This window comes from Eleutherodactylus coqui, chromosome 1 (genome assembly GCF_035609145.1).
Source record: "Eleutherodactylus coqui strain aEleCoq1 chromosome 1, aEleCoq1.hap1, whole genome shotgun sequence".
Lineage (NCBI taxonomy): Eukaryota > Metazoa > Chordata > Amphibia > Anura > Eleutherodactylidae > Eleutherodactylus > Eleutherodactylus coqui.
This window is the reverse complement of record NC_089837.1, coordinates 468,664,496-468,736,584: the sequence shown is the minus strand read 5'-3', so window position 1 is coordinate 468,736,584 and position 72,089 is coordinate 468,664,496. Positions and strand designations below refer to the sequence as shown.

General features: G+C 46.6%; 1 protein-coding gene and 1 pseudogene across 1 annotated transcript; both read right to left on the bottom strand.

Moving 5' to 3' along the window:
- Positions 1-10,417: 10,417 nt before the first annotated feature.
- LOC136613134 (chymotrypsin-like elastase family member 1) lies at positions 10,418-19,672 on the bottom strand. Its single transcript, XM_066593993.1, has 8 exons — positions 19,614-19,672; positions 17,094-17,191; positions 15,199-15,299; positions 14,451-14,576; positions 13,952-14,088; positions 12,574-12,719; positions 12,257-12,406; positions 10,418-10,521 (listed from the first exon to the last, which is right to left on the bottom strand). The coding sequence occupies exons 1-8, from the start codon at positions 19,651-19,653 to the stop codon at positions 10,513-10,515; spliced, it is 807 nt and encodes a 268-aa protein (XP_066450090.1). The 5' UTR covers positions 19,654-19,672; the 3' UTR covers positions 10,418-10,512.
- A 20,793-nt stretch (positions 19,673-40,465) lies between these two features.
- LOC136606241 (uncharacterized) lies at positions 40,466-71,604 on the bottom strand (annotated as a pseudogene).
- Positions 71,605-72,089: the final 485 nt, after the last annotated feature.

The window sequence follows — 72,089 nt, the reverse complement described above, 5'->3', positions numbered from 1 at the left end:
GGGATGCAGTCATTTGTGGGGGGGCTCCTGAGAGGTAGGCATTCATTTGGGGGGTCTCCTAGGGGGATGCAGACATTTTGGGGGTCTTCAGGGGAGTGCAGTCATTTGGGGGGGGGCTCCTATAGTGGATGCAGTCATTCGGAGGGGATCCTATGGGGGGGTGCAGTCATTTGGGGGTTTCCTATGGGGATGCAGTCATTTGGGGGGTCTCCTAGGTGGATGCAGACAATTGGGGGTCTCCTAGGGGGGATCCAGTCATTTAGGGGTCTCCGAGGGCGATGCATTCATTTGGGGGGCTCCTAGGGGGATGCAGTCATTTGGGGGGTCTCCTGTGGGGGATGCAGTCATTTGGGGGTCTCCTAGGGGGATGCATTAATTTGGGGGGTCTCCTAGGGGGATGCATTCATTTGGCGGGTCTCCTAGGGGGATGCAGTCTTTTGGGGGGGGGGTGCTCTTAGGAGGGATGCAGTCATTTGGAGGGGCTCCTGAGGGGGATGCATTCATTTGTGGGGGGCTCCTAGGGGGTATGCAGTCATTTGTGAGGGGCTCCTAAGAGGTATGAATTCATTTGGGGGGTCTCCTAGGGGGGATGCAGTTATTTGTGGGGGGCTCCTAAGAGGGATGCATTCATTTGGGGGGTCTCCTAGGCGGATGCAGATATTTGGGGTGTCTTCGGGGGAGTGCAGTCATTGGGGGGGGGGGGGGGGCTCCTGGGGGGATGCAGTCATTTGGGGGCCTCCTAGGGGATGCAGTCATTTGGGGGGTCTCCTAGGGGGATACAGTCATTTGTGGGGGTCTCCAAGGGGGATGCAGTCATTTGTAGGGGGTCCTAAGGGGGATGCATTCATTTAGGGGGCTCCTAAGGGGGATGCATTCATTTGGGGGGGGGGCTCCTAGGGGGGATGCAGTCATTTAAAGGGGCTCCTAAGGGGGATACATTCTAGAGGGATGCAGACATTTGGGGGGGGGGGCTCCTAAGAGGTTGCAGTCATTTGTGGGGGGCTCCTAGGGGGATGCAGTCATTTGTGGGGGGCTCCTAGGGAGATGCAGTCATTTGGGGGGCCTCCTAGGGGGATGCAGACATTTGGGGGTCTCCTAGGGGGATGCATTCATTTGGGGGGGATGCATTCATTTGGGGGGGCTCCTAGGGGGATGCATTCATTTGGGGGGGGGGGGGTCTCCTAGGGGGATACAGACATTTAGGGGTCTCCTAGGGGGATGCATTCATTTGGTGGGTCTCCTGGGGGGATGCATTCATTTGGTGGGCCTCCTAGGGGGATGCAGTCATTTGAGGGGGCTCCTAGGGGGGATGCAGTCATTAATAGGGGGCTCCTAGGGGACATGCAGTCATTTGTGGGGGGGCTCCTGAGAGGTAGGCATTCATTTGGGGGGTCTCCTAGGGGGATGCAGACATTTTGGGGGTCTTCAGGGGAGTGCTGTCATTTGGGGGGGGGGGGGGGCTCCTATAGTGGATGCAGTCATTCGGAGGGGATCCTATGGGGGGGGGTGCAGTCATTTGGGGGTTTCCTATGGGGATGCAGTCATTTGGGGGGTCTCCTAGGTGGATGCAGACAATTGGGGGTCTCCTAGGGGGGATCCAGTCATTTAGGGGTCTCCGAGGGCGATGCATTCATTTGGCGGGTCTCCTAAGGGGGATGCATTCATTTGGGGGGTCTCCTAAGGGGGATGCATTCATTTGGGGGGGGGGGGGTCTCCTAGGGCGATGCAGACATTTGGGGGTCTCCTAGGGGGATGCATTCATTTGGCGGGTCTCCTAGGGGGATGCAGTCATTTGGGGGGGGGGGGGTGCTCTTAGGAGGGATACAGTCATTTGGAGGGGTTCCTGAGGGGGATGCATTCATTTGTGGGGGGCTCCTAGGGGGTATGCAGTCATTTGTGAGGGGCTCCTAAGAGGTATGAATTCATTTGGGGGGTCTCCTAGGGGGGATGCAGTTATTTGTGGGGGGCTCCTAAGAGGGATGCATTCATTTGGGGGGTCTCCTAGGCGGATGCAGATATTTGGGGTGTCTTCGGGGGAGTGCAGTCATGGGGGGGGGGGGGGGGGGCTCCTGGGGGGATGCAGTCATTTGGGGGCCTCCTAGGGGGGTGCAGTCATTTGGGGGGTCTCCTAGGGGGATGCAGTCATTTGGGGGGTCTCCTAGGGGGATGCAGTCATTTGTGGGGGTCTCCTAGGGGGATACAGTCATTTGTGGGGGTCTCCTAGGGGGATGCAGTCATTTGTTTGGGGTCCTAAGGGGGATGCATTCATTTGGGGGGGGGCTCCTAGGGGGGATGCAGTCATTTAAAGGGGCTCCTAAGGGGGATACATTCTAGAGGGATGCAGACATTTGGGGGGGGGGGCTCCTAAGAGGTTGCAGTCATTTGTGGGGGGCTCCTAGGGGGATGCAGTCATTTGTGGGGGGCTCCTAGGGAGATGCAGTCATTTGGGGGGCCTCCTAGGGGGATGCAGACATTTGGGGGTCTCCTAGGGGGATGCAGTCATTTGTGGGGGGCTCCTAGGGGGATGCAGTCATTTATTTAGGGGGCTCCTAAGGATGCATTCCTTTGCGGGGCTCCTAGGGGGATGTATTCATTTTTGGAGGGCTCCTAATCGAAATGCAGACATTTGGGGGGTCTTTAGGGCAATGCATTCATTTGGGGGGTCTCCTAGGGGGATGCAGTCATTTGTGGGGGGCTCCAAGGGGAGATGCAGTCATTTGTGGGGGGCTCCTAAGGGGGATGCATCCATTTGGGGGGGCTCCTAGGGGGGATGCAGTTATTTGTGGGGGGCTCCTAAGAGGGATGCATTCATTTGGGGGGTCTCCTAGGCGGATGCAGACATTTGGGGGGTCTTCAGGGCGATGCAGTCATTTTGGGGCGGGGGGGAAATGCAGTCATTTGGGGGGTCTCCTAGGCGGATGCAGACATTTGGGGGGTCTTCAGGGCGATGCAGTTATTTGGAGGGGCTCCTAGGGGGGATGCAGTCATTTGGGGGGTCTCCTAGGGGGATGCAGTCATTTGGGGGGTCTCCTAGGGGGGATGCAGTCATTTGTGGGGGGCTCCTAGGGGGGATGCAGTCATTTCTGGGGGGCTCCTAAGGGGGATGCATTCATTTGGGGGGGCTCCTAGGGGGGATGCAGTTATTTGTGGGGGGCTCCTAAGAGGGATGCATTCATTTGGGGGTCTCTTAGGCGGATGCATACATTTGGGGGGTCTTCAGGGCGATGCAGTCATTTGGGGGAGGGGGGGGCTCCTAGGGGGGATGCAGTCATTTGGGGGGGCTCCTAGGGGGATGCAGTCATTTCGGGGGGCTCCTAGGGAGATGCAGACATTTGGGGGGGCTCCTAGGGGGATGCAGACATTTGGGGGGCTCCTAGGGGGGATGCAGTCATTTGGGGTTTTCCTAGAGGGATGCAGACATTTGGGGGGGCTCCTAGGGGGGATGCAGTAATTTGAGGGGTCTCCTAGGGGGATGCAGACATTTGGTGGGGTCTTCAGGGGGATGCATTCATTTGGGGGGTCTCCTAGGGGGATGCAGACATTTGGGGGGGCTCCTATGGGGGATGCAGTAATTTGTGGGTCTCCTAGGGGGATGCAGTCATTTGGGGGGTCTCCTAGAGGGATGCAGTCATTTGTGGGGGGCTCCTAGCGGGGATGCAGTCATTTGTGGGGGGCTCCTAAGGGGGATGCATTCATTTGGGGGGGCTCCTAGGGGGGATGCAGTTTTTTGTGGGGGGCTCCTAAGAGGGATGCATTCATTTGGGGGTCTCCTAGGTGGATGCATACATTTGGGGGGTCTTCAGGGCGATGCAGTCATTTCGGGGAGGGAGGGGCTCCTAGGGGGGGATGCAGTCATTTGGGGGGGCTCCTAGGGGGATGCAGTCATTTGGGGGGGCTCCTAGGGAGATGTAGACATTTGGTGGGGCTCCTAGGGGGGATGCAGTCATTTGGGGTTCTCCTAGGGGGATGCAGACATTTGGGGGGGCTCCTAGTGGGATGCAGTCATTTGGGGGTCTCCTAGGGGGATGCAGTCATTTGGGGGGTCTCCTAGGGGGATGCAGTCATTTGGGGGGGGGGCGGCTCCTAGGGGAGATGCATTCATTTGGAGGGGGTCCTATGGGAGATGCAGTCGTTTGGAGGGGCTCCTAAGGGTGATGCATTTATTTGGGGCGTCTCCTAGGGGGATGCAGACATTTGGGGGGTCTCCTAGGGGGATGCAGACATTTGGGGGGGGGGGCTCCTAGGGGAATGCAGTCATTTTGGGGGGGGGGGGCTCCTAAGGGGGATGCAGTCATTTGGGGGGGCTCCTAGGGGGATGCAGACATTTGGTGGGGTCTTCAGGGGGATGCATTCATTTGGGGGGTCTCCTAGGGGGATGTAGACATTTAGGGGGGCTCCTATGGGGGATGCAGTCATTTGTGGGTCTCCTAGGGGGATGTAGTCATTTTTTAGGGGTCTCCTAGAGGGATGCAGTCATTTGTGGGGGGCTCCTAGGGGGATGCAGTCATTTGTGGGGGGCTCCTAAGGGGCATACAGTCATTTGGAGGGGCTCCTAGGGGGTGATGCAGTCATTTGGGGGTCTCCTCCAGGGATTCAGTCATTTGGGGGGTCTCCTAGGGGGATGCAGACATTTGGGGGGGCTCCTAGTGGGATGCAGTCATTTGGGGGTCTCCTAGGGGGATGCAGTCATTTGGGGGGTCTCCTAGGGGGATGCAGTCATTTGGGGGGGGCGGCTCCTAGGGGAGATGCATTCATGTGGAGGGGATCCTATGGGAGATGCAGTCGTTTGGAGGGGCTCCTAAGGGTGATGCATTTATTTGGGGCGTCTCCTAGGGGGATGCAGACATTTGGGGGGTCTCCTAGGGGGATGCAGACATTTGGGGGGGGGCTCCTAAGGGGATTGCAGTCATTTGGGGGGGGGCTCCTAAGGGGGATGCAGTCATTTGGGGGGTCTCCTAGGGGGATGCAGACATTTGGTGGGGTCTTCAGGGGGATGCATTCATTTGGGGGGTCTCCTAGGGGGATGTAGACATTTGGGGGGGCTCCTATGGGGGATGCAGTCATTTGTGGGTCTCCTAGGGGGATGCAGTCATTTGGAGGGTCTCCTAGAGGGATGCAGTCATTTGTGGGGGGCTCCTAGGGGGATGCAGTCATTTGTGGGGGGCTCCTAAGGGGCATACAGTCATTTGGAGGGGCTCCTAGGGGGTGATGCAGTCATTTGGGGGTCTCCTCCAGGGGTTCAGTCATTTGGGGGGTCTCCTAGGGGGATGTAGTCATTTGGGGGGTCTCCTAGGGGGGATGCAGTCATTTGTGGGGGGCTCCTAAGAGGGATGCAATCATTTGGGGGGTCTCTTAGGGGGATGCAGACATTTGGTGGGGTCTTCAGGGGGATGCATTCATTTGGGGGGTCTCCTAGGGGGATGTAGACATTTGGGGGGGCACCTATGGGGGATGCAGTCATTTGTGGGTCTCCTAGGGGGATGCAGTCATTTGGAGGGCCTCCTAGAGGGATGCAGTCATGTGTGGGGGGCTCCTAGGGGGATGCAGTCATTTGTGGGGGGCTCCTAAGGGGCATACAGTCATTTGGAGGTGCTCCTAGGGGGTGATGCAGTCATTTGGGGGTCTCCTCCAGGGATTCAGTCATTTGGGGGGTCTCCTAGGGGGATGTAGTCATTTGGGGGGTCTCCTAGGGGGGATGCAGTCATTTGTGGGGGGCTCCTAAGAGGCAGTCCACCACCAGGACTGTCATGCTGCCGCTTGTTCTATTTATTTTATGATTTCATTCTGCTTTATCTGATCCTGATAGGGGGGGAAACCTTACAACCCTTCACTAGGCTGAGAATTTGCCTGACTGCAGAAAAACCCTATTTAGTGGGAGCTATTCTATTGATAGCTTTTGAGTATATCAAAACTCACCTACTAAAAGGATCTAATAGACAGCGATGTATTACCTGGGGAACCTTTTTTTAGTGCGCAGACTATCTGGGTATTGACCAAGACATCACTCTAAGTGATAACTGGGCACTGTTCCTCTAGGAAATATTATTAGGCTATTAAGTACCGCATATCAGCTTAAGAGGTATTATTGCAGCGATCACTCCTCATAGTGGGGTGCTAATTCAATACAGTACCTTACCTATACTTACTCATTGCCTCTAATGGATTATAGTCCTAATCTATAAACAATTTTCTATACTCAGTTGATGACTGATAACCCTTTCTCCAGGGAATCATCCCAGGAGATACTTGAGCCCCTGAGGAGCCCACGCAGTGGGCGAAACGCGTAGGGCAATTACAAGGTCTATTTTGTACATAAAAACATCTCATGTCTATTATACATTGGACTATATGAGTTGCATGTAGATTCCGGCTGATTATGACATCATGTTCAGGTTCGGAAAAAATGCATAGGTTTTTTGGAACATTAAAACCAAGAAACCCCCCCCAAAAAAGAGCTATCTTTTGGACGTAAAAGACATAATAAAGAAAACGTCCAAGATCGATACTGATCTTGAAGTGTTACTGTATGATACAATTTCACATTCCCTACCGGATAGTGGATTTTTTTTTTTTTTTTGTTTGTGTGTCCATAAGGTTTTTAAGCAATATTTATTAAAAGTTAATTTTTATGAATTTATATTTTTGGGTCCTAAAAGTGAGCTTAATTAAGTAATTGGGACCTTACTGCCTCTGTGAAGTGGTCTCCTAAGAGGGATGCAATCATTTGGGGGGTCTCTTAGGGGGATGCAGACATTTGGTGGGGTCTTCAGGGGGATGCATTCATTTGGGGGGTCTCCTAGGGGGATGTAGACATTTGGGGGGGCTCCTATGGGGGATGCAGTCATTTGTGGGTCTCCTAGGGGGATGCAGTCATTTGGAGGGTCTCCTAGAGGGATGCAGTCATTTGTGGGGGGCTCCTAGGGGGATGCAGTCATTTGTGGGGGGCTCCTAAGGGGCATACAGTCATTTGGAGGGGCTCCTAGGGGGTGATGCAGTCATTTGGGGGTCTCCTCCAGGGATTCAGTCATTTGGGGGGTCTCCTAGGGGGATGTAGTCATTTGGGGGGTCTCCTAGGGGGGATGCAGTCATTTGTGGGGGGCTCCTAAGAGGGATGCAATCATTTGGGGGGTCTCTTAGGGGGATGCAGACATTTGGTGGGGTCTTCAGGGGGATGCATTCATTTGGGGGGTCTCCTAGGGGGATGTAGACATTTGGGGGGGCTCCTATGGGGGATGCAGTCATTTGTGGGTCTCCTAGGGGGATCTCTGGCAACTTATGAACGACAACTTACGCCATGTCCAGCTTATTAACAATGGCTTCTGCACTGCTCAGCAATCCACTATTTAGACCAGACTCATTTTGTAATTGCAACAGCAGTGTCTCCTGCTCTTCAGCACACATCCTCCACCTTTGGATCCTGGCAGCTCTCTATCCGCATCACCAACAACTCAGTGACACCAAAATACTTACATATAGAGTAAACTAACAGAGTAAACTGCTCCCATACATGAGGAACTGCGTGGCACAGCATTACAACGATCACACATGACACCTGACCTATGGTGGCATCATAGTGCCCCCAGTTATATTTGTATAAGTTTGATATCATAACTCCCCAAATAACAACAGGTGCTTGAATAAGAGTGCTAAATACTATATATACCGTACTCAAGTAAAGTGGTCCCACAACTTTACCCATTGTGGTCATACTCGTTTAGTAATGAACACCAATTATCTCTACTAAGACGCATGATGCACACTGCCCAAAATAAAAGAAGTTCTTCAGTGCCCGGTAGTGGCTTAACGCAGCCCTTCCTACTTAGTCCTATAAGAAAAACACACACACACTATATATATATATATATATATATATATATATATATATATATATATATATTCTCCCACACAGGCAGTAATACAAACAAACGTGTTTGTATCCGATAAAGTGGTTTTCTGTGAGTAAGGGCCTTTTACACAAGAATGAGCATTGCTCAGTGAATAGAGACAGAATGGGCTGGGCATCATCCCGGCCCACCCGCTTTCAACCACAATAAACAGGCAGTCATTAATAAGTGAGCGGCTGTGTGTTTACATGGGCTGATCCATTGTTCAGTCTGGACATGCGTTTACATTAAACAATAATCACTGGATATATGAATCTCACTGATTTATCGTCCTGTGTAAAAGGGCGATAGGTCATAAATATCAGATCGATGGGGGTCCACCATTTGAGACCTCTGCCAATCAGGTGCTGCATTGGCTGCAGTGCTTACCAAGCACCACCCTATATTCTGTATAGCAGCTCAGTCTTATTCACTTGAATGGGACTGAGCTGCTCTCATGCCATGTGACCAATAAACATGATGTCACTTGCTTGAGACGAGACCGCAGTTCTCAGGTCACAAGGAGTGGACCCTCACTAACCTAACATTGATGACCTATTCTAATGACTGGTCAAAAGTATTAGTCCTGGAAAACCTCTTGAATTTTGCTGCTAGTTCGGCCTCCTAGGACCCAAGGCACATGCATCCACCAGGCTTGCTTAGTTAGACCACCAAAATTCATTGTATATATGTTTTTTTTACATAGTAATCACATTAGTGCCTGCAGTGCTATCATTTTATCCATCCATGTGTTCCTTAGAGTTGCATATGTAGGCATATTACTGTTATCTGAAAGCTTGTTATACGTGTACATTGGTGACATGGAATGGACTGGTAGTCATGTCTGCGCTCATTTCACTTCTGCAATGTCTATGTATCTCGCCATTCTATCATAACCAACCTATGATATATATATATATTTATTTTTTAAACAATAATTTTTATTGAACGTTTTCTAGTATACAAAAGAATAGCAGTATGAAAAATTATATTGGCTTATTAAAAATTAGTTATTACATAGCAATATTTGATTTTGGTCTTCCAGTATAACCAGAATTATCTCCACCTTTCATTGTTGTATTTGTGGTAGTAGCAATTCACTGGTAACAATGGCCTGGCCAGGGCCAATGAAGGTCAGAGGGGAGGAGGAGAGGATGTTACAGGGGGAGGGGCATTCTGCTCTCTCGGGGTAACGACCCAAAAAGGGAAGGGGGGAGCTGTAAGGCTATGTTTTGGGTATTGGATGTATAGAGAGGTTGTTGGGCCAACCCCCATTGCAGGGAGGGCATAATCTGTCCATGGGGTCAAAATACTCAGGAACCTATCATACCTGTCTTCTATTATCGACGTTAGTTTTTCATTGACTAGATACCAGTTCATACTGCAATATAAGATTTTATATGTTACAGGAACCCTAAAATACTGTTAATTTTTAATAATAGTGATATTTTGAAGAAGCAGCAAATCTGATGTGGATGATGTGCCCAGTGATCACTGTGTAGTTCAGTATTCAGTGGCTGACTGGGTTTAGAGGCCAGGGGGCAGTCCCCCAGGCCAGTTCCCCAGAGACACTTAGGGTCTCCCTCTTCAGATTAAATTGTATCTGCATCCTTAAGTTGCTAATCTCTATGCATCATCGCTTGGCACCTTCTCTGTGATGTACATAATGCTATGATGTCTCCATGTCACTTCCTATATTGCTCTGCAGCCCAGCCAGAAGAGGTAAGGCCTTCCCTGTCTGTCAGGGTTGGAATGACTACATAGGAGCAGTGCCAGTTATTTCTTATGGGGAGAATTTTGGGGTACAGTAAGGGAAACTTCTATTCAGGGGCATATCATACATTTTTTATTAAGGGGCACATTGTGAGACATACTTTCATTTGGGGCACAGTGTGGAACATATTTTTTACTCTGATGGCACGGTGTGGGGCATATTTTTATTAAGTTGCACAGCTGTGGAACACTTTGTATTAAGCGTTATAGCATGGGGCATATTTTTATTCAGGGGAGAATATATGTGACACTGTTATTTTCAGGGTCAGAGTGTGAAGATAATCCAAAAGCAAGAAGACACATCTAGCCCACTGCATACTTCGCTTATATGAGTCCTGGCCAGAGAAGTAGTCATGGCGGTCTGGGCTGGATGGAAAAAAGAAACGGAATGACCTCAATCAGGGATTATGTCATTTGTTAATCACTAAATACCAATATTATTCTCTATCTGACCGTGTCTGATTACTGTAGTTACCCATATGATCAGAGTGATGATAGGATGTAAAATTCTGGGTTGTGAAAGATCTCCCAGTATACCCCTACTGTTGTTAAGGTTGCACTGGGAGGTGTACAAGATCTGAGTCCAGAGACCCCCAACAATCAGCAAAACAAAGTTTCACAGTACTTGATAGAGCACCACAGTCCCTTCATTGCAGAAACAAAAATAGGTCCTCAAGTTTGAATTGTAGAAAACACTACTAGTAATAAATCTACACCATGAGCTAACAAACAAAATACAAATAAAGTGAGCCAAACAAAGGTTTGAGAGTGTAGCATTGTTTTATTTCCCCCATCATGTACTTATGGAAGGTTAAGGTGCCATTATACTTGTGCCTACAGTAGGTTTCTGTGATGCTTACAGGTTCTGAAAGCAAAGAAATACATGGGTTAAGTAAACTAGGCTGTTAAAGGGGTTGAAATGGCATCAGAAACTTCCTTATAAAACAGTGCATCAAAGCAAATAAAGTGAGTAGTTATTCATGCAAAGCATTTTAGGTTCTCTTGTATTCACTTTTTCAAAAATGTAATCTTAAAAATGTGTTTCTTGCTCTTGTCTATTTTATTGGCTGTAGGTTGGTCTACATATTCTTATTTTGACAGTTCACAACCCAACAGCTCACACTTGCATTTATCTCAGTTTTGGATTTCAGTTTCTCTATTCTGTTTTTGAAGCAGAGAAACAGAAGTAGAACTGAAATACACTGAACCGTTTTTTCTCTATTGATTTAAATGGGTTTTCAGAAAAACGGAATGATTTCCATTTGCTTCAGTTTTTTACTGGAACACATAGCGCAGCATATAGTGATATTTGTTCCAGTAAACAAAACAGAAGCAAAACCGTCACCCCCTCGCCAAACGGTCTTATGATGAAACCGAATGGCGCCCAACAGCCCCTCATTGACTATAATGAGGGTCCATTCAATTTCTGGCCTGCAGTCTGGCATTTTGCTGTAGCTGTTTTCTAGCTGAAATCAGCTGCAGAGATTCCGAGCAGAACCTCCAACACTGATGTGAATGAACCCTTAGTTAAAGACGATGCAGACATTAAAGGAATTGTACTGGGTACTGGTGTTCCTAGTCAGGCACTAATTTTCCCTTATGATATATGTATTTTTTTTCTCTTAATCATATACTTATTTATTTTTCCCCTTCTCCCTTAATTCTGTTCCCTTCTATATTTTTTTCTTTATTTCTCTTTACTACCATAAACAGAAGACTTCAGTCTCCCATTTAAATTGTATCAATGGGATTGGTACACATCCTTTTCATTAGTTGGGGGATTGTTGCCTGTGAATTACTAGCTGCTTTCCTCACTGTTGCTCTAATTTGTCATTTAGGAATGTATATGTTACATGTTGTATTCTTTATTCCCGTTCTTTAATATGGTCCTGCGAGACACACTTGATAATGAATATTTAATGGGAGAAATTAAATAAAAGTGGATTAAACCTAAAAGCACATCAGTTGTACATGACCTAGGCAACACAATCGTGGCAGATTGTCAACAAACATGTCATTGCGCATGCATCTGTTTACTTTTGCAAGTCTGGAGCTACCAAGGGAAAGTATACTTCAGATTTCCAGGCAGCTCCAGACTTGCAAAAGCAAACAGATGCATGCGCTGTGCACAATGATACGCTTGTTTATAACCTGCCATGATTGAGTATGATGCGTTCAGTGACAAGCTGCATGGAAAAAGGGCCTGCTAAAATACCAGCTCAATCCGTACAAAACCACAGTTATTACTCGATAAAAGCACATTGTCAGTTACATGTGACCTAAAAATCTGGTGTTAAATTTCCAGGAAGAAAAAAAAATAGTTTTTTTGGGTACCTAGTGTTATTTGTGCATGCATATATGTTAATGTTACTTGATTTGAATTGGGTTTATTGATTTAATGCAAACAAGAATAAAAAACACAGGTTTTATTGCATAATAGAAATTTTTCAAACTATTTTTCTCGCCACAAACCCAAATTTTAAAGCTACTGATAGATATTTTCTAACCGTTAGTGACAAAAGACATCGGGAACCAAGTGTAACAACCTGGGAACAAAACATGTGTTACTGTGTTATTTATGACCATGAGCAGGAACTTACGCTGTTGATCCAGGAGATGTAAGCAGACACTCTGGTGAACACTGTGGGTTTCCTGTAAACATTGCATCCACTGGAAGACACAAAGCTGGTCACACCATGGACTTGGTAGGCTCCATTGACAACACAGTTCAGGGGTCCACCAGAATCGCCCTATAAGATAAATGGTAAGTGCTGGCAAAAGCTACACTAGAATTCAGTTTCTATCAATTTGCATAATATATTAGTAATATAGCTGGAATATTAATGCTGCAATAAATATAATGTTTTTTTTGTGTGTCCATGTAGGTGCAGTAAGCCATAAATTCACTAAAGGTTACCTGGCATCCAGCCTGGGCTCCATTACCACCAGCACACACCATGGAGCTCTTAACAGTGGTTCCCCAGTAGGAGCTGGAAGAGCAGGTGGAGTGGTCTACAACGGGCAGAGGGGCCTGCTGGAGGATGGATGGCAGAGAGCCACCAGCTGTAATGCAAGTCATAATTCTTAGTATTCCATAACTGACACATTACTAAAAATTTTTTAAAGCGTGCCTTCACGGTGTTGTGGCTTGAAAGTCATATGCACCTTACTGATTCTTGCTGTAGGATGTTTATTGGCATAAACAGTGTTCTGGACATGAGGATTCTTCACATATTTTATTGCTTTCATATGCAAAGGGTTATGGATGAATACTGTAAACAGATTTTCTGTGCTATGAAAAGGTTTAGATTCTCCCTTGTGTTAGATTGCAGTTACGAGTTATACAAATCTGCTAGGAACTACTAAACTTTTTGGGGTAAATGATCAGCCAGTTCGGTACTGGTGTCCCCTGTGGTTATATAGATACCTCCCCTGTGAGGATAAAAGAATTCTTAAGTAACCAAAGCATCTCAGATGGCCTAAGGGCAGTTGCACCGACACCGCCTCAACAGGTAACATCAAAGAATTTCCAGATTTCCCTGGAATTTTACATTTTCTGGCTAATGCCTGTTATATGGTTGTGCTCGGGGAATCCATCCTTTTCTTATGGTCCAAACAGAGGGATGATAGAATACTGAGGACCCTTAAAACTCGATATCTACTCAACCAAATAAGCCATGACACAAGTTTTTATTGTTGATAGATTTATAAATTTGTGCGCTGAAACATAACTGTCATAGTTTCTGTAGGAACTTCCTATGGAAAAATATGATGAAAATAAGAATTGTGGCTGAAAAGGTATGTGATTTCTCATATACTCAGCCCACCATTATCACATGGTCAGAAGGAAAGTAACGAGGATGTGGCTGGGACATGTTAAAACTATAGCGTAGACCAAAGATCAGTGTTAGACCCCGAAAGACTATACCTAATGTACAGTACTGTCCAAGACATACTCAGCATGTCTCCTACAGCCAATCTCGATTTGAACCGATCTAATCAATTAGGTCTGGTATTCTACATTTATTCCCTTTTTTTGCAAATGTTTTATGTGTACTGTATGTTCTCTTTTATATTTACCTTTATATACTTTTTATACGCATTGTTAATAAGATTAAAACTTTATTACAAAAAGTAAGTTCAGTCCTTCTTACTCTATAAAAAAAAAAGCTATAGACCTCAATAAGTGTAGTAAATTTGAATGCTGGAATTGACTGATTGCCCATACAACGGTTATTTCCTGACTGGGTTCATAGGCAACAGACTCTTCAAAAACCTTCTGAATTATAACTTACTAACAGTTCTTCCCCATCCTGAAATGATGCAGTTATAGTTGTTGGAAAGAACGGCATTATTTGCAGGCAGTGTGGCTAGTTTCACATAGCTGTTCAAAGTAGCACTGGAAGCCAGATGAAGGATAGCAATATCATAACTGAAAGAAAAACACAATATAAGAATCTGATATAATTGCACGTATGTACAACAATACTAGTCGAATGTTGATCGCCGGGTGGAGTCATGAAGGAATTTTTCCTTTTTGGGCCACATTGTCATAGACTGAATAGGGGTTTCCATTCTTCAACAAAGGTAAAGTAAGATTCCCCTTTTTTTCTAAGTCATTCACTCCAGTGGTTGAAATTGCTGGACACGTCTTTTTACAGCCATCAACAATGTAATTATAATTATACATCAGATCTGTTAAACATTTCAGTTCATAAGTTGAACATACAATGTCGATTCTTTCAGCCTTTTGGCTGCTGCGAGTTCACTTCAGCGGTTCCATCAGATACATACCCACCAGCTACATTATTGGTGTTCCAGCCTGAGTTGATACGAATTGCTGACACGGAGATATACTGTTCGGTACCATCATTCTGGCTTAGGTTGTGGTCTCCCAAGACCACACGAAAGGTGTTGCTTCTAATCAAAAGATACAAATAAGAAAAGGGATAAGTATGTAGGCATACTATGGGTATAAATAAAAGTCATAGATAAAGACTCTCAAAAAGTGGTAGCAACAATTAAAGCAATGCCAATGCATAATTATACAGAAATTGCAATAATTTATATAAACTGATATAATCTGTAAGAAATAGATATTTGCATATAGATTCATGCCTGGTATTTAGCATTAAAAATCACTAATACCGGTTATTTTTACATAAGGGTGTTTTCTGGGCTATTTTAATTGATGATCTCTTCTCTGGTTAGGTCATCAATAGTTGATCAGCTGGGGCCTGCCGCTCAGGACCCCTACTGACCAGTTGTTCTGAGTCCCACTGTCACCAGCAAAACACACAGGGTATGAAGCGGAAGCAGATTGCTTTGTCCCATCTACAGTGGCCAGCGCTAGTAATTGTAGACGCAGTTGCCATTGATTTTAATGGCAGCTATGCCTATAGTTGCTGGCCATTACACAGGGATCAGAGCGGTCTGCTTTCCACTGTGTACCATGTGTGTTTTGTTGGCAAAACAGCATCAAAATAGCTTATCACTAGGGGTCCCAATCAGTGTAAACTAACATAATTGTCCAGAGTATTACCTGTCCACACAGTGAGCCGCGGTCATCACACGGTTAGCACGGATCAGGGATCCTCCACAGGTGTGGTACCAGTATCCACCAGAAAGATACTGGAGAGATATCTACAAGACAAATGCTGTTTATGTTATGCCCCTATGACTCCTATTGTATCAAGAAACAAAATGGCTGAGTAGCTAAAAAGAGATACCTTTATTAGAATACACAAACACTAGGAAGGTTAAAAACACTTAAAAGGCTCCAAACAATAAGATACGTACTTGTAGCCGTCATATGCATCATAAAATAGGTCCCTAAATGCAGCCTCTTTTACATAAATATAACATAAAAGGCTAACTTGGCGTAGCCAGTAATCAATGAAAGTATACAATACACCCATAAGGTACTTGATGGAAAGATATCCATATAAAAAAACTCCCAGGGTTAAATGGTCATTCTCCTATTGGCAGAAAATGAGGATCGTATGACAATGAAATATCAAAAGATACAAGAAGCTAAAATATAGAGGCCCAGCTAAAACAAACACATGTGAAAAGTAAAACATGATATCTCCCCAATGATGAACTACAGTTTATCATATAATTTAACAAGATGATACAAGATAATCATAATATATTTATGCAATATCCAGTCTTGAAGGCAAAAGCGTAGCAAAGGGCAGCAGGAGGGGCATCTGCCCCGGGTGTGATGTCACATGTCTGGGAGGAGTCAGACTCCGGGCTCTGCTGTCGAAAGTTTCTTCAAGTTTTTTGTATAGTGCAGAAAATGAAGATAATCTTGAGCAGGTAAAAGGGATCTAACCCTGTGTAGGGGCACGTAGGAGGTCACTATCACTGTGGGGGTGGCACTAAGGGGGATTATTACTATGTGGAAGGAGGCAGAGTATAATTCTTGAGGAAGGTACTAGGGGCCCTGGATTTGCACTGAAAATTACCCCATGTGAACACCCTAAGAGATCTAGCGGAAAGTTACAGACAGAATGCAACTGGCAGCCATGAAAAGAATTTGTGCAGAGGGCCCTCAAACTCAATTTTGCGTCCGGTATGTGAGCCGCTAGCTACAAGCCTGGACTTAGATGTGAATGGTCACAGTACAGCTGAGACCTGTGCTGAGGTGCGTTTTGGAACTGTTTCGAATTGATGGTTAAATAGCTGCGCAATCTTCACCTGCATAACTGCGCAGCCAGCAATAATTAATTTACTAAGTGGGCCAACATGCTGTTACCCTCAGATGTCCAGATCCGGACGCCAGTGTAGGAGCAAAATAAATTAAAAAAGGGTGGGTTGTACATTAATTGGTCAGGAGGGGGCTACGCCAAACTGTATCTTTGTCCTGGGTGCAAGAAGATCTATGCACACCTCTGCTTGAAGGGGCTAATAGTGGTCTGATACAGGATTGTGTACATATTTTATTTCATGTAAAAAGCCACAGAGTTCTTCATAGGAGTTGAAATTCTGTCTTTTGATACAGACCTCCAAATGTCTGTCTACCTACATCTGCCACTAGTGGGAGCTCATTGCATATGGATTTATATTGCTCTCATCAAACTCAATAATAAATACAAGTTATCAGCTCCCCTAGTGGTGGTTTAAAGAATTTTAGTATTTAACCTAATTGCTGGGACTATGAAACTCCCTTTAACTGCACCTCATCACGGCATCAACACATCACATGACCCAGACATTCAACGTGACAGAAGTAACACATTCGCGTTACATGTATCACATTCAATGTCTGATCCCTGGGACATGTTCACCCCGACCTGCCAGCAGTATCATATTGAGCTGTTCCTCCTTTGTCAGCGCTATCACTTACGTGGACCTGCAAAGCATACCTGCACGGAGACTTATTATACAGTCACCCTGTATACTGCCCATACTAATTCGAACATCACCAACCTGCCATGGCCAGGCATTTTTGGCTGCATTTGATCCTCCTACTACACGTGTGTTGTCTTCAATGTCTTCAATGTAGCGAATATTATCATCGCAATGTCCTTGGATAAGGTAGAATTAAAAAAGAAAAAGTAATTAAAAGAAATTGTTACATTTTTCTTGATTTACGTACAATATATTAAACTTAGTGCTTGGGGCTTCACTGCGATTCTGTGCAAAGCTGGGGGTGAGAGACGGACGCAAGTTCATTGAAACAGTTTGAAAGGGATCCACCGCTAAATCCGGGCGAGGTTAGTAGCGGTTCTAGCAGTCGAATCCCCACTGGTTAGAAAGCGATGGCATATAGTTTTTTTACATGGCGTCTTTGTTCACCATTTTCCGTCTCAGATTTCCATCTTCTATGCAGAAAACTGCATATGGATGAAATCCTGGGTGGAAGCATGGGGTTTGTCGGGTGAGACCACTTTGGTCTGCATTGCAAATGGTTTCTGTCCCTGTCAGCCTTTTAAAGTAAAATTTCTATCTGCGCTAGAGATTCGGTTTTTCTACTCCATTATGGCCGCCTGCAGACGAGCGGGTCGGATCCGGTGGTGAGAATCCTCGCCGCGGGACCCGACCCGAGAGCCTGCAGAGACGAGCGCATACTCACCCGCGCCTGGCAGCCACGGCTCTTTCATGTGCTGGCTGCCGCGCAGCCAGCGCATGCGCAGACCGGAGCCGGCGGCCGGGTGAGTGCGAGACCCGCACAAAAATAGGACATGCTGCGGTTTGTTTGCCGCATTTCGCGCGGCCAAACCGCGGCCGTCTGCATAGGAGTGCGTATTGTAATGCACTCCTATGCAGACTTTCAGTGGCGGAAATCCCGCGGGAAATCCCGCCGCGGGATTTCCGCCCGTCTGCAGCGGCCTATAAAAGCAGAAAAAAAGGAATCCCTTGGGTGAGTAGATCCATCTCATAACGGAACCAAACTGTGCCAAACCGACCCCACTGACTATAATGGGGCCCATTCGTTTCCTGCACCTGCCCAACATTTTTACCAGACTTAAAGGTCCTACATGCATGACTTATTTGTCCTGCATTTCATGCCAGATCTGTAGTGGAGATTCTAAACTGAGCCTCCAATGCCGACGTAAATAGAGCCTGAGGCTAATATCACACAGGCGAATGCGATTTCCCCGCAGATGCGAGGCGTTTTTGTATCAAAAACGTCTCGTATCACTTCGGGGAAGTAGCGATCTTTCGATGTGGCTGACAGCTGCGGCGGAGGATCGCGGAATGTTTGACTTAGTTTTTGCTGGGAAACTTTCTATTGCACTCACGTGCACCTAGCACACAGTGCAATGGTTTTTCAGCCCCATTGAAAACAATGGGAGATTAAAGTGCATGCTCAAAGATAGAACATGCCGTAATTGCAATGCTGGGAAAAAAAACAAACTTGCTCATATGTTTAACTCTCCCATTGGAGTTCATCATCCAGCGCAATTTTCTCAGTCGTGTGAAAACAGCCCTAGCTAGATAGAAAAGCATCGTCCACAGAAATTTTCTGTGCAGTAAACAGAAACCAAAGAAGGGAAGCAGGGTGGAGACAAGGGTGCAGTGTGAAATTGGCCTTAAGGCCCATATACATGCAATGATCATTGCTCACATTTCGTTTAAAAATGAACCATATTTGAGCGATAATTGTTACATGTAAACGCAGGCTGCAGGCACTGATTTTAAGGTGAACTTCAAACCATTATTCAGCTACTGGAGATAAAGCAGTTTGCTTTATATGTCAGTAGACCGTAGGCTGTGTTCTCCATGGGGAGCCGGCAAGTTAAAATTGTATTCTACTGCCACCCATGATGAGAACAATGCAGCTGTGTGCACAGCTGGGCGTGTGCTTATTTACATACTGGGCTCTGCAAACAGCTTCAGGAGACCCATTTACATGCAAATGGAGATGATAAAGTGTTAATGGCCATCAGTGACCATTAACACTTTATGCAAAAAGATTGCTAAAGCTGTCAATCATTTGAAAGATTATTTTATAAGCTATGCGCTATCACTGTACAAAGCTAAAAATTAGCAAAATACTTTTATGTTTTTACCACTGGTCGCATGACAAAACAGTACAAAATACTTTATATGTCACATTAACATCTAAATATATTCAAAAGGGTTGTTTGGTACTTTGGGTTTTTTTCTATCGATGACGCATTCTCAGGATAGGTCATCAATAGATAATGGATGGGGGTTAACTGTTCTGGAACTTTACCGATCAGCAGACTGCCGGCACTGCTGTCAGTACGGCCAGCACAGGAAGAAGATTGTGCCATTTGTATTGGTTTGGTAGTGCAGGCACAGCTTCAATTGGACTGAGGGAAGGTAATATAAAAGAGATCCCCAAAGTCCTGGACAGCCTGTTTTAATAATTTCACTATTACCTCTGAGTACAGCAGACAGATACTGTAGAAGAGAGGTGCATATTACAGTCATAGATAACTTGTAGTAAAATTAAAGGAGTATATTTTTGCATCTTACCACCAAGGACAAATGCAGTCAGCAGAAGGAATGTTAACATCTTGGATCAACTTTTTTTTGATGCGCAGGGCAAAACTGTGCACTCCCCTTTATATCGCTTGCAGCCCCAAGCTTCATGCAGTGGGAATACTGACAGATGTTATATTAACAATATTTACCATATCTTTATCTACTTCAGTATTTTCGTCAAGGATACGTGGAATAATTGAGTAAGCAGTAGTTATATAACACAAGTAAAAAGAGAACGTTTTCCACTGGTTCATAGTAATCTATTGCTGTGTTCCTTTCTAGTTTCAGGGGTCAAGCTATTGGGGTTGCAGAGGTTACAGTCACACCTGAGCCCTAGAATGTGAAGAGGATAAAAGTCCCTCTTATCCATATGAGCAAACCAGTACTATAAAGTAAAAATGATGGTAGATGGGTCCTGTTACAGATTTTGCATGGGGGTCCAGATGCTTACAGTTACCTGTTTGGTTGTGATTACTGATTATATCATGAACATTGTCTCAACCCCTTGTGATAGTTTATCCACCAGGGGAGGTTTCACCGCATCCGCATAGTAAGGCCTCGGTCAGACGGGCGTTTTCCGTGTGATTTGCGCATCGCATAACAGATGCGCATCCGCAAATCGAGTGACCGGCGCAAAAAAGAACACTGAAAAATCTGCACCTAGCCGCGTTTATTGTCGCAGCAAAATGCCCGTCTGACCTGAGTAAAATCACTGTGCGCATCAAAATGCACACGAATCTTAGAATGGCCAGAACTTTTTTGTCGTACGCATCAAAATGCGCATGAATCTTAGAATTGCTGGAACTTTTTCGCCGTGCAAGTAATCATGCTGCAGCCCACTACAAGGTGTTTTAAATAGCTGCTAATGAGGCCTGTTCTTCATTCTGCTTCTGGTTCTTCCTGGGTGTGCGTGACATTACTGGAGTTGGAGAGATGTCGTCGCGAGATGATATTTTCTTTACCTGGTTGATGATGCGTCTATCTAGGCTTTCTGCTGGGCTGCCAGAGGATGTGTTTGGCTACCTTGCTAGTGACCAACCTAGGGCTAGCGATAGTCCTGGGCTAGTCAGGAGGAGGAGGAGGACTACGAGGTACTGGGTGCATCCGATGGTGGAGCTGCGGGAACGTATTGGGATGTTTCACTCCCTGTACGCGGACCTGAGGCAGTACCCGGACAGGTTCACTGCCTTTTGTCGTTTGTCGGTCAGCATGTTCGATGAACTTCTGGAGGTGGTGTGTGCCGGGATTACGCACAGAGATACCAACATGCGTGACAGTATCTCTGCTGAGGATATACTTCTGGTCAATCTGCGGTAAGTTCTCATCAGTCTCAAGGTCACATCATCTGTCGTTATCTTTCATCCCTTCCCCGTGTAGCCTTTGTACCTTTGTCTATACATGTTAGGGCTTATTCTGACGACCGTATATCGCCTCGTGTTTTAACGCAGAGCCGATATACGTTGTCCTTGTCTGCAGGTGGAGGATGATGGAAGAGGGATAGTGGACATCCCTGGAGCACTGAGCTCCTGCCCTTTCAACGCCCCTCACCACTATTAGCAATGAAAAGGGCAAGACGGGGGCAGAGCTAAGCAGCGGTACTTTGAGAGCAAATAATGGGGAGGGGTGGGAAAGGGGCAGGAGCTCAGTTCCTCATCCTGGCTCTTTCAACCTCCTCCCCCTGCAGACAAGGACAACGTATATCGGCCGCACGCCTTCCTGATCCATTTTTAATTATTGCTGTCCTTTGTTTTTCCACATCTTGCTGCGGTGTGTTTGACAGCACTTTAATTAGTCTCACCTGTGTTTCACGGTGAGCTCCTCATAAAGTGATGGTGGATCTATCACCATTCTTCAAATCTTAGTAGTGCTTTGACGGCTTAGAAATAATTGCACGATCTTAATAAAGCAGTAATACAGGCGTGTATTTTTTCCTTTATTTGGGCCTTTTTTTGGCCAACCCTTGTTCTGTTGGGGGGGGGGGGGGGCAAGGCTCCTTGTGTTGTGTAAATACTTTATGTAGCGCTTATGTCGTTTGGCCAGAGCATGAGCTTACCTTTTGCAGATGGTTACTATAGCGAACATCTTTTTGGAACAAGCAAAGAGGTAGACGAAAAGCCAGCGCGCCAGTGTACCATGTTTGGCATTGGTCTGAGTATTAGGCCTCCTTCACACGGGCGGCACTGCATGGCTGCGAGAAAATAGCAGCGATATTGCATCGCTGCACTGTATGATATCGCTGCAATTTTCTCGCAGCAATACAGCGATTTTGTAGTGCTACAAAGTCGCAAGTGACGCTACAAAATCACGCGACTTTGTAGCATCTGCTACTGTCAAAGTTGCACCGCATTGCATGCAAACCGCGTTTTCGCGCGATGTGATGCAACAGAGAGGAACATGGGCTACAAAACCTAGCGTGTCACGGGCATATCGCCGGACCTGCGAGGTTTGTGTGTCGTGTTGTAAAACATCTCATTTTTGTAAGAACCCATAGGAAACCATGGGCTTCTAATATATGCCTTTTGTAGCATCGTAGCAATGCTCCAAAATCATGCCACTTTGTCGCCCGTGAGAAGGAGGCCTTATGTTTGTAGTCTGTTTGGTAAAATGAAAGTTCATGTCATGTTGCAAAGTTCTAACCTTTTTTTATTTCCTCTTCTCCCACAGATTTCTGGCTACTGGGAATTCCTATGCTTCGCAGCATCGTCAGGGAGACCTGTGATGTCCTTTGGCAGTGTCTTGTACCTTTGGTGATGGCTCCCCCCTCTCGTCAAGATTGGCTGGACGTCGCCGAGGGATTTATGAGCGCTGCGCAGTTTCCAAACTGCATTGGGAGGTTGGACGGGAAGCACATTCATGTCCTGAAGCCACCTAACTCGGGGTCTCAATGTTTCAACTATCGGCAGTTCTTTTTGGTGGTCCTCCTTGCTGTTGCTGACAGTAACTATCGATTCCTGCTGGTTGATATTGGGACCTTTGGAAGTGCTGCTGCTTGCATTTTCAGCACGTCCAGAATGGGTAGGCGGATGAGGGAACAGCAGCTTTCTATTCCTGCGCCTCAGGCCCTTCCTGGCTCGTCAGGTACAGCAGCCCCATTTGTCTTTGTGGCGGATGAGGCATTTGGCCTGTCTAATAATGTCATGCGGCCCTTTGCTCGCAGGAGCATTGACACCAGGAGGCAGGTCTTTAATTACCGCCTCACACGTGCCCGACGTTATGTGGAGTGTGCATTTGGTATTCTCGCTAACCGTTGGCGAGTCTTACTAAGTACCATTCAGCTGGCTCCTGAGAACGTGTCAGCAGTAATTAGGGCCTGTGTGGTTCTACATAATTTCTGCCGGCGACATGATACAGTTTTGAATGTTACGCAGCCTTTACCCACAGCTTTTGGGGGCGAAGTTTTGGAGGAGGCTGTGCAGCATGGTAGGCCAGAACAATCGGCTGTCCTAGTCAGGGACCTCTTCAGGGAGTATTTCCTATCTCCACAGGGAGCACTTGCGTGGCAGTTGGAACATGCTTGAGGACGCCGATGGGCTGGTTTCTCAAGATTGTATTTTTTTTATTAAGCTGGCTGTGCCCCCTTTTTTGTAGTTAGGTGATTATTGGCACATTCTCTTAGTTAGGGACTCGCAAGTAACGAGGATCCTTGACGTGGATTGCGAGCTTGGACTAACTTGCCCACCTTCAGCTCCATAGAGGAAACGGCCTTTCAAAATGAGGCACTCTTTTAAAACAGTTAGCTGAAGTAGGGCAATGTAGTAAACGAATACCTCGTTTGGGGCCCTTAGCCAAGGGAACCCCTTAACCATTTTTTTTTGGTTTCCTTTGTTGAGGGGCTGGGGGGGGGGGTCTTGAGCCTGCAAATGTGTTCCTGTAGAGATTAGAGACTACAAACACATAAGGTCTCAGTCACATGGATGCATCGGCACTCGCACCCCGGCACCGATGCGCCCGTGTGACTGAGAAGACTTACCTGAAGATGGCCGTCTCTCTCCAGCGCTGATGAAAGAACACATGACTGGCAATGAAGCCGGTCACAGGTTCTTCCTCCCGGCACTGTAGAGTCCGTCTTCAGGTACGGCCACCGTCTACTGGCTGCAGTAACACAGGCGCCGATGCACCCGTGTGACTGAGCCCGTAACTGTGGGATTTCTCTAACTATTGTCGCATGTCCCACTGTGTTAATGTGTTAGAAATGAGTATTGAGCGTTGAAATGCTGTCCGTGACATGCAATAAAAACCACTCAATGCAGGCTCTAACCATGGATCTCAACTGGAGCCTTTGTACCGTCCAAGAGAAGTGATAAAAGCTCCCGCAAGAGTTCCAAGTTCGAGCCATGAGTTGCCTAGGAGCATACTGTGTGTGTTTACTAGTCTTAAGTCTTTATTACCTTGTGCATGTGACAACAAAGATTTATTAATAAAGGAATATAAACACGTTTGTATTTTTTGTGAAATATTTTTTATTAAAAATGGTCAGTAAGCCAACATGGCTCAAAGCTTTTTAAAAAAGTGCACAAACGGTAGGGAGCCAACATGGCTAAAATGTTTATAAAAAATTGGCAGTGAGCCAACATGGCTCAAAATAGTCTTTTCTGGGACGTCGCGAAACACGGCTGTTCACATGATGGACCAGCTGGCACGATGGGCAACCACGGACCCTTCTGCACCCCCACAAAGATTTTCAGGTTTTTGACAGGTCCAAGGGCAATGGTGGAGATTGGGACTGTGGGGAGCTGGCTTGACGGGGAAGGGACCTCGTTTCCATTGTCGGGAAGTGATGCACTTCCCACTGATGGAGGTTGGCCAGCCTTTCCCGAACTCCGTCTAAGCCACACTGCAGAAAATCAATCTGCAGGTGGCAGAGACGGATTTCATGGAAGTACCATGCCACCCTCTCATCAGGGGGTACATCTCTCCACACTGTGACAAAAGAGAAAGACAAGTGATCAGGCATGTGTAAATGTGTGCCTTGGTCTCCTGGTGTGTGTTAAAATTTATGTAGCCTACTCTGGAGAATGTGTCTACTACCAAAAATGTCAGAAAAATGTTATCAGGATGTTACTGTGTGTAGGCCCAAGTGTGTCGTCTTTACCTCTCACAGGGCGGCCAGGGTCCAGGCTGGGTCTCTCCACCTCCACCAGAGGCTGTGGCGACATCAGGGGAGGCAGGCTCCATGGGGACCAGTCTGCAGATGCAGGAGGGTCATGAGCTGACAAGGAAAAAAATGGATTGTTAGTAAATTTGGAGGGTACATCAAAGGGTGACTACCACCGACCTTTTTTTAGGTCACTGCAAAATTAGCAGAATTTTGTCATCGGCAAGGGTCTATGGGACTTGTAATGTTAAAATTGAGTTAGCGCAAATTCGCAATGTAGCGCGATCTCGAGATTTAGCGCCCTTGCGATTTTAATATGACAAGTCCCATAGCCCCCTGCTGAAAAAAACGGGGTGAATTTCGCAGTTGAAAAAAAAAAGGAGTGGGTAGTCACCCAAAAGCTGAGTTAGGTCTCACACACACTTGCAATGGTGTTTTTGGGTAACCAGATTGACAATGTGACTTTTCATGTTACAAAAATGGAACGGACACCACAGCGTTGTTGGTGCATTGCGTTTTTAACATTAGAAAGTCCCATTGACATTTTTGTGTCCGATCTGCAGAAACACTTGCGATCTGCAGATCTATAGACCCAATGCATCCCAATGGGAGCCGGCACATGTCCGTTTTTTATGCGGGTGTGCGATAAATTAGAGGACACAACGATTCGCAGAACGCGTCTATCTGCGTATCGTTGTGTTCTATATATGCGCTCAATGGGGCCGGCGGCAGCAGCGCTGACCCCATTAAGAACATATACTAAAGGTCGTTCTCCTCTGCCACAGCTGTAACAGCTGTGGCAGAGGAGAACGATGTTCGCCCATTGAATTCAATGGAGCCGGCAATACAGCCGGCTCCATTGAAAGCAATGGGCTGCCGGCAAGCGCTGTATGAATTTTCGGGGAAGGGCGTAAAATAAAAGCCCTTCCCTGAAAAGCATCCTGCAAATGTGTAACAATTTTGAAAAAAAGGACACTCACCTTTTTCCTGCAGCCAGAGTTCAGCCGCGTCTTGCCGGCAGCCCATTGCTTTCAATGGAGCCGACTCCATTGAATTCAATGGGCAAACATCGTTCTTCTCTGCCACAGCTGTGGCAGAGGATAGCGGGCAGCGCTCCGTTGATCTATTCATGATGCATGGGAAGAGATTTCAGAGAGCATGGTGCAACGCCTTCAAGAAATGTGGCATTAGTAATGCTATGGATGACAGCGCTTTGTAGGAGAACAGCAGCAGTGATGGCGATGACTGTGAACTCAGTGATGATGACAAGGTCTGTGTTGATAACCTCACACCAGCTGAGGCTCTGTTTGGACATACAGATGATGAGGAATCCAGTTTTGAAGGATTTTAACTTGTGTTTTAGCTTGGTTGCTGATTGAGCTAAGGTTTTTGTACTCTTAGGCCTCATGTCCACGGGGAAAATCAGGCCCGCCGCAGATTCTTCATGCAGAATCCCGCAGCGGGTCTCTCCTTTCCCGCGGACATAAGACCTAAAAAGAATTACTTACCTGTCCGGAGGCTGCGGATCTGCCCTCCGTCGCGACCAGATCTTCTTTCTTCGGCTCGGCTTGCGCCGTGCACTCTTTTTTTTTTTTTTTTAAACTCCTGCTCTCTCGTGCCCAAGAGCAGAAATTCAGCTGCGGGTTTGCAGCGAATCCGGACGGCTTCAATAGAAGCCTGCGGGAGACCCACACTAAAATGGAGCATGCTGCGGGTGTTTTCCCGCACACGTAATCCGCGCCTCAGGGGAAAATGACGTCAGCAGGTACTTAAATACAGGTATTTAAATACCAGCGGATGTCCAATGCATCTCTATGGGGAGCGGATCACGCGTGCGGGTGACCCGCTGCGGATCTGTCCCCGTGGACATGAGGCCTTAAAATTATACAACTGCCGGAGATCAGAGGTCATATGCAGAGGCAGACATGACCAGGTAACGGGAAGGAAAGGGTTAATTGACAGGATTTTGCTAGAAAGATGGAGAGAGTCAAAGAGGGAAGCTAGGTGGGGGTAGGGAGGAGCTAGCTTGGGTGAGGTAGACTCACTTCCAAGGAAGACGGCGAAGAGTGAAGACCACAGAGGAAGACCGGGAGAAGATTACAGCAGTGACAGGAGAGGGGGGAAGGCCAGACAGAAGAAGGAAGACCAGGAGGAGGCGTGAGGAAGGAAAAGAACCGTCGAGAAGAAGACAGTGTGCAGCGGGGTGAAGAAAAGAAGAGCCCAAAGGCACTTACCAGGGAGAAGATGGAGGCCATCCTGGGACGGATCCGGGCAGCGGCGGCGGAGAGGGGCCTGAACTGGTTAGTGCAGATGCTGGAGCAGCCCCCAGAAGAAGCAGCGCCTGCCCCGGCTGCAAAGGTGTTGGCTGCAGCGTCTGCTGTGGAGGGGGAGAGGAGGCCCCGGAGGGCGCGCGCGCCCGTGCGTCTGAGCCTGGAGCAGACCCCCTCCCGCTGGCGGCGCCCCTCCCCCGACCTCAACACGTGTAGTCCCTCCGGCAACCCCTACTGGCAGGGGAAGGAGGCGGGCCCCGGGACAGGAACCCAGAACGGAGTGCGGCGACAGCGGCGGAGGGCAGGCATGGAGCGGGGGGCCGTGTACCCGTGGGAATGTCGGCCTCGGCACAACGGCAGGCTGGAACCGGAAGTGGCCGAAGATGGGGGCACTAGGCGGCGCCCCAGCAGCACAGAGGTGGCCAGGGGGACCCCAGCACCGAGAAGAGCGGCTGGGAACCCTGGCGAGCGGCTACAGCCTAGGAGCAGCCCGGCGGCCGCGAGGAACCGCGACCCGGAGGACGGCAACGCGGAGCGTCTGGACAACGGAGCAGCGACTGGTGGGTCCCACAGCCCCAACGCAGCCAGGTGAGAGTTCTATGTGGTGTTTGTATGATGCGGGAAGCCAGTTAGTGCGGACGGGGGTGGGAGCGCGATTGCCGGCGGGTTTGATGACCGGGCTAGGAGGGAAGTTTACGTATGCTTCGAGGGGGCCCACTTGAAGAAAGAGGTTAGAGAGAAAAAATGGAAGGACGAGTATGTCGAGATTCTCCCTCCTCCCCTTGGAGAAATTCAATCTCTACAAGGGGAAGAGGACGGAATTTAAAAAGGAGGAAGAAGAAAAGCGTAGGTGGCGCATGATTCCCAAGACATTTACTAATTAGCTCCAGGCGTTTGCCATTTTAGCAAGCGTTATTGGGGAAAAAGTGCCGTAAATTGTTCCGGGCTTTTTTGTTACATGGATTCGATAGACGAAGCCTATCGGGTTATGGGGGCCAGACATGGCTTTGTTATGATGAACAATTCAGACAGCGTAAGGGCGCCCACCCACCGGCGATTTTTTTTCCTTTGCATTTTGCGTTTTTTCTCAAGAGCAATTAGTTTTGAATGTACTCCTGTCCACTGGCGTTTTTTTTTTCAGTCCGTTGCAATTTTTAACATAGGAACTGTCAGTTGCATATGTGTCCTTATTTTTCTCTTAATGCACCCATGAATGTCAATGTAAATTACCGGAAAAAGCCGCGAAAATGCCGCGAAAAACGCGCCGAAAACGCTGCGTTTTTCACGCACGAAAATCGCAAACGCCAGTGGGTGGGCGCCCTAAGGCAGTGCGCCCCTCCATTAGATGGGACCAGAAGGATATCGGGCTGTGGCTTAGGGTCATGGCCCTGGCACGTTTGGGGCAGCCTTTTCAAGGGGGCGCCGGGGGGCCTGGCTTCCACCTCAGGAACAGGACAGGCGGGCGGAAATAGACCTGGCTTTTGTTGGCAATTCAACGAAAGCCAATGTAAATTCGGGGCGACATGCAAATTCAAGCATGCCTGTTCCCACTGTAATGCCGGGTCCCATGGAGCGGCGAAATGTTTTAAAAAGGGGCGGGGTAGAGGGGCAGGGGGTGTTCCTAAAAGGGACGACCCCAGTGAAGGTGGAAGAGATGGCTCCCTTCTTAAATAGGTACCAGGATAGGGAAAAGGCGGATTTGTTGTTAAAGGGTTTTAGGGAGGGGTTTGTTATTCCTCCTCCAGCTCATTGCGTCCCATTTTCGGTAAAAAATGTATGTTCGGCGCGTGAGCATCTAGAGGTGGTGGGGAAAAAAATCAGGAAGGAAGTCAGTTTGGGTAGAATGGCTGGGCCGTTTTTAGTGTCTCCGGTGCCGGATTTTGTGGTGTCTCCACTGGGGGTGGTCCTTAAGAAGGAACCGAACAAGTTTCGGTTGATACATCACATGTCCTACCCAAAGGAGGCATCGGTGAATGATGGCATTGACCCTGACATCTGTTCGGTGGTCTATACGTCATGCGATGCCGCTTTGCGGTGGGTGAGGAAGTTTGGGAAAGGGGTGTTGTTGGCAAAGGTCGATATTGAATAGGCTTTTCGCCTACTACCGGTGGCGCCGGAGAGCATTAGGTTGCTGGGGTGTTGTTGGGATCGGAAATTTTTTGCGGACCGTTGTTTGCCTATGGGGTGTTCCATCTCATGCGCTTACTTCGAGGCGTTTAGCTCGTTTTTAGAATGGGTAATGAGAGATACCGCTGGGATTCAGTCGGTGATCCACTACTTGGATGATTTCTTGTGTGTTGGGCCGGCGGGTGCAACATTGTTGGGTAGGTTGCAGTGGGTGGCGAAGCGTTTCGGGGTGACGTTCCCGAAAAAACAGAGGGGCCTATGACTTCCCTAAGTTTTTTTGGGCATCCTCATTGATAGAGGCAATGGAGTTCTGCTTGCCCGAGGATAAATTACGGGACCTGCAAACGGAAGTGGCGGCTGCGCGGGTGTCAAAAAAGATTACGCTGCAGCAATTACAGTCAGTTTTGGGCAAGCTTAACTTCGCCTGCAGGATAATGCCAATGGGGCGGGTTTTTTGTAGGCGATTAGCGGCAGCGACTGCAGGGGTGAGTGCCTCTCACCATTTTGTTAGGTTAAAAGCAAGTCACAAGGAGGACTTGGCGGTTTGGGACGCATTTTTAAAACAGTATAATGGCAGGTCAGTGGTGATGGCCGTAGTGAGCGAGAACGCTGACTGGGAGCTGTTAACAGACGCGGCGGGCAGCGGCGGTTATGGGGCATATTTTCAAGGTAAATGGTGTGCGGGGGAATGGCCGGAGCAGTGCAGACGTGAATGTCTATTGCGTAACCTGGTACTACTGGAACTATTTCCAATAGTAGCGGCTATTGCGCTATGGGGAGCTCACTTTCGGGATCGAAAGGTGAGGTTTCACTGTGATAATATGGGAGTGGTGCAGGTTATCAACTATTTGACGGCCTCATCTCCCCCCGTTGTGAATTTGTTGAGACATTTGGTGTTGGAGGCCTTAGCGCTGAACATGTGGATCGTGGCGGTGCACTTTCCGGGCATAAATAATTCAATTGCGGATGCTCTCTCTCGTTTTCAGTGGGAGCGGTTCTGGTTGCTGGCGCCGGAAGCAAAGAGAGAGGGGAGGAAGTGCCCGGATCGGCTATGGAGTGCAGTAAGAGAGCAGTGGGGCACCTGATTGAGCGGTCCCTGGCTCGGGGGACGAGGGCGGCCTACGGCACAGCGTGGAAAGAATGGGAAAGCTGGCTAGAGCAGTGCGGGGGGTGAGCTCAGCAGAGGATAGGGTGGGAGTGCTTTTAAGTTGGCTAGGTAATAGTTCGAGGGAGGGGTGGTCAGTTGCAAGGGTAAATAGGTATATGGCAGCGGTGGCGTTCGGGTGTAAAATTAGGGGGATCACGGATATAACAAAAAGTTTTATGGTTAGGCAAGCGTTAAAGGGTTTTAGGAGAGGCAAGGGAAGGCCGGTGTCGTTTAATATTTTGGAAAGGTGGGGGGCAGGGGGGCCATAGAAGTAGTTTGCGGTGACATTTTCGAATGTGCAGTTTTCAAAGCTGCCTTTTCGTTTGCGTTTTTTGGGGCGTTAAGGGTGGGGGAGTTGGTCTCGCCCAGTAAATTAGTAGGGAGAGGGTTGCAGATGGAAGATGTTAGATGGGTGGACGGAAGAGTAGAAATTTTGGTGCGACGGTCAAAGACTGATCAGGAGGGGCGCGGTCAACTTTTACGTCTGGGGAGGGTCCCGGGGTCGGTTAGGTGCCCGATGAGCTGGTCGGAGGACATACTAACGGTTTCGGGGGGGGGGGGGGGGAATGGGCCATTTTTCCAACATGATGATGCGAGTTTTTTGTTGCGGTTTCAGTTTACGGCAGTTTTTAGGAAGTCCCTAGAGTCAATAGGCCTTGATAGCTCGCAATTTGGGTCACATTCCTTTAGAGTGGGGGCAGCAATGGAGGCCTCGGTTCAGGGGATGGAGGAGGAGGAGGTTAAAAGGATTGGTAGATGGGGGTCGGGTCACTATAGATCGTACGTCCGACCTCAATTGTTATTTAAAAAAAAAAAAATTGTCGACTGATTATGGTTTGTTTTCTTTCAGGTCGCCGCCCAGCCCTAGTTTGGATCTTAGGTCACGCATTTGTATTTTGGGAGGCGGAGCGAGCGAAAGCTAGGCGCGATGGGAGGCAGCTGCGTTTGCCGCGAAGCGAGGCTTTGGTCAGGTGGATAGGGATTAGGGGAATGTTTTGGTGTAGGGTGTTGGAAGAGGTAGAGGGGGGGGGGGGTAGAGTTAGAGTGCCGGATATACTGGTCTTGCATGCAGGGGGCAATGATTTAGGTCAGAGGCCATTTAGAGACCTGTCAAGGGATATCGGGTATAATATCCTTAGATTGATGACGTCTTACCCAGGGTAACGGTAGTGTGGTCGGAGATAGTCCCGAGGAGAGTATGGAGGGGTGTTCTATCTGTGAGGGGGTTAAACAAAGTGAGGATTAAATTAAACAGAGAAGTGTCTCGCTTTGTGGGGTATCATGGGGGAATAGCTGTAAGGCATATTGATCTGAAAGCGGGGGTGGGGAATTACTGGAGATCGGATGGGGTACACCTCAACGACATTGGGATAGATTTGTGGCTGGAAGGGATTCAGGAAGGGATCGAGAGAGCTTTGTTGGGGTGGCGGGCTGCGCAGGCTTGAGTAGGTCAAGCCGTGCTGGCTGTGGAGGGGTCCCTTGGAGCCAGTAAAAGGGGTAGTAGGGGGTAGCAGGGGCTGGATAGCTTCCTTCCCCTATTTTAAGTGATTTAATTTTGGACTGTTGCCTCTGGGTCTTGCTGAGTTGGTGGGTGTGGTTAGCCAAGTTTTGCTAGCCGGCCTTGGGGTCCGGATGAGGTGACCTGGGGCGAGGTGATGAGTGGTGGGCCCCCGAGTCTGTCGACTGGCGGCGGGGGCAATGGTAGGAAAAGTGTCGCCCGAGTCGGAACTGCGACCGGCGACAGGTACAACTATTTTCCGACAGTGGTTGGTGAGGCGACAGTTTCATTGGGGCTCCAGGGATCTCTCTCAGGGTTAGTTCAGAGCGGGTTAGTTGTTATTATATGTTAATGTTATGTTTGTAAATAAACATGACTGCTGTGGCCATAATTAATCCAAGTTACTGAGTTGGTGTTTAATTGGGGGGAATGGGGAAATGGTGGGGGGAGTCAGGTCACAGTAGCAACGACTCCGTAATGCCCTGGTTATGTTGATACCATATTGTTTTTCTTGACCCTCTTTTCCACCCACAGAGCTAGTTTACAGTTTGTTTTTTTTTTAAATACATATTTAAAAACATTGAATCTACTGATTCCCCAATTAATGTAATTATACTGGTATCTATTTTTATTTTTGAAATTTACCAGTAGCTACTGCATTTCTCCCCCTAATGTTATACAGGAGTTAATAATTTTTCCCAGTTTTTTATGGTAAATTTAGGTGCCTCGGCTTATATTCGGGCCGGCTTATACTAGAGTATATACGGAATATAAAGTTACAATAATTTGTTCAGTATCCTTCAAAATATAGAGCATTAAACGTTGACAATGTTCAAGACAAAATTTTCCCCACCTCTTTTTAATTTATAATACTTTTAATAAATATTCACAAAATCAATGTTGTTAATTTAGCACCCAAATTAATTTGAATTTGTGACAGAAAAAACGCTACTGGATTGCCTTGCCACCCCTTTACCGAGTTATTTCATATTAAAGTGACACATCTCTGCTTTCTAAAATTTTACTTCACCACTATGGTGTAAACTGGCTTCAGAACAAAGGTATAACTGAATATGTTGACAAATACGTTGCTTTTGCACGCCACAAGTTATGCATTTGAAGCTTTTTGATACGTTTGCCAGTTGGTAGAAAAAAAGGGCACCCTAAGGGGTAAAGGGAATGTTACGTTGTATTCCATATACATAACAATATGGTGGATCATCCATTACATTAAAATGCACATTAGGGTGATACACTTTGTTCCCCAGAGAAATATGCTGTGCTCCCGCGTCCATCACCCAGCCTGCAGCTCAGAGGCACCAGAAACCAGCAAAAACTTACCCAGAGAAGCAGCGTTATGAGGCGAAGACAGTCACAACCCCGAGGACCACCAACGAGCGGAGGAAAGGGCGCTCTACAACGATTTCTGGGCGCTCCGGCAGAAATCCCGGCAAAAACCAAGATGGCGGCCGCTCTCGCGAGATCGCGGGAGCAGAAAGCAAGCACCACAGCGCCGGCTCCAGAGGGAGGAGGACAGCAGCGTAAAACATCCCCGCCCGGGAAAAAAGGCCAGCGACTGACCAATACCGGGGAAAAGCGGGGAGAAGACCCGCAGAGCGAATCAGACATGGAGGGGGAGACGCAGGTAGACACCCCTGTGAGGGGAACCGTGAGTAACATGGGCAGCAGCCCCTGCACCCTGCGCAATACACCATCCTCCCCAGCTTCAGACCCCGCAGAGGCCGAGAATAACAGCCCATACACATGGTCACAGACCACGGGACCCCACGCCACGAGCACCGCATCTAAAAAGGGACCACAAACCCCAACAATAGAGGCAAAGGAAGAGGCTTGAAAAACATCGCATAATGGCCATCCCCACAAAAGTTGAGCTAGACAGCCTCTTCCAAAGACTGGAAGCATCTAATAAACGAGTCCTAGAACAAATTCACATGGACATGCAGCATTTGGGGCACAGAATCGTCCAGATAGAGGAAATGCAGGAAAGTATGGCGGCCATTTTGGAAACACACAGGCAGGCCATACAGGCTCAAGCTGACCAAATTACAAGTATCATTATGCACATTGACGACCTGGAAAACAGGAACCGCAGGAACAACTTACGTATCCGCGGCCTGCCAGAAGAAATAGAGGGGCAACAGTTGGAGGAATGGGCGCATTCCTTTTTTCAGAAGTTAATCGACTCCCCTCCGGAGAGTACCATTGAGATCGACTGCATTCACAGGGCCTTGGGCCCCAAACCAACAGACCCCAACAGACCACGGGACATTATATGCAGGATACACTACTTTAAAATAAGATACCAAAAGGGGACTTGAAATATAACGGCAAACCAATTATGCTCCTACAAGATTTGGCTTGACATACACTACGACTAAGAGGGGCTCTAAGACCACTTCTAACTGCCTTGAAAAACCAAGGAATCGCATACAGATGGGGCTTTCCCTTTTCCCTCACCGCCAGAAAGGACGGGAAGACCGCCATATTCTGCTCCCTGGGAGACTTGCCAAACTTCTTGGGAGTACTAAAACTACCCATGATATTGTAATATACAGACTGTGTCCCAGCCTTATAGCAATACGAGTGCTGCTTCTGTGCATATACTTGTCCTAATATACAGCCCAATGATGTGCCAAGTTTCATTTGTTTATACTGTGTTAAAATTGAGTGTATTGATGTGTTTCTGTGATTCTGGTCAGCAGCCCCTGCAATGGGAATGTGATGCTGGAGGGGCACACCCCTATGAGGTCAGCCTGCCTGTCTGCAGACCCAGTATGAGAAGGAAGCAGGATGTGACGACACAGAGAGAGCAGCAGCCATCTTTGCAGAGAGAGAACCAAGTGTCTGTGCTGCATTGAGAGTGTGTGGAGATCTTAGAGGACTTTCCTGTGCAGCTAACCTGTGTGTAATTCAGTCCAGAGGCAGACAGAGTGTAAAGAGACAGTATGTTCAGTGGAGCCATGCTGAAAGGACTGTGCCCAGTGGCTAACCAGTAATACTGACATTGTGGCTGTGACATTGCCACCAAAGTTAAAGACTGGCAGTGCTGTTGAGTACCGGACGGTAACTGCAAAACCCTGGCTTATATCCCACCGGGGTGTATGGATTCTGCAGGACTGTTAGTGTGCTGAGCTACTTGCTGTTGGATCCCATTTCATCCATTTTGTTTTCCTGCCTGCTGAGAAGAATCTTATTGCCTCGGATGTTGTGATAACCGTGAGGAGAGGACACTTCGCTATACAAGGAAGGAACGACATTGGGCCCCAACATGCGCTTCTACACACTGTAAGCAGTCCACCCGCACCACTGGTAAGAGGGGTGCGCACCCAAATGTGAAGTTAGGGTCAGTTAGGGGTAGTTTTGGGACTATTGTTCTTTCAGTGTCCGTGCTGTGGAGGTGGACATAGTAAACGTGGAATATATTGTGAGATCCAACTTGAATTGTTCCAACTTTACTGTGTATTGTGCTTGTCCTTATTCCTGTTCTTTTACCGTTAACTTGCCTTTATTAACCTGTAGTAAATACATTTTTCTTAACTTGACCACCCCGTGTGCGTCCTTTCTGGTTGCGGAGACCAAACCACCTGCCTTGCTCTCGGTTCACAATATCTCTACCTGACTGGCCAGAGACACCGTCAGTCGTGGCCCCCACTGCTCAGGAGCAATGGCAGACCATACAGCCGAGACATAGACGGGACAGAAGGATGCCAGCAGAGGAGGCTACTTGACCCCCAGAGACTCAGATCGTCCGGTTTCTTCAGAGACCATTCACACCACAGGGAACCCTCGGAGCGGCCTGCTCCCAGCTGACCGTTGATATCGGCGGACCTCGGTTATAGGTCCACAGAAGCAGAAACAAAAACTTTCCTCCATTTTTATGTTTTCTACCCCTCCCTATCGCATAAGTTACAGCCATAGCTAACGATGAAGTTAACAAAAATGTTGGTGCCTTATGAGTTAGCATTCAAGGCCTAATGTAGAGGCCTATTGCATACTTAGAGAACGCTCTAGCCCAGGGGGGGGACAAAACCTACCCGGGTCGTTCCTTCACGCCTCCCACCTCAGGTGACTAAATGCACTTCGTGCAAATACTGTCAATTCACAGGCCAGTATCTCACCTGACTGACAAGTGCGGCAGTCATAAGCTGCACAAGGTCTACATTCTGGGCCCACCTCTTCCCTTCTTTTCCTACCTACAACCTCTCTCATCACCCAAACGCCTTTCCCCACCCACTATCACGCACCTTGCCCCCAGAGCTCCCCGACCCATAGGCATGCCTCTCAAATTCAAAGCCAAAGGGACGACTTAAACTTCTGCTCCTTTAACGTAAGAGGGTTGAATAAGCCAGCCAAGAGGGGGCAGATCCTTGACCACCTGCACAAAAAAAGAATCAAGATAGCCCTTCTGCAGGAGACCCACTTCCAAGAGTCGAAAATCCCCAAGTGTAAACACCGACACTTTACGGCTGGGTTCACACAGGGCAGATTTACTGCTTATTTGCCGCGGATTGCCGTTGCATATCCGCATTGCGGCCATTCCGTTGTGTTTGCAGTGCAAATGTGTTTCGCCAAAATGCCTCACAGGACGTATAATTTTCCGCAAAGCGGATTTGCAACTGCGTTGCGGTTTTGAAAGATGCAGCATGTCCATTCTCTCGACCTTTCCGCAGCGCCTTTTTTTTTCCCCTAGGCCCCCATGAACGCAGCTAAAACCGCTATGAAATCCGCAATTGCTTTTTTGCCACGGTTTTTCAAAGCGGTTCCGCAGCAGATTGTTCGCATGAGAAAAGAGAGGCAATAAAGTTTGTTCACAGGAAGTGGTACAGCGGACATTTTAGGTGCTTGGCGCCATTTCAGCCTGGACATCGTGCAGCGAGAAAGCAGGGATCAGGAGCTCCGCGGGCAGCACCACGCCCAGCGGCACCCCCCCCCCCATTGGCACCACCAGCACCACTACCACCAGCATCGGTAGGGACACCACCGACGCCCAGGGGAAAATACTGGGTCAGAGGCGGGAACATCCCCACCCCGCCAGTGGCGGGAAAACCACCCCCAGCAGCACCACAACCCCCAGCGGGTCCACCACCCCCAGCGGAACCACCAGCTTGCCCACCGCCATTACCACCACCGGCACTACAACCCCCAGCAGGACCCTGCCCAGTGGCGGGAAAACCAGCGCCAGCACCACAACCCCCAGCGGCATCACAACCCCGAGCGGGACCACCACCTGGCCCACTGCAACTACCACCACCGGCAGCGGCACTACAACCCCCAGCGGGACCACGCCCAGTGGCCGGAAAACCACTGCCAGCTGCGGCGGCACCACAACCCCAAGAGGCACCTGCAGCTTGCCCACCCCCACTACCACCACCGGCACCACAACCCCAAGCGGGACAGCCAGCTGGCCCACCATCACTACCACCACCGGCACTACAACCCCCAGCGGGACCACTGCCAGCAGCGGCGGCACCACAACCCCTAGCGACACCTGCAGCTTGCCCACCACCGGCACCACAACCCCCAGCGGGCCCACCACCGGCACCACAACCCCCAGCGGGCCCACCGCCACTACCACCACCGGCACCACAACCTCCAGCGGGACCGCCAGCTGGCACACTGCCACTACCATAACCGGCATCGAAACCACCACCAGCAGCGGCGGCAGCACCACCACAACCCGCTACCACGGCCGAATAAGGTAATGTACACCATCCCCATCTTCGTGGCGCACCAGCCAACACCCACCCAAGCCCCACCCCCCTCCCGGGCCAACGCCGCCCATCCCCCCACGCGCAACCTCAAAGTTTTGTGGGCTCTAGTTGCAGCATGCCGCTCTATTGCATGTTTGCGGTCTCCTGCTTGTTTGCATCGCTCCTCAGTGTAGTCGCGCATTTCCTCCTTTCCATCACCCCCCCATTGCGTGGCCTTCCATTGCACGGGCGCAGCCCCCGTTTACTCGCGCATTTCCTCCTTTGTCTTGGCCTGCATTGTTGCATGGCTTAGGTTTGCGCTGGTGTGGCCCCCGTTTACACGCTCATTTTCCGCATTTGCATCACTCCCACTGTGTCAAGCGTGGCGCAGCGAGGCGGCTGCCACCATTTTTTGCCATTTTCTTTTTTTTTTTTTTTATTACTCAGTGTTGCAAGCCACTATCTTGCATGTGAGCGTTGTACTTCTTTTTTGCAATTTCCTATTGTGCACTCCTGCCCCAGTTGCATGTCGTCGTTCTGCAAAAATTGAATTTGTTCTGAATTTTCCCTGCAGGCCGTTCACTATCTGAAGCCGACAAGACCATTTCCATCGAACAGTCCGCATCAAATTGGTGCAATGGCGTGGTACCAACAGATGGGGATAAACGTCCCCAGAATGATAATGTTGGTGAGTGAATTGTCAGCTGCCGCTACCATTGCCTCCCACTCGGAATGGAATGTAACACATTCTTTTCTCTCTTCCTTGTAGGTCGAAAGCAAGCCCCAAATTTGGGACCCAGCCGAGCCGGGCTACAGTGACCGGGACGTAAAGGCGGACGCCTGGATAGCGGTTTGCTCAGGAATGTATCCCGATTGGGACTCCGCCAGTGCTGCCGTGCAAAGTGAAATACGTAAGTTGACATTGCTATTTGCCAGGTTTTGTGTGTCATTTGTTTGATGTAGTACCGATGTCCTGGATTTAACCACACTCTTTATTGCAGCGGGAGATGGATACTATTGTTTTGCAGGCTGGTCTTTCAACCCAATATTTATTTTGCAGTTAAAGATGTGAAGAATCGCTGGCGGTCTGTACGGGATCGTTTCAAAAAACACGAGAAGGACTGCGAGCAAAGTGGCTCTTCCCGAGAATCAGTGGGACACGATGGGTGCCGCTGTGGCGGCACGCATTCGTGAACTTACATCGGAGCGACAGTGCGGAATGATTGCACCAGTAATTTACGCAGTTCTTGATGTTTTTGCGTCTCAAAGGCCCATTGCCGACAGCTGGGACATAATTAAGGCTATGAAAAATGCGGCCTTTGCTGTGCCGCCGTCTACACGCATGTTACCTCCACCCCAATCTTTCCCTGACCAACCGGGCAGGATTTGTAGGACGCCGGGATACCCCATTCAGTATGTCTCTCAAGACACTGGCTACTCCGACACGGTCACGGCCGGTTTCCCTTCCCAACCGTCGTTTCTGTCAATGATGAGCAGCCCTTTGCATCAACCATCGTAACATACTACCTCTGTCTTGTACTCGCCACCATCCAGTTCTCAATCAGGTAGTGGAGAAGGGTCGTTCATGAGTTATACGACATTGCAGTGATCGCGACAGTTGCAGGTGGATCACTGCAATGTCGTGAACGCAACCACTGGATATAGCATCTTCCATACTGCTGTAGCCTTCTGGGACACTGCATGGGGTTTCCGGGTGCCCCAGAAATTCAACCGGATGGCCATGGGAAAGATTGGGGACAAATTTTGTACAATAGATCACTGCCGGCTACTTACTGCTCTGCTGCTATGTAGACAATGCTGACACATTCCTTCCCTTCAGTTGCATTACTGCGAAATGCTCCAATAGTGGTGTAACTGATCACGAAGGAATGTGTTTTTCCTTGTGCCTTTTTTCATTACATGGCTGGCTGTCCTCCTACGTTGGGGTAACTAACTTCTCGTGGTCAATGTCCCTTTTTTTTGTTTTAAATTTTTTTTTTTGTGCATCTTCATGTGCTCTCAAATGTACCAAACATTTGAGGTCAGACAACATGAAAAAAAAAAAAAACTGCTGTGAACAGGGGCATTATGCAGGCCTGTTCCCATCATTTTTTTTTGCTTGAGGTCTCTCCTTCAAGTTAGGCGAAAGATAATTGGGTAGTGGATTGCCGTGCAACATACAGGAAGGAAGCACTTCACAAGAAACTACTGTTATCACGTGCCATATGTCTACTGTTTCAGGGGCTAGAATAGGTGGTTTCGTCTTTGCAATAATTATGGAATTGTAGTTTTCCATTTTGGAATGAATCGTTTGTAAACCAACACCGCATTCCTCACTTGATTGGCAGTTCGTTGGATGTGGACTCGGAAAAGTAGCAATTCCTAAAATTTTTGCAAAAATTACAAACTATGAAAACTACTGAAGCACATTTCTTTGAGCAATTTGCCACAGGGATTTCTTTTATTATGTATGTGTATGTGTACTACATGCTTGCCTGCAAACCAACCGACACATTCTGTCTAAATTGAACCTAAAAAAATTGAGACTGAGAATTCATGCCCTGCTGGTGCGCACCGGATGTCTCCCGAGGTTGTGGTGCTACGTCCTGCATTTGTATGCGGACCACTGCGTTAAAATATTACGTTTCCAATTCATGCAGTTTGCATGGTTACATAGTTATGCGGTTACCAAGCATACATTTAAAAATCTATGCACAAGCAGTGTTCTGAATACTTGTCCTGCTCCACAGTGGGTTTCGATTATCACCATTTTAATGTAACTTTCTCACGTTGGTTTTGGGTGAAAAAAAAAAGAGAGTTTTTTAAATTACAATTTTTTTTATTTATATATAACTGTTTTGTGAACAAAATTTTAAACTGCCTTGCACAATTCGGCACATGTGGTGGAGCATCTTTGATAGTGCATAAATAAAGACATTTTGTTTGGAAATGCTGTCTTGTCTTCTGTGTCCTTCTGGAGCTGGTCGCCGGGGGATCACGCTGCAGTTCTTAGTGCTGCACGCCATCGCACGGTGCCTTCGGGACTGAGGAAATAGGCAGTGAAGTGTTCGCATACCTGCAAAGCGGTAGCCGACGGGCGACCTGCTCCCCAGTTGATGACCGTGTCAAAGGCAGGTTCGAGTTCTTCAACATCTACCTCGGGGCGATATTCCCGGAGATAGTTGTGAAGAACACAACATGCCTTGACAAGGTCATCAACTGTGGTAGGGTCTACCATCAGGGTAGTCCCTAGAACCCTCCACTGACTTACCATAATCCCGAAGGCACACTCAACCACTCGACGTGCCCGGCTCAGCCTATAATTAAAGATCCTCTTCCAGGCATTCAGTCCTCTTTGTGGGTATGGGCGCAGCAGGTTTGGCATAAGATGGAAAGCCTCATCCGATACTATCTCAAAGGGGACTGGATGTGTGGTTCCCGGAAAAGGTTGGGGGGCTGGGAACGTAACGCCATCTCGAAGAATTTGCATCCAAATCTGTGACGTTCGCAGCACCCAAGAATCTCTAGTGCTGCCATAGGCGCCGACGCAAAAAATTTGCAATGTGCATCACACATCGCCATCAGGACTACCGAAAAATATTTTTTGTAGTTATAAAACCTGGAGCCCGAGTACGCTGGCTGAAGCACACGGATATGTTTGCCATCGACCGCGCCTAGGCAGTTTGGAAATTTGGCAACAGTTTGAAAGCCTGCCGCGACACGTTGCCAAGAGTCCTCGGATGGTGAAGGCATCACAATGGGCTGCAACTTCTGCCAGATGGCGCTGCATGTGTACCTCACAATTTCGTTGATGGTAGATTTACCAACACGAAATTGGAGATGCAGGGATGCATAGCTCTCTCCTGTGGCCAGAAAGCTGAAAAAAAGCAGAAAAGAAAAAGATATTTTAGTATACTCACAAGACCTACATTGCCACAACACTTAATTATATACCGTATTCACCTGTTGCACTCTACACGCAATTTATAGGAGAACGTGGTAGAATTTTGGGCACAGAAATAAGGTATGCATTGCAGCAGGAAGGGAGCATTTGGGATGGTGGATTTACACTTTACAAGCTCAACATTTTTCCTCATCCATTCTCCCCATCCACAACATTATAGTAGATGAAGAGAGAGAATGAGCAAAGACAAACATGTTCCCTAATCCCGTATAAAATGAACAAGACTCCGGAGGGTGCAGGTGCGCAGCACACTGATGGTAGAGGCAGTTCGGTAAGTTCAACATTCTCTCTTCTGCGGATCGGTTTCTGAAGTCAACCAGCATCATCCTGATGGCCATGCTAGGTGGCCGAAGAGAGAATATTAAGGACAACGGACAGTTTAATGTGCTTCTTCCAAAGGTACCGGATCACAGGGAAGCCGTTCAAGAGGCTACGGTGGCAACTGGTAACTCCGGCAGTATCCCCATTGCAAGCAGCAAGAGATAAGCTATAACTGTCGCTCGTGATCACTTCGCTATGTGTATAGGCGTGGGCAGAAAAGGTAGAAAACCGGGGGTACTGGAACAGGTACTGGAACAGGTTCAGTGCAGGAGTGCACCTGCACCCAAAGTGTTTGATGATTGGGTGCGGATGCACTCCTGTACGGAAGTGCGTGGTCTGTATCGACATCGGAGCAGCGGAGGCAAAAGATGATGTCGGGACAGACACATAGGGTTGGATAGGGTTAAGCATGGGGTACATATGCATGGAAGGGGCGAGAATAATCACAACCACGCAACTTTCGGATAACGAACGACTGTACGTACAACTCCACGTTGGGCGTGAATTTTAACAATGGAGTCTTCCGCTTGACTACTTAACATAGCCGCTGAAAAAGGGTTGCATAATAAGCGCAGTCCTATACAGACGTCCATGGTGTGCATTCACAAAATACAAGACAGAATTAAGTGATTGGAATAACAAAGGTTACATACCGAAGGGTGATGAGCAGCCTTTCTTCTGCAGTGATCGCCTCCCTCATCTGCGTATCTTGGAAGGTCAGGTCCCGGCGCACCAGCTCCATAAGGCGCTCAAAGGCCTCCATAGGCAGGCGACAAAAAGAGAAGAACTTCTCAGGATGGCTGCAGAGAGAGAAAGAGAGAGCGAGCAAAATTAAATAACTATTCTCTGTAAAAACGTCAAACCAATTCACGTGCAGTACTTGGATTACTTTTTCAAATCCTGGAAGAGACTGGCAAAATGACCCTTGGTCCCCCTTTCTGTGAGAAGGGGGTGGACCCAGAAACGGCGGTGGCGTCGGGAAGCACGATTGGTCTGTAGTAGAAAATTGGCAATAATTAATAAAAGACATGGCCTCAATCACACTATAGTACACACTGTTTCAACAAACACTTTCAACAACAATGTAGTTAATTAAGCACACATTTTACAATGAGAAATTGCTCACCTTTTTAGATTTTTCTGTCTACATCAACACAACGAGCAGGAGGAGTTTGCGCCGGTAAGCACGGCGGAGCCTCAGTCTACGTGCTGCTTCCATGCTGCTGGTGATAGACAAAATGGCTACGGATCCTCCCTTCCCTGTGCTGAAATGGGCAGGGACAATGACATCACAGGAAACAGTTTTTTTTTCCCCTAAGCCTAGAATCTGCACCTAAAATACGCATGCCAATCCGCACCTAAAACCGCGACTACATTAAAATTCCTAAATTCCAAAAACTTCTACTGCGGATTTATCAGCGGTAGAACCGGTGAAAACCGTAGTTCACTTTTGACTTTCGGTGCGGATTTGCGGCTAGGTTGCTGCAAATCCGCAGCAGAAAAACCGCAATATTTCCGCGGTAATTCCGCCCTGTGTGAACCCAGCCTACTACTTGGGTCCACAGCCCCCACCCAACTAAAAAAGCAGGCGGAACCTCCATCGCCATTCACAAGAGCCTACCGCATAAAATCATAGCATCCGAAATGGATAATAATGGGAGATATGCATTTATAAAACTCTGTAAATAATGAAACTTTAACAGTGGCAAATGTTTATTTCCCAAATCAAGGTCAGAAACAGTTTGGCATCCGGGTGTTGAGGACTCTGGCGAGCTTCGCGGACGGATGGGGCATCATCCTCGGAGGAGACTTTAATCTAAGCATGGACCCGACACGAGACTCATCGGGGGGTAAGACGGGGGTCTACCCCTCCACCAAACACAAACTCAGGTCAGAATTAGCCAACCTCAGACTGGTAGACCTTTGGAGAACACTACACCCAGGGGAGAAAGATTATAGCTATTACTCACCCGCACATAACAACTATCACAGACTTGAATACCTATACATTTTACATGTGTTACTAGATAGATCACCTTCCTCCTCAATGGGAACGTTCATATGGTCAGACCATGCTCCAGTCTGGGGGTCTCTGAAGACAGGCAGTAGAGACAATACATCTTTCAGTTGGCGTTTGAATGACAATTTGTTGGATGATGCAGCCTGTAAACAGGAGATACAGCAGACTATAGACGACTTTAGATCAAATCACATGACAGATCCTACATCCCCCCCCCCCATCAAATTATGAGGGTTAAAATTCTAAGTGCAACACCAATCGGGCCCACCCCACTTGCCCCGTTGCCGGCCGTAAGAATAGACACCACACAGAGGTCTGGTATAGTTTCTCACACGGGACATGGCTGCGGCTGTGCCCACGTCGACGCCGTACTTTATTACAGATTACATGAGATCTTATACACTTTGTCCCATCCCCCAGGGGGTGATGGGCTCATAACCATATATGGGAAGTCCGGATTTGCGGACTGAGACAGTGAAAATCATATAACAGTCATTATCTTGATACTGGCGCCTCTGGCTTACGTACAGAAAATCACGTATTCAATTAACTCCAGTACAAAGAATCACCCACTTAATTCTAAGAAGTCCGGATTTCGGGCCTAAGACAGTGAAAATTATGTACATGGTTGAACATCTTGATATGGGCTTCTGGGAAAACAGCCAAGTACATGCGTCCTTGCGTCTGGTTCGGTATCTTCTCTGAATTTCTAGAACATCTTCTTGCAAAGCCTTGGGATATCTGATGTAAGGCGACATTTAAGTTTTTTCTCATTTGGAATTGAATAAAACTTGCATATAGGTATAAAAGTATAAAGAACATATGGCAATATATATATATACCCTCACAAACCCCCCTAAAAAACTTAATATGGAGATCAAGCATCAGACCTTGCACTCTTCCTCGGTCGTCTCTCCCTTGCGTCAGGGTTTCTCCACTGCCCGTAAGTCCCTACTCCTAAAAGGGAGGGATCCCTACCTCACCTCAGAAGGAGGCCATGGATTCCCTGGGCTTATTTCCGGGCATCCATACCCTCTATCTGTACAAGTTAACACCCCACAGGGTGTGCCCTCGCCAGAACCTAAGGTCTTCTGCACTTTCCCTAGGCAAATGGGAAGTCCACTGACAGTCCATCTTATGAGACTGAGGCAGACACAGTACTAGTCCATCTCTCCATTCTTCTGGTAACGTACGTGGTTGGCATTATCGGAACTGGCTCTTCATCTTTTTCAAACAAGGGAAATTTTGGTCACATTATCCAGTCCCTTACTCATACTCTTTGATCAAAGGGATAATACACATACAGAAAATTACATACCCAACCTCTTTCTGCTAAAATCATATCCACGGCCACTCTATTTTGGAACGCCATGGATGCAGTGGGCCCTAACTGGTCAGCTAACCCTTGCGAAGCATCTCTGGTGTAGTTTACAAACCTCTGCTGATTGTAATAGATATAATTCATCCAATCTACATTATTATTAACAGTGACAATAACAAATAAGGACTCAAAACCTGCTTTAACCTGATGTCTAGAATTAAATTAATCTCGCACCCCCCTTGGCACTCCTATTGATACATGTGGGTCAAAGTTACCATCTTGAACGTTAACTTCTCTCTTAGCACGATGCGGTATTGGATTCTCACCCTCAGTGTAGTCTCCATATTGCACATTTGATTATATTAATTTGTTCTGAAACAGGGGGCTAGTGTACAGTAGTCAAAGGTGTGTGTTGGAGGAATTGTACCACATTATAGCATTTAAAGGATATGCAGGATCATTAGTTTTTTCAGTGCGAAGTGTGGATCCAAGTGGGCTTTTCTTCAAGCTTGACTGCAGTTGGGGTGGTGAACAACATCTGGTAAGGACATTCAAACCGGGTTTCTCTCTCAAACTTTTCCACATAGACCCTGTCACCTGGTTTTAGATAGTGACACTCATCTGTAGGACCTGGGAGAAAAGCAGAGACTACAGAATACATTACTAACAATTCCTTGGAGAGGCCTATGACAAAATTAACAAGAGAATCATTCCCCAAACTCAGCTACTGTGGCATGTATCCTCCGGAGAAAAAGAAAAACTAATGAAAGACACTCAATTCAAGATTTACCATTTACTTCATTGCCCATGGATCTACTTTCCCACTACTCCGCGGATGGTAGGGTGTGTGAAAAACCTGGAATATACCCAAAACAGACATGTGTTGCATTATTTCACCTGTGAAGTGTGTACCTTTGTTTGACTCAATCACTTCCGGTACCCCATATCTGCGGATTACCTCATTCATGAGCTTCTGTGCGATTACCTGCTTATTTACTTTGGTAACAGAGTAGGTCTCCAACCTGAAAAACATTAACAACAACAAGCACATTTTCATGCTTCCCAACAAGTAGGAGCTGAGTGTAGCCAATTTGCAATCCCTGAAATGGGTAGAGTGGTCTAGGCAAGTGTGATGTGGCAAATTTACTTCTGCCCTGTTGCTTTACGGCAAAGATCATGCAAAATTGGACAAATGATGCAGCAGCTACAGAAAACCAAGGAGCCACCCGTCCTTGTTCAAGCGTCGACATCATTACTGCTTTGAGAGGTGCGTCTTTCCGTGCGTCAGCTGGGCCATCATGGGCACAGGGACTATGGTAAGCAAGTTCTGTTGACTGTTCACCATACGCCGTCCCTTTTTAGTCCATTTGTAGTTTTAGTCAAAGTCCAAAGTTATAATCAAAGTCCAAGATTTTTATCAAAGTCCAAGTTCAAATCAAAGTTCAAGGTTTTATCAAAGTCCGAGTTTATATCAAAGTCCAAAGTTATTATCAAATTCTTCTTTTCTTCTTTCTTCCACGGCTTAAGGGCCGCTGCTTTTGCTGTGTGGTCTGTGATGGCGTTGCCTCTTGCTTCTCCGGTGTAGGAATTGGTGTGAGCTTTCCACCTTGTCATGTAGAAGTAGGGCCTCCATGAGACTGCACCGCTGCATCATTCTTAATTGGCTGTCCTGCTGTGGTAAAAAACTGTCTGGCCTTCCATGTTGGGCCTTAATCATGAGCTATGCCAAATGCATACCGGGAGTCAGTGTAAATGTTTGCCGTCTTACCTTCCTCCACTCTACACGCCTCCGTGAGTGCTTTTAATTCCGCTTCTTGTACTGCGACATGCGGAGACATTCTGCTTTTTAGGACATCTTGTTGTGTAACCACCGTATATCCAGTGTGGAGTCGTCAATCACCCTGGGTACCATCTATAAAAAACAACTCAAAATATGCATTATTAACAAGGGCTTTCAGTAACTTTTTTAAAACTTAAATTTTCTTGTTGCATTACTGCTAGACAATCAGGCTGGTATTGTATTTCAAAAAGATCAGAACCTTGTTGCAAAAAATGAAAAAATAAAAAAAAAATGGCTTGCAAAAAATTTAAAAATGGCTGATTTGCAATACCTAAAATGGCTGACTTGCAATACCTAAAATGGCTGACTTGCAATACCTAAAATGGCTGACTTGCAATACCTAAAATGGCTGACTTGCAATACCTAGATCACCTATGCCTTCTCCTCCCCCCCTTTAAACCAGGGTACTCAATTGGAAGAAATAGTAGCCGGGTTTAAGTTATTATAACATTGTAAAAAGATTTGATGGATGCAGATAAGGCCTGTAAAATGTTAACACCAATAGCAGAAACATGAGTTACACCGGGGCAGAATAATCTACAAAACATCTACTCATATTTGAAATGTGATATCCCTTTAAGTGAATTCATTATTAGTCTGTTCCTGCCTGCAGTCTTATCAAATCTGAGACAGGAGAAAAAAAAACAAAAAAAAACTTTTACTAGCTGCTCAAAATTCTCACCCCCTCCCTCGTGCAAGAGGAGGGATGAAACATTATTACGTACTATTACATCATATAGCTCCACCCCTTCGATATTGGCTCCGTCTTCTCAGAACCATTTCAGCGTAACAGTCCAAGCATCCACATCACAACCAAGCAAAGTCCCATGCATGGGGAGGCCTTTTATCCCCAGTCATTTATCTGCATCACACATTCCACCACAGCTTGAACACGGGTCACTAACTCACATCCATCCATGCTCTCAAGTCTGCTCCGTCACCCCCCTTGAAGGTGTACCAGTACACACAGATGCACAGAAAAAAAAGTTTGGCAAACATACATACATCAGTTGAAAAACATTGAGGTGAGTGCTATTATTTTATAAAGTACATAATTCTATTGAGATGAGATTGTGAATGAGCGCTATCTTTGACAAATTATGTGAAAAAGTTTGCTGAGTGACTGAAATATTCTATATTTCTTATCTACTGAAGCTATTATGTGCTGTATTAAACGCTGAAGTATTTAGTTTCTGTGACCCTGAATTTGGAGTGAGTTCTGAAAGCCCCCACCATTTTAAAACATGTCTTATCTCTCCGCGACTATGAAACACAGGCTGAATAAGTTTTAGCTTAAACTATTGAAAAAACATTTGAAATCATAATTAACACATATCCTGGGACCTTGCAACATTCATTTTCAACCCCTGTATAAGTAAGAATATACATTAGAAATTACTATATTTCCCTGCCTACTAAGACAGTATAACTAATTAAATTCATTTCAATTCATTGCAAGCAAGCCAAGATATTAACCAAGGATGTTATTACATTTTCTCTCTCGCTGTTATCTTCCTGACCTTGGAAGGCTACACAGAGTCGCAGCTACATGTCAACAAGCCTCTTCTCCCCTACAAGCAAGCTGTTAACTATTTGCACTACAGTATATATATATACACATATATATCCACCTAGTATGGATTATACATATTATCTATTATCTATCTTGTATTATACACATTTTCTTTCTCTCTTTACCAACAAATCACGTGCATTGTAACTTACTTATCGACTTGCTTGCTCCTTCAGCACTTTTCTCCCTACCTAACTGCCAATATAACCTTCAATAGACACTCTCCTGACGCCCTCTTGATCACTTACTGTACTTTTCAACATTTCACTTACGGATACTGTCTTAAACAAATAATGTGTACATACTTAACTTACTCTGACTGTCTCTCTCTCTTTAGCAAACCTTGGTCTTCCAAGGCACCTCTCGGTCCTAAAGACCTCCATCCAGACACCATTTTGTAATCTGCCGTGCTGGTCGGTGTCACACATTTTCATTAGAGTTTTCTTACATTTTACAGATTCATCCACACGGCGGCAGCCCTTGAGGGGCTCTATCTTCTTTAATAAGGTCTTACACATATTAGAACATCAACAATAATAAAAATAACACGCTCCATAGAGTGAATCCTTCTGACCCGAATTGTCAGCCCCTTATATATGGCAATACAACCGAAGGCATCTTATTCTTATGGAACCAGTCCCAAAGAGTACATCCCTCTCCTCAGCTAAACCATCAACAACTAAACTACACTAAAACGGAGGGTTCCTTCGTCAATGGGACCTGTCTTACAGAGTGCTTCCCTCTCCTCTAAACCATTAACAACTAAATAAACTCAAGCGGAGGGTTCCTTCGTCTGTGAGACCAAATGAAAAGTAAGAGGAAAAAAATTCTGCAGATACAACAAACAATCAAACAATCTCCACTATCGCTAAAACGCTACGGACTTCAACAACAAATAGACTACAGACTAGTTTCTGGGTGAGCCATTGGTGCGCATATCACGGTCAGTGGTCCATGACGGCAAACCCGGAGCCCACACGAGTTACCGTGTAGAACTCTTAACCCAACCCGTCCGGTCACAAACCACAGATAGTCAGTCCTGCTGCAAGACTCGCAGTGTAAAGCACAACCTAAATATATGCTTGTCTTACCTGGAGTTCTAAGTGAGTTGATCAGGCTCGGTTTGCAGCAGGACGGTTTCTCAGTAGCCAGGATCCGGGTGGAATGCGTTGTAAGCTCCGATTTTACCGCCGCACGTTCGGGCGCCATTTATGAGGGTTAAAATTCTAAGTGCAACACCAATCGGGCCCACCCCACTTGCCCCGTTGCCGGCCGTAAGAATAGACACCACACAGAGGTCTGGTATAGTTTCTCACACGGGACATGGCTGCGGCTGTGCCCACGTCGACGCTGTACTTTATTACAGATTACATGAGATCTTATACACTTTGTCCCATCCCCCAGGGGGTGATGGGCTCATAACCATATATGGGAAGTCCGGATTTGCGGACTGAGACAGTGAAAATCATATAACAGTCATTATCTTGATACTGGCGCCTCTGGCTTACGTACAGAAAATCACGTATTCAATTAACTCCAGTACAAAGAATCACCCACTTAATTCTAAGAAGTCCGGATTTCGGGCCTAAGACAGTGAAAATTATGTACATGGTTGAACATCTTGATATGGGCTTCTGGGAAAACAGCCAAGTACATGCGTCCTTGCGTCTGGTTCGGTATCTTCTCTGAATTTCTAGAACATCTTCTTGCAAAGCCTTGGGATATCTGATGTAAGGCGACATTTAAGTTTTTTCTCATTTGGAATTGAATAAAACTTGCATATAGGTATAAAAGTATAAAGAACATATGGCAATATATATATATACCCTCACAAAATGGGAAGCCCTCAAGTGTGTCCTGCGAGGGATATTTATCGCACATGGGGCTAGGCTCAAAAAACTTAGATCAGCTAAACTAGAAGAGCTCCTAAAACGTTTAGATAACCTGGAGACAATTAATAAGAGATCGCAGACAGATACCATCACTGCAGAAATCTCCTCAACACGGACGGAAATACTTCGTATACTTAACCAGGCCTCACTCTGTCAGAGGGACAAACTAAAAGGGTGGTGCTATGAATACGGTGACAAGTGTGGTAGGGGACTGGCAAGGGCCCTGAACCCTAGGTCCCAGCAGACATACATATTCGGGATTAAAAGCCATGGGGAGGGGCTAGTGCATAACAACACTGGAATCCTTGAAAGCTACCAGGCTTTCTACCAGAGCTTATATAATTTAGAAGAAGGAAGAGGAGCTTCGGAAAAAGAACCAATTAATGATAGAAACGCATATATTGCAATGCACACGCCCAACGTCATACCAGAGCCCGATAAGCAGGCCCTGGAAAGGGATTTCACACTACAAGAGCTGAAAGAAGCAATAATGTCACTGAAGTCAGGCAAAAGCCCAGGCCCAGATGGCTTTACGCCCCGCTTCTTCAAAACTTTTGTAGATCAACTAGCCCCCATGTTACTTGAAGCATTTAACGCGATCTCGGGGGACTGCCCCTTCCCGAAACAGGCCCTACAAGCTGTGATTACGGTCTTGCCCAAGCCGGGAAAGGACCCTACTCAGTGCGGGAGCTACAGGCCGATATCGTTCCTAAACGTGGACACGAAACTGTTCTCAAAGATGCTCGCGGGCTGTCTCCAACCACACATTCCCGCCTTGATCCACGAGGACCAGGTGGGATTCGTGCCTGGCAGGGAAGCAGGAGACAACACAATACGAACACTGTCGCTCTTGTCTAGGGCGCAGAGCTCGAGGGAACAACTATGTCTCTTAACCGTGGATGCTAAGAAAGCATTTGACAGGGTGGTATGGGGTTTCTTGGGGACTGCCCTCGAGCAAATAGGGTTAGGTCCGAGGTTCCTGGGATGGGTTATGGCACTATACTCGAACCCGACCGCACGAATCAGAGTTAACGGCAGGCTCTCCCAACAAATCCAAATCAAAAATGGCACCCGGCAAGGCTGCCCCCTATGCCCCTTTCTATACATTATAGTCATGGAGACCTTGGCAAATGCCCTCCGGAAAAATGCCAACATCAGGGGGATCCAGACAAAAAACGAAGAGCAAAAAATAGCCCTATATGCCGACGACCTGTTAATCTATATAACCAATCCCAGAATTGCCCTCCCTAGCATACTGAAAGAGTTCCACCGTTTCGGCCGACTCTCAAACTTTAAGGTAAATCTGAGTAAATCAGAAATACTCAACGTCAATATCCTGGAAGATGAATCGGAGGCCCTGAAATCCGCTTATCCTTTCTCCTGGGCCAAAGATAGCATTAAATATTTGGGAATCATAATCACACCAGATATTGCCGACCTCTTCCAAAAAAACTACAAGCCCCTTTTAACCAAACTAGAGGAAGACATGGACAGATGGCGCACAGCGCCCCTTTCCTGGTTTGGCAGAATTAGCTCCGTCAAAATGAATGTTCTTCCCAGGCTATTATATACCCTTCAAACGGTGCCGGTGCACCTCTGAGGAGCATTTCTAGACCAGATTAGGAGAATAAGGATGAGATTCATATGGGGCGGACGACCACCCAGACGCAATTGGAGAGCCCTCACGGGCCCGCGAGAACGAGGAGGGATGGGAGTACCAAATATAGCACTCTATTACAAGGCTACGCTGTCAGGACGCATACTAGACCTAATCAATAGGAACCCCCAAAACGATGGGTGAGGATGGAACAGGACGCAATCCCATACAAGGGACAAGGTATACTGTGGCTGTCAGGACAGGCGAGCTACAGAAATTTGGGACTCTCTCCCTTCATTGAAAACATCCTATCGACATGGGTAGGACCAGCCACTAAAGCAAAATTAATAGTGAGACCCGGTCCCCTAACGCCCTTAGTAGGCAATACAGATATCCCTTTTGCCTACAAAGGATCGTCTCTTACAGACATAATGACAATCACATGCCCAGCAGAGATACCGAGGGGTTAAAGGGGTTGTCCCGCGCCGAAACGGGTTTTTAAAATTTTTTTTTAACCCCCCCCCCCCGTTCGGCGCGAGACAACCCCGATGCAGGGGTTAAAAAAACACACCGGGTAGTACTTACCCGAATCCCGGCGGTCCGGCGTCTTCATACTCACCTGCTGAAGATGGCCGCCGGGATCCTGTCTCTCCGTGGACCGCAGGGCTTCTGTGCGGTCCATTGCCGATTCCAGCCTCCTGATTGGCTGGAATCGGCACGTGACGGGGCGGAGCTACACGGAGCCGGCATTCTGCACGAGCGGCCCCATTGAAGACAGCAGAAGACCCGGACTGCTCAAGCGCGGCTAATTTGGCCATTAGAGGCCGAAAATTAGTCGGCACCATGGAGACGAGGACGCCAGCAACGGAGCAGGTAAGTATAAAACTTTTGATAACTTCTGTATGGCTCATAATTAATGCACAATGTACATTACAAAGTGCATTAATATGGCCATACAGAAGTGTATAGACCCACTTGCTGCCGCAGGACAACACCTTTAAAGATCTGTTGGGGGCAGTAGGACTCAAAACCCTGGGGGAGGTGCTCGGAAGAGGAGGTCCCCAGCTGAAGCATGGTTCCAGTATCTGCAATTATGCCACTATATAAGATCCCTGGGCGAGCTAGACTAAATAAACACCCCGCCGACACCCTTTGAGAAACATTTCGTCTGTAATCAGACGAACACCAGTAAAATTTTGGACCTTTATAGATTTTTGGTGGACAAGGAAACTCGCGACATAGGGTGGGGCTTGGAGAGGGAATGGGAGCATGACCTGAGGGAGGCACCTACAGAGGAGGCATGGAGGAAAGCCTACACATTGACATTTAAAACTAACATCTCAAACAAATTACAAAATCCTGATGAGGTGGTACAGGACGCCTGAGAAGTTGTCCAGAATCTATCCCCAACACCCGGATGCCTGCTGGAGATGCCTGTCAGAAAAAGGTACGTTCATTCACATCTGGTAGTCATGCGGGCTGATTCACCCTCTTTGGCAGGAGATCGGCTCTCTCTACACGTGGGTCAGTGGCAACCCGATTCACTTAACACCGGAACTCGCTCCTCTGCTGTCCATGTTCCCTGGATCCTTAGCGCAGGCCAAAAAGTCCTTGCTGAGATTTTTTTATCCTAGCCACACGGCAAGTGATCCCCAGAAGGTGGAAGTCAACCTCCCCACCCTCTCGGATAATGTGGCTGGAGGCACTAGACAATATAAGGCACCTAGAGGAGCTGTGCGCCAGAGACGAGTCGAGGTACAGCAAATATTTGGCAACATGGCTCGAATCAACCCAACGTCGGGATACACAAGAGGTGTCCACTTGGGTGACAGATGGTACCACCCCTCCCCCCGGTAATGTTAATATATGGTTGCTACAGCTTCCAATGTTGGTGGTACTACATCCTAATAGATGGAGGCTGCACGGGTCGGCTCCCCCCCTCCCTGCCCTCCTTCACCCCCCCTCCCCCTCTTCCCACCCCAAACCCTCTTAAAATCTTTTCGTTGATAAGTTGAATGTTTGGTTAGAATGATATTGTAGGGCACATAGATATAGCTCACAATTGCATATTTGATATTCCCGTTCCCAGTTGGGTTGACATATGCATTTTTCAAACAATGTTATTAGTTATTGCGCTCAACACGGCGGGATTCACTGAAGAAACAAAGACAACGAAGGAAAACAAGTGCCAAGGACTAGAATACAACAACAATTTAATTGCAATAATTTTGGTTTATTTTGAAGAATGTTAATGGAATATAATACAAAATCAATAAAAACATATTGAACCATAAAAGGGGAGGTTTGTGTGCCTGAAGTGAGTCTAGCATACCCGGGTCATGCGTTGTTTAAAAATGCAGCCAAGCAAGCTGATAATGCCAGAATTAAGCCAACCCACAAGAAATGCCCCTGAAACAGTCAGATGACTACACATTGGCCATTTTAATGAGCTTACTTCAGTGCTAGATGTGGTCTTGAAAGCATGTCTTTCTGTAAGGATGATGTGCTGCTCGCCTGGGTTGTGGCTGATTCTGGTTTACTACCCTTTACAATGCCGGAGTAAGAGCCCAGAAGGAATAAGCAGAGATTCTGGATGCATTCTCTGGTATCACAGCGAGGCCATAAAAGCTACTTTGCAAGCCTCTACTGCGATTTACATCAGCATCTGGTGACGTTTATAGCCTTCAGCCGTATGTTGTTGTCCACCCTCGACAAGCTGCTGGAGGTTATGCGTCCCGGACCGACATACAGGAACATGTACATGCATCAGTATATCAGTGCTGAGGAACGTCTGCTGGTCACCCTGAAGTAAGTTTATTTTGTGGGGGGAATGGGGGAGTGGTAATCGCAATGTTGAAACTTGCTCGGCCTAGAGTACCTTTTCCCCTACATGTATTCCCTAGGAAGTGTGCTTTTGGTGTGGTGTGTACCCATTTCTTTTATTTTTTTAATACATTCCTTGCCACCGGAAAACGCATTTAGTTTACTACACTTTGAGTTTCTTTTGGGCAGTTCCACCCCTCTGGAATTGTCAAGAGTATCAGCGATGTGCTTTGGACACAGCTGAAGCCCTTGGTGATGCCTCCACCCTCACCACAAACCTGGCTGGACATCTCTGAAGGTTTTGCAGTCGTAGCGCAGTTTCTAAACTGCATCAGGGCACTGGATGGTAAGCACATCCATGAGAAGAAGGTGGCAAGCTCAGAGTCCCAGTCTTACAATTACAAACAGTACTTTTCTGTAGTTCTGTTGGCTGTCGCTGAGGGCAAGTACAAGTTTATAATTGTTGATATCAGGTCCTATGGAAGAACTGTGGATACTTGCATCTTCAGGGCTTCCAGAATGGGTTAGCAGCTTCTTTCCAACCAGCTGTCCCTGCCAGCACCACATGCATTTCCTGGTTCTTCGAACCCACCAGCCCCACTCGTTATTGTGGCTGATGAGGCCTTTGGCCTGAGCACCCACGTTCTGCACCCCTTTGCGCAAAGAGGTTTGGACACCAGGGGGCGGATCTTTAATTACCGTCTCACACATTTGTTATTCATTTGTATATACAGTGTAAAAAAAAAATAATTTATATAGAAATTAAAAATAAATTACCACATTTAAAATAGCTGATTATTCTATATATTCATAAAAATTGTATTGTCTTTTTCAGTTTCATTACAACTATATTATATTTCAAACAATTTCTTTTTTTCTCAATTCTGAGAAGGACCGTGCCTCAAGGTGTTCAAGTGGGGTTACTTTTAGTCCAGAGGTGTCACAATTCTGAATAGAAAAAAAGTGATAAACGCTGTTTTAAAAAACAGTTTTTATATTAAATCTATGTTTTAAAATATATGTACATAGAGCATTTTTAGTTCTCCCATATAACGTTTTCCACAAGGACATTCTAATAAATAAATTATGTAATTGGTCCCACAATTCATGGTGTGTTTTATTTTAAGATTCCTGGTTTTGATTTAAATTTCTTTCTTCCTATGTTCCATACGTCAACAGCATTTGCATCGTGTTTTTCCGCATTTGTGGGCACCGGGAGGGCGTATAGTAAGAGGATATTGTTTATTGTTGATGGTCTTCTTATTTTTCCTTGGACATGAAGGAGTTAATGTGTTATGCAATATCATATTCTTTCTAAATACGAGGGTGGGATTATCCATAGTTTCTTCTTTTAAACAGTCACAGAACATGGCCACATACTTACTGACTAAGGAGGGCAGGTAGCTGCATCCTCTCAACATGCAGGTAGCAAACTACCAAATGAGGGAGCTAATTACACCTGTGAGGGACACCGATGAAACAGCCATTCACACAGCCTCTTAATATAGAGGGGGGTAGCTGCTTGGTGTATACTCCCATATAGAGTGGATACAAAGTAGCAGACCTTCTGATACATGTAATGCACCATGCAGACCGGCAACTTTGTAATTAGCTCCTTCATTTGGTAGTTTGCTTCCTGCATGTTGAGAGGATGCAGCTATCTGCCCTGCTCAGTCAGTAAGTATATGGCCATGTTCTGTGATTGTTTTTATTTCCCCTTCTGTGACATACTTCTTTTAAACAGGGGTCGTTCTTCAAGATTTCCCAGTTTTTAATTAGAATTTTCCTGATGTGGTAATCTTGTGAACTATACTTCATTATTAGAGATGAGCGAACGTACTCGGTAAGGGCGATTTCGCAATCGAGCACCGCGATTTTCGAGTACTTCACTACTCGGGTGCGCTGTGGGGCGGGGGGTGCAGCGGGGAGTGGGGGGAGAGGGAGAGCTCCCCCCTGTTACGCCCACTCCCCTCTGCAACCCCCCGCCCCACAGCGCACCCGAGTACTTTTCACCCGAGTAGTAAAGTACTCGAAAATCGTGGTGCTCGATTACGAAATCGCCCTTACCGAGTACGTTCGTTCATCTCTATTCATTATGAATGCTGTTTTTCTATAGGTATCGTCATTCTTTTTTTTCTTTGTTGTGTGGTAGTTGTCTTTTTGCATTTTTTCACGTCTTCAAAGTTGTAGGGTGATCATGTTCTTCTACTATTCTCTCATATACTATTAATTAAATTCTCAGGGTATCCTTTTTCCTTGAAGTGCTTGTTCTTTAAATGTTGCTACAGATAAACTATTCCTTTTTATTCTTTTAAGTTGTCCATAAGGTATATTAACTTTCCATTGTTTTGAATAACATCTGTGGAAGTCCAGGTAACTGTTGGTGTCAACCTTTTTAAAATGTCTTTGTTTCAATATTATCCATAGTCGAGGAGAATTCCAAATCTAAAAATATTATCCCTCTGGGGTTAATCATATCTGTAAAATGAAGATTACACTTGTTTTTGTTTTAAGTTATTAATAAAAAATGTATAAGACTTCCTCTTCCCCATCTCAAATATTTAAAATATCATCTATAACTCTTCTGTAAAGTAACATGCAAGTCAATCAAATTTTCCTGTTCAAGAGCCCCCATAAAAAGATTGCTGTCCCTTGTATTTGTTTGTAGAATTTTTTATCATACGAGAAATAATTGTTTGTTAAAATGAAGTGAAGAGACTCTAAAATAAAGTTTCTTGGATTAGTCGACATTAGTGGATCTTTAATTAAAAAGGATTCAATAGCCTGTATCCCCAGTTTGAGCGGTATATATGAGTAGAGTGAATCCACATCCAGCGTGCACTATTTATAAGATGTCTTCTATTTTATATTCTTAAGTAGATCCAATAAGTGTCCAGTGTCTTTGAGGTATGACGACGTTTGGGTAACATATCTTTGTAATTACCTATCTTTATATTTGGATAGTGTAATGGTTACTGAATTAATGCCTGCAATTATTGGTCTACCTGGAGGTTGGGTTAGGTTTATATGGATCTTAGGAAGGTGATAAAAATAGGGGATCTCTGGATTAGGTAAACAAATATATTTCCCTTCTACTTTGGATAGGCTATTAGATATAACTGCTTGGTTATTTAAGGTGCTGAGGGATGCGGATTTTTCTTCTGCTGGGTCCTTATTTTGCTTCTTATAGTAACTTATGTTTTGTAATATCCTCAAGGATTCCTTATTAGTCATAATCAGTGTCAATACCCCCACCCCCTCCTTGTCAGCTCTCTTTATTACTATCTGTTATTGTTTGACTAGTTCTTTTAAAGTGAATTGTTGGGTTTTAGTTAAATTTGATTTATTTACTTTTGGTTGATTATTGCACGTTTTATTTAGATCCTTTAAACCATTTTGGTAAGATAATTCAATGACCTCGCCGTTTGTCTCTGTGAGATAAATTTTACTACGGGCATTAAATCTATCAAGATAAGGTCTTCCAAATTTCATTTCTTCATCATCTTGTTTTCCTTTTTCTGTCTCTTGATTTATTATACAATATCGATTTAATGATAATTTTCTGATGAAGTGTTTGAAAGAGGTTGGAGCATCTGGATGGGCAAAATGACAAGCTTTTTGATAAAATGTTTCTTTTCTACAGAGGATATGTTGTGAAATATTAAAAATCACGTATTTTTGGGGTTCCGTCGGACTTATTTTTTCAGTCGATGTGTGGTTGGCTTCCTTTTTATTTTTTTAGAGGAGTTTGCCTCTTCTTCCTTTTGGTTTCTTTTCTGAGTTGGGGTCATTGATGTGAAGGAGGAGTAGAATTGATTCATCCTTGATCGTGTTCTTGAAGGTTTGTTTAATTGGCTTGAAGGGAGTTGTTTTGAGGTTGCTTGTTTTTCCTTTTTTGTGAAGGTTATCAACGTTGAAAGAGGGGGTTGAAGGTTCATGGGGCGATATCCTAAAAAAGATGAAGGTTTGTTTACTGAAGGCAGATTATGGTATAGGGGTGCTGTAGTGGGTTGGCGAATAGGTTGTGAATTCAGGCCACAAAGTTCTAAAAAATCTGGTGGGTATAGACATCATGTTCATCGGGGTGGATGGTGGGATGAGTATATCTTTGCATGTACTTTCTTTCTGCTTCTTTATATTGTGATCTTGAGTTGAATTTGTTTTATTGAGTGATGGACTAGGCGCCTCTGTTACTTTTCTAGGTAGAAGATTTTTGTACCTTTGGGCATTTATGGGTCTTTTGTTTAATTCTTGGTGTTCTGGACTGATATTCGGTGTTTTTTTTATTGTTGATATGGTGAGTATTACTTTCTTTTCAGTATTATCTTTGTTAGTAAATATTCTGGTTTCTCCTGACCAGAACTTTGAGTGGGATGTTCCTTCTGTTTTTGTTTAGAATTGTTTTTTTTTAAATATTCACTACGAAAAAAGGCCTACAGCAACAGCAGCCCAGCCGGCAGGAGGAGTGGCAGCGGGAGGTGATTGCTGTCATAAGAAATCAAAACACACCACAGGACGCTGTAGACAGTTATGGCCAGCATTTGGTAACCGTGTTTCGAAGCTTGCCGGATGTTAGAATGAGCACTCAGGGCTACATATAATTTCTATTAGAGATGGCAACACCTCTAAACACCCCTTTGAAGTTGTATTACACAATAGAACAATTTTGACTGCCTCATATACAATTAATTGCATATATACAATATACACACCATCCCCATAGCTACGCCAAAGCATGCAAATGGCAATGACAGCTTGGCATAACCTCCCCGCCCCCTCCCGTTTCCCAAAGCCCATTACCCCAATAACGGAGTGCAGCGTAGAACTGCCCTCCAGTTCGCAGGAGCAATCTAGTATTCCCAACCCAGGAGCGATGCAGGGCTGCGCTTTCAAAATTTATAAAAAGTTTTTTTTTTAAAGTTTGCAAAAAAATTTTTGTTGTTAAAGTTTCAGGATTTATAATACTAAATATCTAAAGTTTAAATTTTTTTTAAAAAGTTAATTTTTTTATATTACATTTATTTTATACCTGTTACCTGTTATTTTATCTTCTGTTAAATGACTTGCGTGCTTGTTCTCTGCCACTGCCTTGCTTGACAAAGTCCTTTGCATGGGACGAAACGTCGCATTTTTTGTGCTCTACTTATGGAGTTGTTTTAAACAATAAAGATGGCTATTGGATTTTTTATCCGCTGAGGACTTCAGAATCTCTGTTTGATATGCTCCATCGGATGCTGCTCTCCTTGACATTCCAGTAGTGCTGAGATAGAAGTTATTGCATTGCAGACATAATGACTACACACCCACCCAGCATACACAAACACAAGAAAGAAGAGAATCAATTTTTTTCCCACAAAAAGTTAGGAAAAAAATGAATCCGTGAACTCCTGCAAGCATTTAAAATCATTCCTGCACTTACTCACAGGAACATGGATAGCTTACGAGTCAGTGTGGTGCGAATGAAAGCAATGGGTGGAGGATGTAGAAGGACAGCCTGAAGCTGAGTTGGTTGGGGGATTGTTACGATTCTTGGGGAAAGCTTCGGTTAAGGTGTGGTCGGTGGCCAAGGTGAATCGGTTTGCCTTATTATTGACACACTTATTGACGCAACAGTGATACTGGGTATGTAGAGTTTTTTTTTTTGTTTTTTTGGCCTCTGATGCTTTTGTCTTTAACCATGTTTTTTTTTTTGACCTTTACTGCACTTAATGCATCCCTATGCGCCATATTCCATGGATGTCTCCCATGTGCTTTCCATAAGCCTGGACTCCACCTGTGGCTATGCCTGTTATTAAATTACTCATTTTTATTTCCCTTTTCTTTATGTTGGCAGTATAAGAAGTAGCTGCACCGACGCCAAAGCCAATCCAGTAGGGCTGGGTCCTCCAGAGAACGGCTCGTCAACTGTCTTTTTTTGAGGCCCGTGAGGCTGTAAGTTTTTGGGCAATTTATTTTTTTGTGTTTGTGTGTGTTTGACCATACAGAGGCAAAACACAGGTCGGTCATGATGGGTGAGGCACCCGTAAAATTTTGTCACGCAGTACAGTCATGAAATATAATTCATAATTGTGTGTTAGTCTATACATCCCATGTAAAGGGCCACTGAGTCTCAACAAACACAAATCTAATGTTGTTTTGCTAACTACATTTCACCCTTGATCGTTTTGTACATTTTCACTGGAAGTCGATTGGTGAAACATTGAGTAAAAAAATTGCATTGGGAGAGGGTGATACATACTGCAAGCGTGGTGCTCCTGCGTGTTCTCTGCATGCACCTGCTCTATGCCCAGATTGACTTGTTGTTTTTTGGTGACAAGCGCTCCATGTGGGGTTATTGAGAACACAGCTGGTCCGCTCTGTTCTCCATACCCAGCTTGTCATCAGGGCATGGCATACAGCAGAAACAATGGTAGGCGCTGCATGCTACTCCATGATGGCAGGCTGAGTATGAAGAACACAGCGGTCCAGCTGGGTTCTCCATTCCGCACGAGCGTTTGCCTGTATAGGCAGTGTTGGCCTCCCTGGTGAGTGCAGTTTCAAAAAGCGTACAAGCACCTTACTGCGTATACTTTGCATCCTTTAGTTGCAGTGCTTGTCTGTGTCACAGCCTTACCCTCCTGACAGAGATAAGTGTTTCGGCTTGTCTTCTGTATCACCCTGGCCTTGCGCAGGGTGATTGCGCATCTTTTTAATAATCACCTTGCAGCGTAAAGAGCACCAACAATGTTATCACTATTGCATTCTTTTGCCCTACATCACATGCTGCTGGGAAAAATGTGCCCTTAAACCTTCTTTTTGGGTTTTATAACGCCCCTGCAAAAAGGCAACATGCATTCAACATCCAGCATCAGTCGGAGTAAGCACTAGACATTTTTCCCCGTGCTGCATAACCCAATGCAAATAGGCGCCTGGAATTGCATAGGCCACAAAGGTGTTGCTGTTAAGCCTAATAAAGTGCTGGGACTAATAGCATCAGCAATAAAATTGCAAGCAATGCAATACCATCCTTGACTTCTGCCATAGCTCGCACAACATTGCCAGAAGTCTGTAATCACATGTGTTTGCTTTTAAAGGGGACAGGGGTTTTGTTTTAATATCGGGTGCCGGTGGGGGAGAGCAGGGAGGAACGGAGGGGAGATCTCTCTCTCTCCCTCTCTCTCCCCTGTTGACTGCCGCAACTCACCTGTCACCCGCGCCGAATCTTTAGAGACGAGCGGGCAGGTACTGGAATAAGGCACTACTTGCTCGAGTAGTTTGCCTTATCGAGTATGCTCGCTCATCTCTAGTAAGTAGCAGTAGTCACCATATTGTTTTTCCTCCAACTGCAGTGGGTCACTACCTTATGGCCAAGAGTGGACCACGTATTTCAAAGCTCGGCTAAAGTACACATTGGCCTGAAAACAGTCATGCTAATGTATATCTCAAAACACAAAAGAATTTATTAGCGTGGTGAAAACTGTCAAATAAGAGGACACTGTGTGATAGTTTCCATCCGCACCACTTAAAGACAAAATTGTTAACTCATATGGACAAACACTATAACACAGGCAAGTGACAAGGCATTGGAAAATCCTCACACACAAATTACATAAACAGTTGTAGGCAACAGGTTATAAAATTTAAACTAGCCTTAACCAAGGCTTTGTGGAATAGCCTGGCATCCAGCAGTGGATGTAAAATAGTCCGCATAGGGATCTCATATTCACAGTGCCAAGGAGGATGGGCGAACCATTGATGCGGCCACTGCAGTACTGATAAGCTGTAGTTCTTGACCCTCGCACCTCTAGATCTTGGGGTCCATCGTGGAAAAAGCTAAAATTATGCAGCACTACACATGCTTGGACAAGTGCCACATCATTTTCGGGCATAAATTGTATTGTTCCCTGTAGGACACACCACGGGGATTCCAACTGGCCAAATGCGCGCTCAAGTGCCAACACGGGAATTAAATCTTTTTCTGGAGTCCGTCAGTCGTCTTCACGGGTAAGTACGCATAACGCTGCGGCTAAGTCCAAAACCTTCATCTGCTACAAGGCAGAATGGCACCAACGGGCTAGTGGTGTCTGGAAGGGGGCATGGTGGAGGAATACTTAAATCACCATTCTGAAGGTGTTGGCCTGTGTATCCACCGTGCTGCCATATATCCCAATGTCTACTAAGACAAATTAGCACCGGCTGTCAACAATCGCTAATAGCATGACAGAAAAAAATTAATTAAAAAAAGAGAGCTCGAATGTTCAGGTTTACAGACCCCAACATGTTTCCCATCCAGGAAACCAAAGCAATTCGGAAAGCATGTTCTGTCCATAAATCCATTGGCTATTGACTTCCATTACTCAATCGTGGGGAAGGGCATAACTTGTGGAATCAGTTCGCGCCAAAGTACCAAGCACATATGGGGGACTATCTCCGCAATTGTCAACGTCCCAATCCTTAACTGGAGTTGTAGAGAAATATAGGACTCTCCGGTCGTAAGAAATCTGAAAGGAAAGAAAGTTAGGATATCAATAAAGAAAAACAATAGGAAAAAAAGGGGTCAACATACAAATATTGGTTTAAAAAAAACCTTAATAACTGCGTGGGGAGATAAAAGGGAGTGCAAGGCATTTCTGTCGCAATTTACACACACCACTGTACTGTGGGATGGCCCAGCGAATGGCCTCCACGCTTTATGTTCGTGCCATTGTGCAACAAATGAAAGGACAATGACATTTTGCAACCTTTATATATGATGAATATTTTTTTTTTGATGTATGTACTTTTAAAAAAGTTTCATAATAAATTATGAATTTATAAATAAAATTGTTCTTTAAATTGATTACTGGTCACTATATATATTTTCTATAGATTCTTGATATACATGTATATTTATATTTGTCACTTTTGGTGAGATGTTTTTGATACACACATATTTACATACTCATACATGTGTATGTTCCCAGTGATTTTTTTAGTATTATGTAATCTACACAACATATGTGGTAATTCTTTATATTTCATTTTTTCACACATTTGATTATAAGAGCGGTCTTTGCTGTTATTAATTGATAAGGAGAAACACTAGTGCAGTATATGGATGAGGATGGCTGTTTGCTAAACTTGGTCACGCTGCTTCCTAGCCCTGGGTCTCGTTGCCACAGCTGCGAATGCGTACTGGACGTTGAGACGTCTTCACGTAGTAGCGATGTGTAGCGCATGCGCAATGACGTGATATGCGTCATGTATGACGCAAGTACGTCAGAAGTAATTGCAGACAGACGCATTGTGGGCTGAGACGCTGCTACATAAAAGGAGGCACCGGGGATGACATTCGGAGCATGGACTGGCTGTTCTGATTGTCGCACATTGTATCACATTAAGGCCGCCTGCACACGGGCGGAAATCCCGCGGCGGGATTTCACCAATGAAAGCCTGCATAGGAGTGCATTACAATACGCACTCCTATGCAGACGGCCACGGTTTGGGCGCGCAAAATGTCACGCGGCAAACAAACCGCGGCATGTCCTATTTCTGTGCGGGGCTCGCAGAGCCTCGCACAGAAACGTCACTCACCCGGCCGGCGGCTCTGGTCTGCGCATGCGCCGGCTTATGAAAGAGCCGGGGCCGCCAGGTGCGGGTGAGTACGCGCTCCTCCCTGCAGGCGCTGGGGTCGGGTCCCGCGACCCGCCCGTCTGCAGGCGGCCTATAAAGACATGGTGGTACTTTTAAAGTTGAGATCAGGGGAGCCAGTCCAGGTGACAGGGCTGTTTTGACAGTGCGCCTATCAAGCCGTCCCCGTGGGGTGACTTGATAGACTGCCTGTCAGATAGCAGTATGATGTAATGCTACAGCATTTCATCATACTGCAGGAGCGATCAAAGCATCACTAGTGGTGGTCCCTCTTGGTCCCTCATAGCCGGCCGCTCACCACCAGAGCCGCAGGCACTACCTCTTGCTCTCCCTATTTGGACCACTCACCCAGGTCCCATCTGACTGTGGATGGGACTATTCTCTAGGGGTGGTGTTGTCCTCTTGTTTAGGCTTATCCTGCAACTGCTTTGCTGAGCTTGTAACTACAACTGCAACTGCTCTGCCGAACTTTAACCCTACAACTGCCAATCTGGGTTTTTCTTCTATCTGCCCTCTGAACTTTGCAGTATGATTATCGAGTGATATTTTGGCTATGTAGAAACTGACAGATAGCCATATCACCGATAAAAACAGGCGCCATTCATTAACCTGTGGGGGCCCTGTTCGTGCAACCTCTCAATAGCTTAATTAAAAGACTGAGCACTCAGATATATAGTAAACCAAGGTCATATCGGTGATAATTCAGAGGAGGACAATTTCCTACTGAACCACTGATGTACACCAAGGGTTACTTGGCTCTAGTCTATTCCACTTAATGACTGATTAGATATTATACCGACGGTTATATCCATATACCGATCGGCTTAACAGTCAATGTGGTTGTTTGAGGGGTATACCTAGCCGGAAGAGCAAGAGTTGGAATGCATAACTATATTTTTTGGCATTCTTGTAACAAGATACCGGTGGCATAATCCATCGAAAAACCAATTTATCTTTGAGAAATTCTCTCCTTCACCTACCCTGGTGTTGAAGGGTCCACAATAAAAGGACTAAATTTGTATTGATGGTATACGTACCTTTTGCTCCTGAGGAACTATCCAAAAAATATTGGATAGGGAAACGCGTCGAGCCTATCTTTGAGCATAAGTCTACTTTCTAGACGCCACTATATGACTTTTTGGCGAACGGTCAATCGGTAGATCTCTACCTACCGTACGCCAGAGCCAATCCTGGCATTTAAAGAGTGTGTTTCTGTGGGATCTGGTTAATAATATTATCAAAGTGCACCATAACCAGACCCCGGGCAAAACAACCTTTAAAGTATTGTGGCATCACTGGGGATCCAGTATATAAATAGAGGTCTAGATTAATGTTTTTTCCCTCAATCATCTAAGGGCATATATACACTTGGTTTGAGGAGATTCCAGTACGAACTGTGTATCTAGATCTGACGTACTGATTATCATCCATCCCTCAACAAGCTATGTCTATACTAATCCCGCAAGCAGGGTCTTACTCTTTGGTTTTTTCTTGTTTTTGTTTTTCATTTGTGTGTGTTTATGTCAGTGTAAACCCATGTCCTTTTAAATAACCTAATAAACGTTACTAATTTTTATCTATATCTGTGAAGGGCCCTCTTGGAAGTTTAAAACTAAAGAGAATAAAGTTTTACCAATTATATTACAAAAAAACTAAAGTAATAACAGTTCCCAAAAAAATCCTTATGTCCAATTAAAGGAATCTAAATATTAAAGAAAAAAAAATTTTTTTAAATTGCTGCATCCGAAAAGTCCCAAGTTTCAAATTAACGTATTATTGTCCACACACGGTGAATGCTGTCCAAAAAAATAAAATAGGCATGCCAGAAATGCGCTTTTTCGGTCACCCAAGCTCAAAGAAAAAAGGTTATAAAAAGCGATCATACAGTTGTGTATAATTAAAAATTGTACCAACGAAAATGACAGGACGTACCGCACAAAATGAGCCCTGGCACAACTGTGTCGGAAAAATTTCTTTTGCGCAGAGCATGGAGAGAGTAAATAATTAAAAAAATTAAAAATTTGTTTGGTAATCATACTGAGCAACAGAATAAAATTATCAAGTCATTTTTGCAGCATTTTTTGCGCTGTAGAAACAGAACGCCCCAAAAAATGGCGGAATGTCTATATATATATATATATATATATATATATATATATATTTCCCCAGTCGTCTCCACGACAGCACCAATTGAGATTGCCCCCTCCTGATAGGACAGGAACATACTGAGAGGTTAAAAGCTCCCCCCCTTCCCTCAGTGTCTTCCTGTCCTGCCAGGAGGCAGGATCTCTGAGAGGGGCTGGTTTAGAAGCCAGCCAGGATTACTTACAGGCGGATCAGAGGGCATTGGCCTGTCCTCCATTCCAAGCCAGACGACTGCCGGGACGCCACATGGGGTGGTAACCCCCGGGCCAGGTTCCTCCCACGGCGGCCCATGGGGGGTACAAAGCGGGAGCCTCAGTCCCCCTCGTCCTCCCTGCAAAGTTACAGCGCGGCGCTCCAGGAAGCCCTTCGACGGCGGGGCGCGATTACGTCATCGCGTCTGCATTAGGAGCGGAGGGGGCGGCGTTTAGCGCAGGAGCGCGAAAATGTAAAAAAAATAGGAACCTGAGAGAAGCCAGAACAAACCAGCACTACAGGTCGCAAGGTGTCTGCAGCACCGGTATAGTAATGAGTGCTCCAGCCCCAGAGACAGCTGAAACCTCAGCCTCAGCGGCCGTAAGTAGCCAGTGCGGCAAAAAATACAATGCAAATATCCAGTGTATTGTGTATGGAAAAATTGCATATTTACCCGCAAAAATGCTTTATTTGTCAGGGGGATAAAAAAGACATCCCCCCCAGAAAAAAACTCAGAAAATGCGTGGAATGCGGGATAAAACTGCCAGCTACGTACCAGAGGCCTCTATGCAAGGCATGCGTAGCTAGGCTAGTTAAAGAGGAATCGGGAGGACGTTAGGAAGCTGGTGAAAGAAGAGGTAGATCAGCCCTAACGTCACAGCTGGCGCCGCCAGCGAAACGCCAGAAAAGGGCGTATGTTCCTGACGAGCCTTCAGACTCCGAGAGTTCTGTCGGGTTGGAGCAAGAGGAACAGGCGGCCGAGGAGTCCTCAGATGAGGAGGACTACAAAAGATACTTATTCCATCAAGACGACTTAACGGAATTGATTAAGTCAGTCAGGGCTACACTAAAAATGGAAGAGCCCAGAGAACCACGTACCTTACAAGATGAGATATTCGGGGGACTAGGGGAGAGGCGCAAGCATACTTTCCCTGTCCACAGGAATATCACCAAAATAATCCAGAAAGAGTGGAGGAAACCAGACGCAAGCTCCTTCTCCACTAGAGGGGTAAAAAGAAGGTACCCATTCGAAGAGGAAGTTTGCGCAAGCTGGGAGGAGGTACCTAAGGTAGACGTCCCAGTGGCCAAAGTAGCCAGGAAAACGACCCTGCCCTTTGAGTACGCCGCACAGTTAAAAGATCCCATGGATCGCAAAGCTGAGGGCCTTCTAAAGAAATCATGGGAGGCCGCGGCAAACATACTTAGGCCAGGGATCGTAGCCACTTGTGTGGCGCGAACTCTGGGGGTATGGCTAGAACAGCTACAGCTACCCCTAACCAATAAGACGCCGAGGGAACAGATCCTAAATTCTCTTCCGATCCTGCGTATGGCAACAAATTTCCTAGCGGACGCCGCGGCCGAAACTGTCAAACTCTCAGCGAAAGCTACAGCCCAGTCTAACTCAGCCAGAAGAGTGTTATGGCTGAAATCGTGGTCAGGCGACCTAGCCTCAAAAAATAAGCTATGCGCCCTCCCATTCTACGGCCAGTTTTTGTTCGGACCGGACCTTGACAAGATTCTAGAGAAGGCGGCTGACAAAAAGAAGGGATTCCCGGAAGAAAAGCCACAGAGAGGGAAGACCTTCTTCCGGACCCCAGTGCAACAGCCAGAGGCCTACCGAGGCAAGGGCAAGACAGGCCGCTGGAGTTACCCCAAGGAGGGCAGAGGAAGGAACATACTCTTTAACCCCCACCAGGGGGAGCCAAAGCAGAGACCCTGACGCCATCCCCGTAGGGGCAAGGCTGGGGAGCTTTGTGGATCAATGGGCCGCGATTTCTGAAGACCCATGGATCCCAAAGATCTTACAGCAGGGATACCGGATAGAGCTGGTGTCCCTCCCCAGAAGAAAATTCGTTATCACGGGGAGCTCCAAACAACAGTTACACCTACTAAGGCAAAGCGTTCGGGACCTACAACAACTAAACGCAATATCCCCCGTACCGCAAAACGAGGAAACCCAGGACCATTATTCCAGGCTCTTCCTAGTAAGGAAACCCTGCGGGAAACAGCGGATGATAGTGAACCTGAAACCTCTGAACACCTGCATCAGATACTGAAAATTCAAGATGGAGTCCATCTCCTCAACGATAAAGTTGATTTCCAAAGGAGCCTACATGGCATCCATCGATTTAAAGGATGCTTATTTCCACGTACCGATCCACGAGGGGTCCCGGAAATACCTAAGGTTCGCAGTGGATATGGGAAAAGAAATACAGCACCATCAATTCAGGTGCTTGCCCTTCGGGATCTCCTCAGCACCCAGAATCTTCACCAAAATTATGGCAAAGGTAGCCGCCTACCTGAGGAAGAAGTCGGTCCTAATAGTACCCTACCTGGACGATATTTTAATAATAGCAGAGTCCAGAGAACTCCTAACGAAACACCTGAGGATAGTGCTAGAACTTCTCCAATCCTTAGGATGGATCATAAACTGGGAAAAATCCAGCCTAGATCCCGACAAGCAGAAAACATTTCTGGGTATAACGCTCGACTCAGAATCGCAATGCTCCTGCCTACCCGAGGAGAAAATACAAAAAATCCGACAGCTAGTCAAAACCTTTCTACGGAGACGATTATGCACAATTCGGGAAGCCATGTCTCTCCTGGGAAGCTTGACGTCATGCATTCCAGGAGTAGCATGGGCCCAGGCTCACACCAGAGCCCTGCAAGCCTCAGTCCTATCCACGTGGGACAAAAGGCAGTCCTCTCTAGGGACAAGAATGTACATCCCAAGCGCGGTGAAAACATCCCCAGAGAACCGGCGGAAAGGGGTTCATTGGCTACAAAACCCAGCCACTCACATCACAACGGACGCAAGCGCCTGGGGATGGGGAGCGCATGTGGGGAACCAGTTCTTTCAGGGTCCATGGCCTCAAAGGACAAAAGAACAGTCCTCAAATTACAGGGAACTACAGGCCGTATGGCAGATCCTACAGCAGTTAGGGAACTCGCTGCGGGACTAGCATATAAAGATACTGTCAGACAATATCACCGCGGTCGCCCATATACGACACCAAGGGGGCACAAGATCTCCCGCCCTGCAAAACATCGCACAGAAAATTTCCCACTGGGCAGAGGGCCAGATCCTCTCGATCACAGCAACCCACTTGAAGGGGACGCTAAACCAAAAAGCGGACTTTCTCAGCAGGAGGCAAATAGACCCAGGAGAATGGTCTCTCTCCCTGGAAGCATTCAGAATCCAGACCAACCAGTGGGGGACTCCACAATTGGACCTGTTCGCAACCAGGGAAAATGCCAAAGTAAGCAACTTCTCCCTCCGGCCAGGAGATCGTCCGACAGCAGTAGACGCCCTAGGCCAAGACTGGGGAGAGGGACTGGTGTACGCCTTTCCTCCCATACCGTTGATCCCCAGAGTCTTACAACATTTCAGAACCCAGGTATGCACACTAATCCTGGTGACCCCCTTCTGGCCCAAGAGAAGCTGGTTCGGTCTTCTAGCAACATTGAGCGTCCAGGACCCAGTCACCTTCCCTACCTGGACAGATCTTCTATTGCAGGGGCCACTGAACCATCCGAGCCTAGACAAGCTCCACTTAACAGCATGGCTCTTGAGGAATCCTCACTAAAAGAGAAGGGATTCTCAGAGAGAGTAGTAGAAACGTTAATGTCCAGCAGAAAAAAGACGACCCACCTTATCTACCAGAAAGTTTGGAGAAGGTTTTCCTCATGGAGACAGGGAAGGGATCGCGGGGATTCTATCCCGGACATCCCTCTAATCTTAGAGTTCTTGCAGGAGGGCCTAGAGATGGGCCTCTCTCCAAGCACCCTGACGGTCCAGGTCACAGCCCTTAGCGCCATATGTGACACAAAGTTCGCAGACAACAGATGGGTCAACAGGTTCCTAGCAGCAGCAACTAGATTACGGCCTAGGCCCATAAATCTTTTTCCAGACTGGAACCTTAATCGGGCCCTAAGGGCCATGACAACGGTACCATTCGAGCTGATCGAAGCACTACCCATAAAAATGCTTACCCATAGCCATCACCTCTGCAAGACGGGTTAGCGAGCTTCAGGCCTTATCCATTCGCCACCCGTTCCTGAAAATCTCGGACACCAAATTAGTATTTAAAACGGACCCGGCGTTTATGCCAAAAGTAGTATCACATTTTCATAGGTCCCAAGACATAATAATCCCCTCATTCTTTAGTAAACCTAAAAACGAGGAAGAAAAAACCCTAAGCTGTCTGGACGTTAGGAGAGCAGTTCTAGGCTACATAGAGGCGACAAGCCACTGGAGGCGGGACGACAACTTGTTCGTCCAGTTCAGTGGCCCAAATAAAGGGAAAAAAGTAGCAAAAAGCTCCATAGCCAGGTGGATCCGCCTAGCCATCATAGGATCCTATAAGGCCCTCGGGAAGGAAATCCCTTTAGCTCTTAAAGCCCATTCTACAAGGGCAGTAGCATCCTTATGGGCCGAACATAGCTCAGCTTCGGTCGAGCAGATATGCAAAGCCGCAGTCTGGAAGAAACCCCAGTTCGTTAAACACTATAGGGTAAAAGTGCAGCAGGACGAGGACATGGCATAAACCAAACTCAGATGCACGAATATACTTACTGCCGTGTTCCCATGGTTGGGCCAAGTACATGAGCTGGCTCATATACATGAACGGCTTTTTTGCCTTCCCGCCAGCTGCACTCTGTGGCTTGGCTGTATATTCCTTTTGGAACTGGTCACACGCTGAACACCACTTCTTCTTTAGGTCCAAAACTGCAAAGAAAACGGGAATAAAGTTAGTGAGGTGCTAAGGTATACAGCAAAAAATGCGCAGCAGTGTCAACAGAAAAAATACTTACGCAAGCATAGGCGTACCGTCATGGGTCGCGGTGGCGACCCAGCCTCTGCGCTCAGGGGGCTCGGAGGCCGCCCTCTGCCATACACATATGCACATTAAGTGCATTACCAGTTGGCCGCTCTACCTGCAGCACTGCAGCGATCACGAGGCAGTCAGTGCAGCCAGCTGGAGAAGAACTAGAGAAGAGCAGTGGGGGAGGGGGAAAGAGGCAGTCACATGGGCCGACAGAGCACAGTGATGACATCATGTGCTGCCCCTGCCTCCTGCTGAACGGAGGCTGCTATCAAGGGAGAACTGGTCCAGGGTATGTGTATATTGTTACTGTCTCAGATCGCTTGGAAGTCCTGCATCAGGGTGAACAGCCACCATCTTCTGCTGCTTTCAGTTTCAGAGAATAGACTGCTTACTCCCCACCTGCAGCCTGTCTCTGGAGCATTTCTACACGTCTGGTGGCCATTGCGGGATCAAATGTGGGTGTTCCCGTGGCAAGCAGACTCCAACTTGTCAC

Bases quoted from the DNA above. Each gene is read 5' to 3' on its own strand.
- LOC136613134 (XM_066593993.1), bottom strand. From the start codon at position 19,653: ATGTTAACATTCCTTCTGCTGACTGCATTTGTCCTTGGTG. The intron at 14,577-15,198 runs GTAATACTCTGG...TCTTTTGATTAG, and splicing joins GCGGCTCACTGTGTGGACAG to AAGCAACACCTTTCGTGTGG. The intron at 12,407-12,573 runs GTAACCTTTAGT...TTTATCTTATAG, and splicing joins GAGCCCAGGCTGGATGCCAG to GGCGATTCTGGTGGACCCCT.